The 62,100-nt window shown below is 36.3% G+C and overlaps 3 protein-coding genes across 3 annotated transcripts; 1 reads left to right on the top strand and 2 right to left on the bottom strand.

Annotated features, from left to right (window-relative positions):
* Positions 1-1,541: 1,541 nt before the first annotated feature.
* LOC118282058 (caprin homolog) lies at positions 1,542-6,869 on the bottom strand. Its single transcript, XM_050705388.1, has 5 exons — positions 6,614-6,869; positions 4,570-4,752; positions 4,184-4,350; positions 3,113-3,903; positions 1,542-3,081 (listed from the first exon to the last, which is right to left on the bottom strand). Exons 1-5 carry the CDS (start codon positions 6,734-6,736, stop codon positions 2,492-2,494), a joined length of 1,854 nt encoding a protein of 617 aa, XP_050561345.1. The 5' UTR covers positions 6,737-6,869; the 3' UTR covers positions 1,542-2,491.
* A 559-nt stretch (positions 6,870-7,428) lies between these two features.
* On the top strand, positions 7,429-9,045 carry LOC118282057 (single-stranded DNA-binding protein, mitochondrial). Its single transcript, XM_035602949.2, has 3 exons — positions 7,429-7,597; positions 8,441-8,516; positions 8,599-9,045. Exons 1-3 carry the CDS (start codon positions 7,580-7,582, stop codon positions 8,931-8,933), a joined length of 429 nt encoding a protein of 142 aa, XP_035458842.1. The 5' UTR covers positions 7,429-7,579; the 3' UTR covers positions 8,934-9,045.
* A 1,266-nt stretch (positions 9,046-10,311) lies between these two features.
* On the bottom strand, positions 10,312-14,876 carry LOC118282056 (ets DNA-binding protein pokkuri). Its single transcript, XM_035602946.2, has 5 exons — positions 14,617-14,876; positions 13,010-13,288; positions 12,361-12,918; positions 11,938-12,187; positions 10,312-11,851 (listed from the first exon to the last, which is right to left on the bottom strand). Exons 2-5 carry the CDS (start codon positions 13,275-13,277, stop codon positions 11,506-11,508), a joined length of 1,422 nt encoding a protein of 473 aa, XP_035458839.1. The 5' UTR covers positions 13,278-13,288; positions 14,617-14,876; the 3' UTR covers positions 10,312-11,505.
* Positions 14,877-62,100: the final 47,224 nt, after the last annotated feature.

The following is a 62,100-nucleotide window of genomic DNA, read 5'->3' as shown; positions in this document are numbered from 1 at the left end:
AGGAATATTCAGATACGAATATTTGTCAGTAAAAAGGAATTGTCAAAGTAATAGTAAGCTACTTTCAATAAAATATTTCATAAATTTGGAATATAAGTTACCTTACCTACCCATCACTAGCTGACGTGTCTTGACGTCTGTGGCGTGGGGAAATACACAATTTTACGGATTTCGATTAGCAATATTTGACGATTGTTTTTTCTTGTGAATTCAAATAATGAATATATCTTTGTGTCAATTTACAATATTTCACTAAAGTAGTTTGAAATAATAGGAAAAAGAAACACAGAAAACTTAATTTAGTATATTTATTTTGTATTTAAAAAAAGTCGTTTTCTTGACGTCTATAGACGTCGGTGGCGTGTTTGGCACGATTTCGTTAGACGTCTATAAACGTCCGTGGCGTTCAAAAGGTTAAGTTTCCTCGAGTTTGTTGAAAGTAAATTGCGCATAGAGAGCGAGCGACCCGTGAAATCATCGCGGGGGGGCTCGAGAAGGCGCGCGGATTCCCGCGACTGCTCGAGAAGCCGCTGCGCTTAGCTTAGTTGCCCTTCGCCGCTCTTTTGGTGTGAGTTGACCCTTACACCTGACTAAAACTGGTAGAGTACTTGGTCCTATGAAAATTGTTAGAGTTGGGATATGCTAGTAGGCTACTGTTTGCTCAACCCACCACATGGTGTATAACCACAATCGGGGACTATACATAAATCAGGTATTTGAGAGTAAATCATCTAGTTTTTAAGATTCGAAATCTCTTCTGGATCTCCTTTTAACCGACTTTAAAAAAGGAGATTCTAAGTTCCGATGTTTGTTTTTTATGTACCTGAACCATGTTCACCAATTACTCTTAGATTTTCATTCTCTAGTACTGATATAAAGCCTATATCATATATGTATAAGTATAATAACTAAATGTTTACAGGAACAACCTGTTATCAAATTTTAAACAGCTTATTGTAAGGATTACTACATATTAAGGTTTTAATTAATGAATTTTGTTTAGAACTTTTCGTTTAATTTACTTATTTTTAATTTTATTTATTTGAGAAAACAAACTGACACATTTACATATAATTACATGATTTAAAATTAATACAAGACCAAAACCGTTTTCCACAGAATATAAAATAAAATGCGTCGTTTGGCTACTCTTCATCCTGGTGGTAAATGGTGTAGGTAGGTAGTCAATGGTAGAGCACACTTGTCCGTAAACACCCCTAGCGGTTTTTTAACCCCGTTTAAATTGTGTTCTTGGTGTGGGTGTAAGGGTCAGCTCACACCGAGCGACTGAGCGAAAAATTTTAATACCACACGAAAATATACACATTTCATTGCAAAAGAAAAAAAGGAGCTTTGATAGCACTTCCTGAGCCTTCAAATTCGATTGTTGTAATCTGTACCATTTAGTTAATTCTAATCCCGACCAGCTATAACTATTTTCACTACCAAAACCATAATAATGTATCGTTTGTCTGCACTTCGATATCATGACTGAGGTACAGGATTTAAATAAAGAGGTACAGGATTTAAATAAAATGTAATTTAATTTTACAGAATACTTTTAATTTGCTTGCACACAGCCTCTATTGAGAACAATGTTAAGGAATATATAAAAAAGTCTGAACAAGACAAACAAAAATAATTCAGGGAACCAAATACCACAATATGTTTACTTCTGATCAATGTGACGACAATAGCTCTATTTGAAGGATAAATAATTACAAGTAAAATCAAGTAGAGCTATTCACGAAGAGATCGATACATAATCCAGTTACATACATAACGTGATATGGCCAGTTCGGTAGCTTAAATCATAAAATGTCAACAGGTATAAGATAGTTATTATTAGGTATTGTGTACCTGTTCAATTCCAATATAATTAAAACAAAACTCAAAAACATGCGCAGGAATAGTAGCAAAATTATAATTACATTTTGAGATGTAAGCTTTTACAATATACTTTGATGTTTTATGAGAAACAAGTATATAATATCTTAACACATTATAATTATTATTTTAAACCAACTGTATTAAAGTACAAAGATCAATGTGATTTGGAAAAAGGTCCCAGTTGACAGTGTTCAAGTCAGTTGTGTGCACATCTCCTGTACTTATATTATCACGAGGACGAGGCACGCACGAGGTACTGAGCGACTGACGGCGGCCACGAGCGGCCCTCTCGAACCGCGTCACTATAGTCACGTGTGTGACATAACTTATACAAGAATCTAGAATTACGTAAGTATTAATAACTGCATATATCATACATCTAAACTCAAGTAACTTATTTTTTATTCAGTTTCAAGTTTTAATATTTTACTTTTTTTTTATTCTTTTTTATTATTTTTATACCATAATCTCTCGTTTGTTAACCACAGCGCGTTGTTGCCGGTGAAATCTGCCTTTCACGAATGAATTTGTCCGTCATAATAATACATTTATATATCGTGGTGATATAGCTAACGCAAGTCACCGTCGAGATCCACATCAACTATTCCACTTTTTCTGGTTTACGTGTGTACTGTGCGCGAGGGGGACGCGTCGCACCGCGAGCTCCGCCACGCGGTCCTCCTCTGCCGCGGCCCTTGAAACCGCCTTGGTAGCTCTGGTTGTCGTTGTATCGGTCACGACCACCATTTTCATTCTGTTGGTGGCTGTCACCAGTGTCGCCATTGCCGTAATATCCGTCACGGTCGTCTCCACGATTCTGGTAGCTGTCTTTACCGTGTCTGTTCTGATAGCCGTCATATTGTCTGTTTTGGTAGCCATCTTTACCAGACCTGCCCTGGTAGTCACCCGGGTGCCTGCCACGGTAGCCCTCTCCTCCTTGTCTGTTTTGGAACGCTCCACGACCACGGTGTCCGTTAGGAGCGCCCCTACCGCTGCCACCGCCGCCGCCGCGTCCGAATCGTCGGTACCTAGCTTGGCCATCACCTTGCCCATGAATTTTACGTTCACCAGCCTCGTCGCGTTCGGGGCTTCCACCATCTTTAGCGTCATCGTCGTTTTTATCGTCTGCAGGCGACGCCACGGGTCGCTCATCCAAACGAGGCGGCGCGGCTACGGGAGCGGCAGCGGGCGCTTGCGGCGGCGCGGCGGCTAACACCTGCACCGGCTGGGGGGGGCCGGCGGGCTGGGGGCCCGGCGGGCGGCGGGGGGCCGGCGGGCTGCGGCGGCAGCGCGTGGTGCGGGTGGTGGGGGTGCAGCGGCACGGCGCCGGGCGGGAAGGCGTGCTCGGGGTGCGGCGGGAAGTGCGGCTGCGGCGGCATGGCCAGCGTGCCCGGCTCCGCCACGCGCCCGCCCGGCAGCTGCACGAAGTGTTGGTTCGTGAACGTCTGAGTGGGGATGGGCGCCGGTGGCGACGGCTGATTGGGCATCACCGGCGGTTGAGGAGTGCCGATGGGGCTGTCGATCTCAGACTCTTGCAAAAAGAAAAAGTTCTGTGATCCTATAACCTCGGCGATAGGTCTCTGTTGAGGATATTGTTGGGCGAAGTAAGCATGTTCGACCTCCTGTAACGTGATAGGCGGCAGTGGTCTGAGCGGGTAGGCGGGCGCCGGAACGACGGCGGGCGCTGGTGGCACTGGCAGAGCCCCCGGAGGGTAAGCAGCGGCCACCTCAGCCTCCACCTCATTCTCCACAGCTTCTACAGCCTCAGCTTCCACTGGCAGGCCATGGACTTCTTCAATTTCAGATGCTACTATTTCTGCTGAACGATCAAAGTAGCCACATTCGTGGACTGCACTAATAATCCTCTTGATATGAGTGTAAGTGGTACCCAAAACTTCTTTAGGTTTCCCATCAACTATGGCATACAGATGTTCAGCAGCTTTAGTAGTTTGAGTATGGAATCCAGGTTGACCCTCTTCATTAAGCTCATGTTTGGGTGTCACTTCAGGATACCTGCAAGAATACAAGTTATAGGAATCATGTATTCAATTAAAAAAATATATATTCTATATATAAAACTTTTTCATTACTAGCTAACTGACTAAAAGGCATGTGGCATATTTGTGTGACCTGTCTTGGCACAGAACTTATTGGTTTCATACATTAACAATGGTTAAGGCCACATTTTACATTGCGGTGTGTTGTGTGAGTCACTAAATGCTTGCAGCAGATAGGTAGCCACTGCGCCACAACATACAAGTGTGTTTGACTTTAATAAAGTTAAATAACTTACAGATCATCTAAAATTTTCAGATCATCCTCAGTAAGCTTGACTGCACCATTGGTTCCATTCAGAAAATCATTTCTGGCTTCTGTGTTCCCCATTTGGTTAAGGCAGTCCAAGACCAGCAATACTTCTCGGATTTTGCTGGTCTCTGCTGCATACCGAACCCAGGCATCCTGTGTAGAAAAGGACAATCTTGTTAGTTTTACACCTTGACTTATCATAAAACATAAAAGGGTTTGCCATAATCTTCATTCTATCAGGCAGCTTGTGGTCAAAGAAGATCATAGTTGTTACTAAGAACTAACCTAAATCTAAAATCATAGGATTATAAATGTTAAATAAGAAATTAAAGTTTCCTAGTAATCCTTAACATAATTTAATATTTCACAAACCTTTTTTGCTTGTTTCTTAGCTTCACGTTCTGCAGAAGTAGCTATTGATGCAACTTGCTTCGAAAGCTCCCTTGCAAACTCCAGAGTTTGGGCAACTTCATCATACTTAGCAACTGCTACTTTCTGATCGCTGTTCAGTTCTTTCCCAGCTTTTTGCAAGTCTCGATATGATGTCAACTTGCTCTGTAATATATTGAAAATTATATTATGATTTCATTATTTTTGATTATATTTTAATGATAAAAAAAGACATATTAACAAGGACAAGTGCTTAATAACATCTGGAATTGTGTTTCATGGCAAAATAGGCTTAAATAGTAATGATATGCTTAAATGATATATGAATGATAATAAAATTATAGTTGTACAAATATAATTTTATAAATTATTCATTAATTTAATTTGTAATTGTACAAATTAAATTAAATATTTTACTATACTATTTAAACTTTATTTAATTTCAAGCTAATGATGCTTAGCCAAATTTCATTTTGGTGAAACAACTCAATTAACAGGTTTCTTGTAATTAGGCAGTTGCAAACAGTTATTACAAATCATGTGGCAATTAGGCTTGGTACTATTGAAAATCTCTGTTATACTTTCATATACATATTTGTATTTTGTGAATCACTCATAAATCAATATCAAGTAAATACCTATTAATTATACACCTATACAAGCTCTTAATTTTATTATACTCTAGTTTGCCAGAAGGTAGATGATGATGTATTTTCAAATGGGTCTAGAGCAAGGGTTCCCAAACGGTAGTCTGTGGACCAATAGTGGTTTGGGTAGAACAAAAAATGGTCCGCCAAATAAAAAAAAACAAGGTTACGCTTCTATCCAATAAATACCACGGTTAAAGTTCGAATGAAACTTATATCAAAGGAGACAACTGAGTAGAGCAATTGATTTCAATAATCCAAGTAATTTTTTACGAGTAAATGAGAAAATCAGCATGGAATCACATGAAAAAAGTAATAGTAATAATGCTCCCTAACTTAGAAGAATTATAAAATTTGACCGAAAAAGTGTCCGACTCTTACTGAAAAACCACCCCGTTCCTACTCTTGCCGTTCGAGCTGGAGCCCCGGTAAACCCGCTAAGTAGTCCGCAGCTCCGGATCAATAAGAGGCACTCTAGACCTTAACAGTATATTACATGCGGTCACATTCCAAATTAATCAAATTGCTAACTTTTATAAATAATGTTAAACAGTCTATACTTTTTAGTAAATAACATAATTATTGAAATAATTTAAATCATTAGAAAAGTACCAAATTCTCATTAGAGTGTTCCAAACTGTTTTGTTAGTCACAATTTCATAAATATATGCGCTTAGTAAAAGCTCAATTAATAATAAAGACCAGTTATAAGTATTAATTTAGACAATGCTATACTTCAGGGAGCATTTAATTTTGTTCTCAAAGTACATAATTACTAGTCAAGCACTGGATTAGGGAATACCTAAAACCATACAATACACGCCAGATTCATTCGACATGCTAATGTGATTTGTTTATTGATACGTCTTTATCTGATGTTATGTACATTGGTTTATAAACATGTTATTTATATATCACCTATGCGAGTTACGACTTATATGTTCTAGTATTATAGAAAAAAAGTAACAAAACCACGTAATTCACAATAATAACGATTGTCGGTATGCTGATTAAATCGACTCTCGTGGTATTTTGTTGTATTATGAATAAAACATTGTTTAATCCCACGTTTTGAGGTCCATAGCATTTAATAGCACATGTAGTTAGAAGATTATCTTTCCACCAGCACTATTGATTACAAGAATAAGATTGTAAACGTTAGGGCGTCATGGTTTATTGTATCGTCAACATACCATGAGCACATGTGTGAAAATGGCGTCAAGTCTGCGGCAATATTTTACGCGGTTTGCACGCAAAATGTACATGGCTTAGACAAACTCAAAAACTATAAAATTTCATAACATCAATGCCTTCGCCAAATGTCGCTAATCTTAATTATAATCAGTATATAAATGTTGACTAATACATAAAGTACGTACCTTTCTTTTCTCCAAATTACGGATTTTGTGTTCAATAATCGTCATAATTTGTCTTATCGGTGAGTTATCCATAGCCTCCGAAGAGGCTGGTTTTTCGGACTTTGCATTCGCGGCTGAAGGCATCCTTCACTGGCAACAACTCTTCCCGGTTTGCGAATGGTGGTGGTTGAAGAGATAGAGATAGAATTTTCTATCTATCTTTATAACCACAAAACAACTGTCATTCCGGGGAGAACCATGAACGACGCAACTCGTAAACGAATTTATGTCTTGAGGTTGGTAGAATTGGATTCCATTTTTTACTTGGTAACACTCAATGCAGAAGATACAGTGACCGTTGCTGTCTCTAAAATTAAGATTATTACTATCTATCCAGTTTTTGTTTCAACTTTCCACAACTGGCTCGCGTCGCAGGCTCACATGTTCACTAATAATTGCGAATAAAGGCTGTCACAAGTGTTGGTCCATCTGGATTTAGTTTTCACCGGCCAACCCCATTATGATATTTAAGATAATAAACTTATCATTAAGTCATTAGCAAACTTTATGACAACTTTCTATTTATTTAATTATTAAAATACCTTCTGGGTAATTTTCCCGTTTACATGACATTGATGCGGACGCTGTTTTTTTTGCTATAGTAAAGAGTTATTTATTATTTTCGTTTATTTTAGTTTCATCTATTTTAATTAATTGTCATTGGTTTTAGATGTAAATATTAAACAATAAAAGACTAATTAATTACTAATTTTGACATGGGTTTCTACGTTGTGTTCAAAGGCCCAGTATTCAAACTTAAGGACTGACATTTATTTGACATAATCGTTTCTTTCTTCTTGTGTTTGAGGTTATCTTTGTAAAAGTTCTAAATTCCGTCTCAATATCAATTTTGTTAACCAGAATAAAAAATATTCTGATACTTGATTAGCATTTTACATTACTAACTTTCAATTGTAGACGTTCATCATGTTTTTGGGGCGCAGGGTAAGTAATGTTTATTTGTCGTTATTTGTTCCATACCGGTGCCTCAGGAAACTACGGTTAACTTTGTTTGTTCTGTTTGTTTGTATTAAAAAAGCACTTCCACAAAATGTTCAATAATAAAATAATCTTGATTTAAAATATAATATGTTGACGATCATTCATTCACGCACGACGTTACATTTAATATTTAATAATTTAAATATAATCCAATTCACTTACATCTATTTAATTCGTATTCTATACGTTGCATAATATTACACAAATTATTCGAACTCGTTCTCATTTTTAAGGATACTAACTGACCATTATTGTCTGTTGTGACCATTCTAGTTAGATTAAAAAATAGGCATATATTTTGGGTAAGTTGTAATTTTGCACATTCAAACTGTTTAGTTTCAGTATATCAGTAAGTATAGTTTTTAAACATTTCGAAAATAGTTATTTCTTCCTTGAAGTTGGTCTTGTAGCTACCAACATGTAGGTTATGTAGTTCTAAATTCAATTTCCACATAATTATTGTTAGTCAAATGGAATTATCATGTTATTGGCATACTCACATAGCTGTTTGACATTGAACTCAACTAGTTTCAAGCCATTCTAGAGGCTCATATTCATGAGCAGCATTCCTTGACACATGATGCGGCGATTGTCTTACTGCTACTCCTACTGTTCTTTGTCAAACAGTTATGTGATTAAGCAAATATCCATATATAATTAATTTTGTATGTCTCACGAAAATTATAATAACATTATAGGTACTCATATTTTGTACACCTATCAGTCAAATATGAAGACTGTTCCAAAGAAGTCCTAAAATGTAATACATACAAGTTTTATTTGCAGGTACCCCAAATATTGCAACAAGCAACTGGAATACAGCAAACCTTATTAAGATATAATTCACAAAAATCAGAGAAAAGTAAGTACTTGGCCACAAAAAGTGTGTTAAATAAATAAATTAAATATGTTTGATTGCAATATTAATTTTTATTTTGTTTTAGCAATCAACCAAGTTACACTACTGGGCCGAGTCGGAGCTGATCCACAGAAACGTGGTTCAGAGGAACATCCAGTCATAAACTTTCCATTAGCCACTCATTACAGTTACAAATATGAATCCGGTGACATGCTGCAAAGAACTGACTGGCATAGAATAAGTATTTTCAAACCTGGCTTAAGAGACACAGTGTATAAATACTTAAAGAAAGGCCAAAGAGTTTACATTACTGGTAAATTATCATATGGAGAAGTCAAAATGGATGATGGTCAAGTCAGATCTGCCTCAACAATCATAGCGGATGATGTAATATTCTTCCAAAATGTGCCAGAACAATAATAATGTGCAACTATTGTCTTAAAATGGTTAACTCATAAATGTTTAAGTTTTCGTAGTTTATAAGGATAATATTTTTAACTATAGTTTCTTAATAAAAGTAGGTTTGAAAATATTCATGTTTTCTTTTTCTATATATTTAATTTCATTGTAAGTCTACAACACACATATCTGGAGCTGTGGACTACCTAGCGTCTGTGCTAGCGTGCTTACCGGGGCTCGAAAAGCAGGAGTAGGAATGGGGTGGTTTTTAGTCAGTAAGAGTTTGACACTCCTTCTCGTCTCACCTCAGCCGGAAGAAGTAAAAAAAGCCTACACCAGCATGTGCATGTGGCACATGATTACGGTATTAATTTTCAAACAAGGTCAAGATATAACACACATGCATATGATTACGGTATTAATTTTCAAACAAGGTTGTGCAAGATCTTTGTAAGTCTGCTAAAAGAGCATTTTTATAAAAATATTTGCTTAATTGAATTTTGTTGTAAACTTGTTTCATCTTTCCTTAGTTTTGTCCAGTTTTTTGTACACATATTTATCAAGAAACTGAGTCCTGCACTGATACAAATTAGACTGAAAAAGGACACAAAACTAAAAAAATTGCCGATAATATTCATCTGGATATCAGTTACGTTCTAAAATAAACTCAACAAAATTAAATCAATATCTTGTTGTAATATGTGTAAGCAGTTGTGAAAAACCATGCTCTAAAATTTTAAATGTACGGAGTCGACATAATTTTGTTTTCGTAAAAAATAAATCCTAACTTTTGGACGGTAGATCCTATGCCATACGCCGCAGACTATTCTCGACTAGTCGATTTCGTGCAAATGATTATTCCCAAAAATCCAATAAATCATTGCCCGATCCGGGCATCGAACTCGAAGGCTCATGCCATGACCGTTTTTTGTTAGATGATATGCACTAGCTGGACACAACTGAATAATAATGATGTGATTACACAGTCAACCGAACAGTTAATTTATTGCGAATTTCATGTAATAATTGAGTGCCCCATACAAAATTCGAATATCAATATCCCATATTTAGCATATTATATCAAATCATACAGAAAAAAATAGGTAGTAAGATTGGCTTTCTTTACCTCTAACTTCTACACCAATGAAAAACTAATATACGCTTTGTTCTGGATTCCTATTGGTTATAGAATTTGGGTCAAGGTTACCTTCTGATGTGGTTCGGGTGAAACAAATCCAATCTTATCTATAGATCATTTCCAAAAATGTCCTCTGCAGTCGCGATTGCGCGCCCAAAATGACCAATGAAAGCCTTAGAAAAAGAATAGGTAAGATACTTCGTTGGCGTTTAATGTTTAGGCATGTTTAAGATTTAGGCAGGTATTTAAAATAAAATGACCTTGTACACATAATTATTTTCTCATTTATTTTAAGTTATAATAAATCTGACACAATATTTTAATGTGAAACTTTATGTTTATGTATTGTGTACATCAAGTTGGAAATTTTGGCGTCAAGCCAAATACAAATAAATGTAAAAATACAAACTCAATTGTTATAGAACTTACAGATATACTAGGTACTTTGATAAAGCTCCACTTTTTGTTTTACAAATCATACATACACTCTCTTTACAGTCAGTTCCTTAAATCTTAACTAAATTAATATTTACAAAGACATTTTTACTCTATAACATCTAACTACCTACCTACATTGATAAAAGAGATCACAGAAAATTGTAGCTGGAAATCTTTGAGTAAAATCCCTATCGTAGTATGTCTACCACTTTATTTTTTATCACAGTGGGTGTGTTTTATTGATTTCAAGGCATTTTAATTTTAAAATATTTGACATTTTATTGTCTCTATATTAATAATTTTTATATATTTCTTTACAAACCAAACATTACTTCAATTTGAAAGCTGCCAAATACATTATTTTGCATTTATGTGGTAGATGTTATAGTAATTACATTTCACATGCTACAATTGAAGGTTTGCCAAAAAGAACGAATGGAAGACGTTAAATTATGATAATATTCTTAAAATTTCAATCCTTTGAGTTCTTTTGGATTATATCTTCTCTTTTTAGCAAATCTAAACAAAAATATAAAACACTCATAAAACTAATTAAATTACGCAAATGCATTAATCGAGTGCGCATCACGCACGTAACATATGGATAGATACAGAGTTGTGGCAATTTTCAGTAACTGCTAAATCTCAGTCAACAGTTAAGTAATAGTCCATTGCACAAATCTTATACGTAATATTTTTATGACTTTAACACAAATAAACTCTCGTCTCTTTTGCTAACTATTTAGATAGATAATTGACACTATTAGGTATAAAAATCACTTGGCACAAAGGCATCATTAAGGTCCATACCCTGTTAAACTCCAATGACCATCCTAAATCTGTCAAAGTACTCTCAGTAATTGTTCATCAAGTACGTTAATATTTTTAGAGGAAGACTTAAATATCCTTTCTGAGAGGAATTTGACTAGAATTTTAGTGGGTGGAGCTGTTGCATACTGAATATGCAAAAATTGCGTTTTGCACTGATAAGTGTCCCACGATTCAAGTCTTTTGTAATCATTGTTCACATTTTTCACTTTTAAGATTAAGCGCGTAATGTTCAGTGGCGTATTCTGATTCCCGTTTCATCATCATGTTTTCACCAATAAGAGCACTAATGTGGTGTTTATCATGGGGCGGCTGAACCGGGCTGGGATCCGGTCGCGCACGCTTCCGCCACGGCTCTGACGCTGCCATACTCAGGTCAGTAGGCATGTCTTCATCTACAGGTTCTTCGTCGCACCGTTCTTCCTTCATTTCCGTCTTTACGACAGCTTGAGGTACTACTCTCGTAGGACTCATTTGTTGCCGCAGCAAGGAAATATTTTTGATGTTCTTCAGTTCAGTTGGATTTCTTAAAAACCTGTAATTAGGAAAGAATTTTATTAGTTTTCGTACTTTAGATAAAACATTTTAGAAAAATGTGTACTTGATGTTATTTGTACTTACTGGTAGCAGTGCCTTTCGCCTTGCACTTTTCGCAGAATATTCACGCGGTAGTAGTATCTCAAAGCACGTGACATTTTGTCGTAATTCATGGAAAGATGATTCTTCTGGATTCCCCACAGTTTTGCTAATCCAGCAGGATCTACTATTTTGAACACTCCTGTTTCTCTATTCTTCCATGCAATGTAGTTGGTGTACCGCTGCGAAGGATCATTTAATAGCTGCTGTAGGAAGTCCCAAAGTAATCTTCCATCTGGAAAACAATAAAAAATAATTTAATAAGTACTATGAAAGAACTATTTTTTATTTATGATGATTATTCAATTTTAAATAAATATTATAGATTTTTTAAACTAAATCTCTAATTTTCATATTTGACTTTTGCATAATAAAATTAATCTAATAAAAGTGAAATTAGATCCTTACTTGTATTGGACTCCGGCATGTCGTTCGGGAAGAATTCCCTATGTTGAGCGCGGTAATGTGAGTGTTGTGGCGCTGGGTGAGGCTGTGGTGCCGGGCTGGATAAAGGCGCATCCTTAGGGGATCGTGGTGGTGGCGCAAATTGGGCTTCTTCATCTGAATCGGAATGATTGCTTCCTGAACTGGCCGCCTGAGTAGTAGCAGGCATAGATGGTGCATAGTTCGGGGCATAATTGACAGCTTCTCCTCTTTGTGGGCTTCCTGAACTGTCTACTGATGGGGCTGGACTTAAAGTCACAGAATTCGGCTGAGCAGCCGCTGCTGCTGCAGCGCTGTGGAAATGGTGAAAGCTGTCGACGGCCCATGTTGGAGTAGGGGGGTGAGAGTGTGGGGATGGTGGATAAGGCGCTGCACGAGCTGTAGGTGTCACTGGAGACGATGGCACTCTTCCAAGCAATGCCGCATCTCTTACTAGCATTTGCAGAACATTATGTAGTACATCACCAGCACCAGGACAGCGCTCACCCAAGTCAGTTTTTGTCAAAAGGCACAATGCCTTTCCTGAAAAAATAGATAATATGGATTATTAGTTAAATTTACCTAATAAATATGTCTACTGAATGAACTATTAATTTCATGAAAAAATATATACCATTCATTTGGAAGAGATCCATATCGAAATTCGGCAAATCGAATTCCCTTTCGCACCATTTCAGGAAAACTGCAACGTCTTCCCTAGTCCATAATCTTGGTTCTGGAGGAAGGCCAGCTGGCAGTTGGGCCTTGGCATCACCGAGTGGTGAAGGTGGTGGAGGCGCCCATGGTAGAGGGTATCGCCATAATAACTCCGTTGGACTGAACGGTAGCGGTAGCCGCTCCATGCTCGGCCCCGACGGCAGTTGGAGACTTACAACTTTCATCACGACTGTGTCTGTAACAACATTGAAATGCTTGCTATAACAAACCAAGTAAATTATAACCCCAATTTGTTTAAATCCTAATCAGTACTGCATTTGGATTACCGTTAAAACAGTTCAGCTATTTGATAACAGGTGGCGCCAGAGTGGCAATGTGTTACTTTAGTTTTATGTTCTTATCTCTACTGATGGCATCTTCTTATCTGTCATTATTAGATACCGCGTAAAATGATACTACTGTCATTTTGATACCGAAGAAAGCGATTTTTTTAACAACGGTTAAGTATTTTAGATCAATGTTTTCAGCGAGGTATTGACTCGTGAAAGATTTGAATTATATATGGTGTTATATAACAAAAACTATAGTTATTGATATCAAGATTTATAGAGATTTTATTACATTTTATTGAAAACTTTTTAGGAAAATTGCGATACCGATATTACATAATGTAACAGTTTAAGCAAGTGATTATTTTGCTTGCATGCATAATGCAACTTATTTTAGTTGTAGAAATGGTCATCAGTCTCATTTGTTATGTTTTGAGATACAATTAAAGCAGTTTTAATTCCTATACCTATACGTAAAGTTGAAACAATTATTTTTTGGTCTTATATTTGTATTTAAAATTGAAACTGTAGACTTGAAGACTTAAAACTTTTTTATTATCGCGTCAAAAATTTGGGAGTTTCTCTTTTTGACTGCAAGTTATCACATTTTGATAACTTTTTAAGTTTTTATAATAAAGCAACTAGTTATTGGTAAAGTGTTACGATTGTCTGGATTTTCTGGATGAAAAGAAACCTATATTCTGTTTCTTTCTTTCCCAGTAGGGGTAATTAATTCATATACAACTATTGAAGAAATTGCGTTAATCACTATTGTTTTACGTTCAGGATTTATTTGTTTTGTGGTGGCCTTATGTATAATAAGCGAAGGAATATTATAACATACTGAAAACGCATTATCTAGGTATACACAAGGAAGTAATCGGTTTTTTGTTGTTTTCTTAATTTGGTTCTGACAACAGTAAGGGACATGTGTGGTAGTTTCGAAGCTCTGTCTTAATTATTTATGAATTTAACAATTTGAAATGGTGATAGTTATTTGTTTTTGATTCGCTAAGAATGACTTTAACTAATTTAGCTTGATTTTAGTTACAGCTATGTAAATGGCTACATAAAACTAACAGCAAAACAAACATTTAAATTACTACGAAGTTTAATTTGCTGCCGGATTCGGAGTTCGTATCTCTAGGCACTGTACAGTCAGTTGCCTTATCGGGCGCGGTCGGAAATGCGTGAGTCCGCGATAGCGTGGTCTGCGATAAGCACCGCTACTTACCGGCTGAGCTGATCCGGAACTGGTTGCGTCGTCAAAATCCTTTATGTAGACGGTAACTTGGTAAATCAGCACATGTACATTGTCACTAACACTTGTAGCACAGAATCCAGTGTTCACAGAGCACCAGGCACACGCGAAGCAGCGGCGGTCCCTCCAAACGTGTCGTGTTACGGCTCGCCGTAAACCAGCAGCGTATCTGAGGGATCGAGCTCGCAGACAAGCGTCGCGGGCAACTCTCCGACGCGGACTGATGATGCGGTGGAGGCGCGGGCGGACGGACGCGCGCCAACCACTCCCCTCCCGCACGCCCGGTCGCCCCTCGCCACCTCACACATTGAGATAAAACTTCGGGAGCCAGACCAAGTCCCATTTTTAACTAAACGTACGAGCACTGTTTCCGCAAACCGTTATCGGGGTAGGTTGGCGTTGACAGACGATGCTCCTTCGATTAGCACTTGTCGAAGCAAATCTTAAGTACTTGCCTACTTAATTATTATATGAAGGAACGTACGAATGGGATTATTATACGAGTGTGCCTACTTGCTTAGGGCACGCGGAAGTGCTTGTTAGTGTGGTAGAATTACGTCAGCGCGCCAGTTTTTAATAACTCACAATATTTCCTTGTTTGTACAGTTATCGCAGAGCCACAAGTCTTGTTTTTTGATACGGATTTAATGCGCTTAATTTCCGGGCGAATTTAGATATTTTAATTACTAGAATAGAATGCTTGTGTGAAGTAATTGCTTATCTATAATGTGTTATTGCAAATTGTGATATTTGTAATATATTTTATTATATTGAGAATAAGAAATTACTACGGTCTTTGAAGATACAATATACTAAAAAAGTAGAAGGAAGGTTTTGAAACTTCTAAAAGAATGAAGCACATGCGTTTGAATGATGTTATTGTACATTTCAGGTTGGTGTAGTCTGTTCATCGTCCATTGGTACTTATAACATAACACAAGGAACTCACGAATGTGATCTATCAACGTGCAGTTCAAGATATCGTGACATTACTGAGACAAAGCACAGGAAACGTCTCGGCAACCGGCCGGCAGTTTCCTGGTGCAGAGTGAGACAATATGAGCGCTAACCGGTTTGAGCTGAGCTCATTCGACTCTGCTATGTGTGTATTATGTTAGTAAGCTCTGCGATACGCATACACTTGATACATACTATTGAGGACCTACATACTTTTATCATAAAGTCAATGTGATGCAAGTTTTCTTCAATTCCAATGGTTCAATAAGGCGTTTAAGAGGGAAATAGTTATCGTTGAATCATTAGATTGGTTTGGTACTTGCATCCATGCGTATGCGTGTAGGTTGAGATTATCTCGTGTGTGCCCTGGCCGCCGTCCCACTACCGGTTCGAGACAGAAATATTCGGCAGCCAAGACGGAAGTGGCCTCGGAATCTTTACCTGTTGCTCCCTTCGCCCGCCCCGCGCTCCCTGCTAGTGTCGTCTCGCTCGTACTCACGAGCCGGTATACGTTGGTGTTCTGGCGGCATGCAGACGTTTGTCGTGGAGTTATGTGCAGTAATTTAGAGAATAAAAGACCATGATGTTCGGTCATACGTGACCGTGACCGCAGAACTTGCTGCTACTTTCTTTGTTAACATTCTAATGTTACAAGTTTGGTATTACGTGATAACGTTTTTCTTATCTGTCGACATTGTAGCAACTAATATTATGTTTGTTACGATAACTCGTTTGTTTTTTGCACCTCAATAGATTATATGACAGGGGACAACTATGATTTCCTAAACTTGCAGGGATAGAAAAACAACGGCAGAAAACGAGACAATAGATTTATTATTTTAGGTTAGGTTGTTATCTTTAGTTAGGTTATTTTTTGTAACAAGATCTTGAATTTACTTTTTCTTTTCTAAATGGTCATCTCAAGCAGAATTATCATCATATCAGTCATAAGAAGTCGACTGCTGATAAACCAATGACTTCCAGAACTCCAAAACTAATCAAAATAACTGAGATTTAGTTGATTGATATTTATCCTCTCACTCATTTTGATTTAACAATTTCATTTAAGGAAACAGGTGTAGAAGTAAATACCGTAGATACGTTTCAAGACCTGAGGTTACAAATGCATTTTTTTAAAAGAGAAACTTCGTACTTCTATTAGATACTGATTTCATAGGTTCTGAGACCAACGATGTAGTATTTTTACGCACTGAGTGTACACCTCTCTACGACCTTGAATACTATACGTTGAAGTTGGGGTAGGTAATTGCTATTCAAAAAATCAGAACAGTTTTTACTTTATCATACGCTTACTTGGGTAGTTAAACTTGTAAACAGATATGTTGACTGTCCCAGTCGGAATGCGATGAACGTCTGCTGGACTCTAATTCGAACACATGCGGAAGTACCTACCCGAAATAAGTTCATTGCGTGAGCGCATACATTCAACGGTCGTCAGTCAGAGGTGCCGGGAACTTTTTAATTATTTTCTTTTTAATGTTTCTCTGTAGGGAAGATACTATTACGTATAATATACGTTCCTTTTCTCCACTATTAGAAAAATAAATGTAATTAGACGAAAATGTCTTGTAATATAATATGACTTTATAGTATAAGTTTTCGAACCGTAAGTTTATCATTATCATAACTTTATACATATTGTCTAGGTATACTTGCACTCACTATCACACAATTTCATTTTCATTACAAATAAAGAAACATTTTAAGGTAGAATTACAAAAATCATTACGAATGTTAATAGGAAATGAACGACATGAAATAGTTTAAGCCGGAAATTAATACACGCGGGAAGAGGAAATTGGACAGCGGCGGCCTACGGGCACCGGACGTGTAGGGGCGTACGAGGGTAGAGAGGTGAGGGGGACGCGCGAATCTCTGTCCCAACTTCCGATGATGGTCGCACCACGGAAAAGGAACGGGTGTGCGGAAATGTCGTCGTATAAATTGATACAGTTACATAGCCAATACCAACCTCCAGCTAGCTTTTTACCTCTAGTTTGCAATGAGTACCTAGTAACACCAAATTTGCCTACCTGGTCACACAGATAAGTACTTACCTTATCTGTAAAATAATATTTTTCTAGTTTCGATTTAGTTCTATTAATCCCCACATTCTTTAGCGAAAATCCGCTTAGTCGATAAAGTATCTACTTTACCTACCTATATGCCTAGTAGCTATTGGTAACATAGATAATGCTCGATGTATATAGGTAATAGGTAAATAAAAACATTTTATATAGTAAGTACATATTGTATGTAAGCCAAACTATTTACCTATAGGAAGTTAAGTACTGCTAGATTGGCCTCCAAATATTTTGTAACTCCTTTGTGTTGTTATAGTTCGGAATCGGAACAGAATATTCAATTAGTTCCCGTTTATTGCCGTGTACTTAATGGTTTACAATAAACTTTTAATAGCATTGCTATTTCCCCAAAGGTGTAGGCAGAGAATGCGCTAGTTCGTTATTCAGGTTACCTTTTCAAATATTACTTTGTAACTGTCGTATTATTCTCGCATAATGTCACTATTGATAACTTCAATAGTTTCCTTACGATCTCCCAAGTCCAGGAAATCATATTCAGCATATTATATCATTATGTTCGTAGCCTCAATAAGTTAGCGTTAATATTATATTATCTTTAAAGTTAGTAATTTTTGTGGAAAACAGTGGCTAATATCTCGAACTCTGAAATCTGTAATGGATATTGGACGCCATTTATATGGTGGCCGTATAAGAAATTGTGGCACTTCCTGTGATTTGACCTGGTTCATATTATAATACTTATTACCTCCATTTCTTAATAATGTTTAAGAATGTCGAATACATTTGTACTTATATAATCACCTATTGTTTGTCACACAGCTGTGTAATATGTTATTCGAGATTTATTAAATATGGGTTTAATTACAGATTTTCAGTTGGTTAGTGTAGGTCATACATTTTTTGAGGTTCAGATTAGGTTAGATTTCGTATTTAAGTTGGTGAGATCCTTTCAGGCTTCCAATATGATTGGAAGGTAATTCGACCTTGGTTGAACAGTGAAATTAAGTTAAACTGGTCACTATACACATATTTTATGTGTAACGACATCCTGAATTGATAAATAATATCCTAAACTATGTACATATTACAAAAATTTCCTTTCATATCCGCAAAGAATATTTAATCTTTAATTGTATTGATACAAATATTGATTTAAAAACATTCTAATTGATAAATGTTCTTTATCTTAGTTACGTAATTTTCAGTACCTATACCGAGTTGTTTATGGCATCTAAAGTTAGTAATCACGATAAATGATCGAGTGTTGCACCATCTGAAGCATTCATTGAGTCTCAACGCACTTCCGAGCGCTCGCTCGCAGACCGCGACCCCGATTCAACCGTCGTTGTTCTCGCATTACATAATCAGGTGCCACTCAGAACTAGGCAACGATGTCACACCGAAAAATTGCGCCACTTACTTGCCTTTAGAGTAGACAAGAACTTTACCTCTTGTTCTGATTGGGTAATGCAGAGATATGCTTGCATATTAACAACATAATCATTCAACGGGAGATAATACTTACTTAGCTCCATTCTAAAATATGTTGCTGTAGACTCCAGTTTCAAAATAACTTTTGGCGAAGAAAGTAGCAAGAAAGGTTCGTTTTGACGGGTATCTAATAAAGCTTTCAAGGATAATTCAATTAATAAAAACATAGTTTATTACAAAATGTGTAATGAAATTCCTAACAAAAAACATTTACTTAGACCAACTATGAAGTATGTACTTGCTACTGATAAATTATGATGAACCCTAGAATAGTAAACAATCGTTTATCTTCCGTCCGATCCGTAAAACTGATTACTCAACACTAAGTAAGTAGCCATAGGAGATAATTGCTTTAAATTTTAGATTAGATAACTATTAACGTCATTCGGTGATAAAATATTTATATAGATCTAAGCTTATTGAGAACCGACTCTTTCCGGTTCTGTCCGGAAGATGAATATTAGTTACATAGGATATGTATGAATTCAAAGACGAGATTAGTAACCCAGGCGGGCATACACTGAAATTTAAAACTCATGCCTTAAATATAATGTTATTGAAAATTGTTTACACAACTCCACACCACTTCGTGGTTGGATATTTTTCTTGTTACGAACCTTTAAAGATAATTACATGCCGTTAAGAAATCGTCAACTTCCGTCGACCTCAGTCGATGGCAACGCTCAACAGTTTATGGTCACGCAACGAATACTAAAGATTTAAAGCATCGTCATCAAATTACATAGGTATGTGGTTCATAAATACCGATCTTCTTACATTCCTCTTATAACAAACTTATGAAAATCTGTGAAGATTTAGGTTATTCTATATTTTTGCAACTTATGAGGTAGATATTATGTTAGTGACTTAATAAATGTGAAAGTACCTATATTCTGTACATATGGCTTTATCGATCGCATCAATGTAACAACGCGAACTTGCCCTGAATGGACAATTAATCCCTGATTTTAACGAGTAACCCCCTGGGTGAGTCTCTGTGCGCACAAGTGTCACATGACAAAGGGACCCCTCCGTACGTTTCGGATCGACGTGATCAAAAAACCGGGTTGGGAATGCATCCGTATGGATGGGGGCACATGACGCGAGCAGTATTTTATAGGTATAACGTACGTTCGAATGCAACCAAATTTTTTATTGAAATCAATCTATACTTCTCTCGACCTACTCGAATTTGTGTTTTATTTAAAGGTACCTGTAAGACATTGCCCTTATTATGTTTTAATAGCATGATATATGTTTCTTGTCATTCATTAGAGTGGACTGCGGAACAACCTAAGGTTATAGTAAGAATGTAATAACGTACAATATTTTGTAAACTTTGATAAGTGACGAGTAAAAGCAGGAAGTAAAAATACCGTATTCTGAAAAATATTCGCTGTGTTTATGCTTTGCTGTTAAAACATACGAGCATCGCAGACAGAATCTATTAAATATCGTGTGTAATAATAATATCATAATAACTACGTGTCGTAAAAAGTGTATCGTCTGGGGGCTCACTTGGTATGTCCCAATCAGGCCATGTGCGCGCGGTCCCACGCATAGTTGACGCACAAGTGTGCGCCAGCGCCACATAGCGCTCCTACCTATAGCTGATATAGTCGCTTCCTATGTGTGAGTAAGTGAGCTGCTACTTCCTGGTACAGCCGCGAGACTCTTTATTTAAATTCTTCCTTTGTGTGCGTACGCAATATTATTTATATTCAGCTACTTCTACTCGCGGGATGGTACCTACACGAATATTATTACATTAACCATGCGTGTGTGTAACGAGTCTCTTTAATCTTCATTGTACTTCCTGATTATGCGTCAGTGTGCGTGAGCCACTTGTTTGAATGCTAGGGCGACTTTATCTCAGTGAGGGACAAAGTGCAGAGTCCGATTACTTTAGGGTGGAGCATTACACTTTATCGATAAGTTCGCGTTCCTTATCACTTTTATTTAAATTTATCTTTTTTGATATTTTAGGTTAGTGTGTTATTTTGTGCTATTTCCGTCCTACTTTACCTTTGTTGTTTAAGGAAAATTAATACTTTCCGATCGCTTTGTACCGCGTTGGTCATACCTTACGTCTTTGGCTAGCTACTCACATCAAACAAAGAGCTGATGTTTATATTCACATTGGAAACAGGAAGCATAAAGTCCGTAATATGTCTCAAGCTTGTACTGTTCTCGGTATGAAACAATACCAGTTCCGCTGTGTTTGCTAAACTGTACTCCTTTCAGGAAGTGACCGCACTTTAATTGAGCTACTTAAACCGTTGGCTGGGAACTGAATTGTTGCTTAGTTACTGAGTAACGTTAACGTTAATAAAAGGAAGTACTTAGAGGTGACAGCTCTGGTATTGGAAAGATGGTATTATCCTTGCATTGGAAAATACAAGTGGTTTATAATTCAAGTAGCTGTCTATTTTATTTTATAAATTAATATCGATGTTATTATTTTATCGTTACGTTGCTATGGGCAGCACTAACGCAGCAAGTGGACAGATGCATCGCATGGAGAGCAGTTTGCACAATTCGGAAGGGTCCGATCACAGTCACAGAGGGAGATCTATGAATTTTCACCGCTAAACCCCCTGTCGTTCACATCTGTCGCTTCCATGCACTGCAGATTAGATACAACGTCATTAATTGATTTAAGTTTAGGGAAAGGGTTAGGGCCTTAGGGCCTATTTTTATTTAAATGTTATTCGCACATGTTTCATTTAAGAGTTTAAAATGTCTTCTCCATAATCCAGTTATAAAATATGTTATGTACAGGTCTGTTTATTCGATTAATCAGTTAGAAATTGCTTTTTAATTTCCTTTGAAGTTAATTTCCGGATTTTAAATCATTGATTGTCCATGACAGTGACGGCATTGCAATCGGTAATGCAATTACTCTAGTTACGCGTGTTTACGTTCTGGAAGGAGGGAAGCAGTGAGGGACGAACTTGTATGGCATCGCGCGCTGTTGGAGATTTGACGTAACCTGTATAATTATATAAATTATAGACCATAACTGTAGAGCAACTGAGTTTACAGTTTCTAAGAATGTCATTGTTAAAAAGGTCAGTTTCGATTATTGAGTAGGTCACAGCTTCATAACAAATATAGTTGAACAATTTTATAGCTTTAATTCCGGTGATGGCACTTGTGAATTAGAAATGACACCTTGCTCGAATCGAGAGCGTGAGAAGGGCAGCCTCAGCCCCTGCGCCCCTAGTTAAGATACACACACAGGTGTAAACATTGTTCTGTAACACCCCGCGACCCCTTCAACCTTTCCGATGAGGAAGGTTATACCTACCTGAAGCTGACTATAATACGTTGGAAAATAAAAGTTTAACCCCACATCAACTGAGATTTATAAAAATGTTATTGCCCTGTGGAATTGTTTGTTTTCCTGTGAACTACTGAACCCTTTTAATGAATAAACCGCAGGTACCTACATTACATTATACCTACCTACTTGTTTATTTGTTTCCATTCAACATTAAACTATATTTACTCATTATTTACGATTTAGATTTCAATCATCTTTTCAATCTTGGTTATGATTAATATTTCGCTTAAGTAGTTATGTATTCAAATATGTTTTGTTCGATAATTCGACAAAAGTAGCCTGTATTCGATCTGACCTTTGCCCGATATTAAATTACCTACAAAAAATATGCGACTCGACAAGCAAGCAGACGCTCTTAATATAAATTATGTAAACTTGTGCTCTTTAATACATTTGATTGTAATAATAATTCTATGGTTTTATTGTACCTAACCCATATAGTTTCATCTCTGTCTTACATTGATTCCTATTACGCACGTCTAGCCAAACGTCTAGCCAGTTTGGGAGGTTGTTAACGGACGTAGTATATTATCAAAGATTTTATCGTCTTAACGAATGATACTTACTTCTGTTGTACTACCTATGTACTTACTTATAAGCTAATTTTGTTTTATACAGTTTAGACAAGCGATTATTAACAAACGAACCATAAGCAAAGTTAGTTTTTAAGTAAATTATTAAGGTTGTTAAAAATAAATTACAGGTACTTACTAGTACACTACTAGTTTATTCTTTGCCTTCAGTGAAGAAATATAAGACTTTAACCTAAAGGTAGTCGTAGTTTCCATAGATATTAGATTTAGGTACTTTTCATCCATTAATATCTAATATCCGCGACATAATAGGAATATTAAAAATCGATTTTATTACGAAACATATTTATGACATTAGTATCGTTAATTGCCAGCTACATCACGTAATTATTAGATATTTATTTTACATCATTTTTGTATTTTCAAGTTCATCGTATATTTTTATTTCTTTTTAAATGCGTTAATTTATGCTTTCACGTCGTAGTTCTGTTAAATATGCTTACCGCTATGCTTGTATTGAAATAAAATATGTTCTGTATTGATTTGTACATAATAAGTACTAACATTGACTGTAATTATCTCCTTAATTCCAAATAAACAAACCGCAGAGTTTGATAGAGAGCGCAATTTTTCAATTTCATTTTACCCGGCGGGCAGAACTTCATTTCAGTTGGAATTAACAAAGAACGATGTTATGAATACGTGTCACATCACCCGTGAAACCCCAGCTTTGTCCAGAGTGTGAAAGGGTTCACTCATTAGGAAGATTGCAAGGGCGCGATGCAAAACAGTGTCTATGCGTGGTTGCGCTCCGGCATTGTCTATGCCCAGTCCTCTACTGTTTCTAACGCTACAACGTAGCTTGTGCTCAGGAAGTTTATATTTCTCAGCATAAAAGAAACGAGGCTGTATTGTAGGATAAAAGAAAGTGCATTCGGGTTACAGAGATTCAACGGGTATTAGAGAGAGAACGGGCGAGATGCGGGCTGATATACCTACCTGTGTGTCCATTACTGAAATTACTGCTGTTACAAGATAACAAACTTTATGGAAATGTACTTAGGTAAATGATAGTAATGGTAGAATATAACATCAACCAATATTAGTCCTGAGGGTGAATTGTTTCATAGTATACAAAGAAATAGGAACTATAGTCGCATGCGTGTATGTTAATTAAATATGGGGCGATTTGTAGACGTCTGCAAAGCTATATAGTAGAAGTAACTACCGACGTAATTATCTGCATTGTACCATATGCGACATGTTAAATTAAAATGTCCAGCCGAGTGATCGAGTCGGTATATGGCGCCGGCGTTCGATTCAAGCCAAACCAAGATGGCATCGAGCAGGAAGTGAAGTAGGAAAACGTTCTAGCGTCATCCAAGGCCAACAACGCGACGAGCTACATCCACCACGCTCGCTATTAAGCGGCACCTCGCTTGACAAACCGCCATTGTTTTGTAATTAGCAAAGTTTCGGTATATGTAATACACAATTCGTATACAAAGAAAGACACCTGCTTAAAATATTAAGTACCTGTATACTTTTCAAAACGTGTACGTACGAGGCTGGTTGGTATCTGCTGTGATTCCGGCTAGTGAGCAAAATTAATAATATGATAGATCTTTTCTTAACTATCGATGCTCCTTACTTTTTCTATTATCAATTACATTGCCCATCCCACTTATAAAACCTTTGCCAATACATTGCTTTACACTTCGGTGTATTATCCGATCTCTTGTGAATATTTGCACTATTTATAACCTTCTCATAATGTGGTGTGCAATCCGTACTTTTATTCTTTTCAATAGCAGGTAACGTTTGCGGTACACAATGGACACGAATTTTGTTCAGCTAAAATATTAACTTTCGTACAAAGGGATACATTATACTTCCAAGTATGGAGCACTTCTTCACTTCCGAACAATACCTTGAATGGGAAACGAAGTGGTAAACAGTGGTTCTTTTGCAGCTCCATCACATCGTGTGTTGACCATCGAACTTCATTATATATGTAGAGTTACCTACATAACTCATTAGTGCACATAAAAAACTTAATTTGTTTAGCTATTATTTATCCATATTGTATGAGTACTAAATTCAACCGAATTTAAGGGGAATACCATTTTACAAATAAATAAAATAGATCTTACGTCGAATCGTGTAACAAAAAATATGTTTGTGCTGTTATAATATATTATTTTTCTGCTCATAGATATATAACGAGAACTAGCTGAACTAGAAATACATAATATGCTCCTGTTATGGCTTTATTCTGTAAAACATCCTTTCTTAGAAAGTGGGTAAACCAAGGTTTAAATAGGATATTGAGAGGTCTATTCACATAACAAAACCATGGAAGAAGCGAGGAAATAAAAGGTTCAAGAGCAATACAACCATTTCATTATTTGTAAACTGACAAAAGATCCACACGAAATGTCAGGAATTCCTCTTAGTTAAAGCACATTGTCTATTAGACGCCGGCGTTAGATTAAATAATATTCTAAACAATTTTACAGAAGCCTATCGTTTCGGAATGAAATAAGTCTCGTTCCCTCATCCTTTGTTATGTTCCGACTTCGAGTAGTTTTATAGTTTACGAGAAACTTTGTTTACCTAATCTGTGGTTTTGGGATTTGCGATCTACAAAAACTTTTTATTGTTGCTGTCATATAAAATGTTAAGAAAAACTTATTGCTTTGTTTTGTTTTACATTTAATGAAGGGGTTGACTGAAATGTGTATGTAAGAAACAAAGTTTTCAACGATTCTTACCTTGTTGCTAACACTAATTGTATTCTTGCGAGAACTTTATACCTTATTTTTTTATATATTTTCTTCAAGCTGAGTCTCTAAATGACACCTATTTATGTCTTTCTAAAATGTTAGATACAATTTTCAAACCTTTTCAATAATAAAAATAAATGTAAACAGTTTAAAAGTAGGCCTAAATTCCATTCGCTTAAAGTATTTTTTACTTATGATCGCAGTAATTATAATGATTTGATCTGATATGAACCGAGATGGGTATAACTACACTTTATGACGCTTCTTTCGCCGACGCATTGTCTGCTCGCTCCACCACACCCCAAAAGGATTTCTGTTCGTTATAATTCCGGCTAGCATTTCCATAAAAATCGTTGTGATGGTTATCTTCGTGAACAGGTCGGATTCTTTTTTTCTAAGTGCATCATTTATTATCTTTAAATGCACAAAAAATGTAAGGGTCTCTAAGGCGCCGCGGTGTCCCTTCTAGGAAGCGGTCTCGGATTTGTTTGACACTCGTCTGTGAGATATAGAGCGGCCAGTGGACAGGCTAGTTCGATGAATCCGGACACTTGTGATGGTTTGAACATCGGCTGGGGACAAAGAGGTGTGAATTCACAACTTAACGATTTGCACGGGACACTTATGGACAAGATCGCAGATATGGACCTTAAAATTTCAGGTGGTTACGGTGATCAAGTCATAAGATATAGTTTTTGAGTAGGAATGCCGGCTTGTATGTATTTCTAATTCAGCACTGTCTTCTTATTTATATAATTTTGCATAAAGCAGCTTAAAACTTTTCAGAGCTCGATGTCTATATTTCGATTTTTAAGGATTTTTTCGACGTTTCTTTTTTCTTGACTGTGTTTACTTTACTGAACCGTTAGGGAAATATTTTTTACTCTGTTTTTTAAACTGAAACCGGGATTACACGGGTTAGTAACTCATGACAATGTTTACCTCTTTGAGGGAAAATGAAAGGGTTTATAAAAAAATATGATTTTACGCTTGCTTACTGATCGTCATTATCTGACATGATACAACCTTAAGATCAAAAATGTCTTATAACGTTCAACGGTCGTTGCGCAATTTCCCACAGCTCCTCAAAAGCAAATACCTTCTATTGAGTCAGGATACAATGGCAGGGCAAGAGTCAGGTAAAGCGCCTCACGCTGCGGGGTTCCAGCGCAGAAGTTTTATATTTCCGCTTCTTTGTCATATCTTTGGGCCAATTAATAATTTCTCTGGATGACCGAAGTTATTGTAAAGCATCGAACCGCTCCTACGCCCATTCAAATGGCGAAGATTGATGAACTCCCTGCAATTGTCACATTTTTACGTTTATAGACTGTTTTTGCTTCACGTTTATTGAATGACGTTGCTCTCTTGTGACTGTTGTGTGGGACAAAAATAAACATTTTGTATGAAGTAACGTTTGATAATGTCATTAGTACAGTGTAACTGACTTACAGTTCCTAGTTTTTTGATAAGATATAATGTAAAAATATGCTTGCTTGCTTACTTGTATACTATGTTCTACGTTTGACGTCAATTGGGACAAAGCACGACAATTGTGTTCAAATTAAGCTATGTATTTTAATAAATCTGCATTTAAGGAGCTGATAACGTAAGTATTGTAATTTTAAACGTTGTACGTGTAGTTTGCATCTTAAACTGTCCGTTTATCATGCATAAGCGACGACCGATTCAGCGAACGGAGCGCTCTTAACTATGGGCCCTATCGCGGCTTGAAGCTTATTGAGTAACCTCCTCGAATAGTTGCGGGATTAAACTCTTTTGTTTAATTATCTAGGTTATTTCATTATTTCTGAGAGAGTCAAACTGTATAGAATTGTCAGATTATCTTGCTATGAAGAGTTTAAAATTGATGTTTGTGAATAATGGTACAGATTTATAACTGCGGCCAACTAAAAGTATAAATAATGTTTTATAGAGGTATTTGCTGTATATTTTTCCAGGTAATAACCATTAGGTATGAATAAAAAATCCACACAACATTCTTCCGTTAACATGAATGCGTATTTACGAATATATTCGCCTTTTGTCTTTTTTGTTCTTTAGCTTGTCTGCTCGTCTCAATATTTCCTGTTCGTAAAATAAATTCAAATATATGCATACTTTTTGTCGACCAGTTACGACCGGACAGCCAGCGGTGACTGAGCGCGTCAAGACGATGTACCAACTAAAGAAAAAAATATAACTTCTTAAAGCATTACAAGTACTTAGTAGATATTTGTAAGTATTTCCTGGGTTGACAACATAAATGTCTACAAACTTTTTTTTATTTAATTTTGATTTCGTAACGAAGCACATTTCCTATATTTGACTAATGTATGTATAGGTACTTGTAACGTTGACACAATTTAATTATAGGCACTTCTATTATTAATGTCTATATTATATTCTAATCCTCGCACAAACTTTAATGAAAGAATTTATCCATAAAAAGTTTATTGTAGTACATGAAATAACATCAGATAAAAATTCTACATCGATGTACGATTCCATATTCACGTACAATTTTATTAGTGGACTGTTGTTTGGCTAGAATGATAATGACCGAATTGTTATTCCGGGAAATGTTAATCGAAATGTTATTCAGTCGTATATTTTTCCATATAACATGTGTAAGGAAAAATATTTTTTTTTATCTATGTATTGGAACCACAAACAAGTTTACATTAAATTTAATCAACTCTTCTAGTTATTTAGGCATACTGTCAACTATATTGTTATTAGAAACATTTTTTTTGACAATCGGGCTATATACTTAAATTATATTCCTAAGATCTAGACGTAAACGGCAGTGTGTCCGCCAAGTTCGAGCAAAAAAACCGACAACCGGCCGTGGGTTATATTACACGAACCATATTCGGGCCAAGTTTTACGTACCCACCTATAACTCAAAATCTATTTTATCTACGCATATGAAATTTCTAGTATCTGTCGAGATCTACTTACTTATCGAAACCAACCAACGGCAAGTACCAATGTGATTGTTTCCGAGTTATTGACGTCTAAGATTGTTTAGACACTACTCACAAACGGTGAAGGAAAACGCATTGAGCAAGCGTGGTGATAATGCTTGAAACCTTCTCCGTGTGAGAAGTAGGCCTTTGGTCAAGCAGTGAAACCTATAGGCCATGATGTGATGATACTGTCGGTTTATAAAATGGAAACTGTCATATAAGGAACTACATACAAAAAAGTTAACTGCTGCTTAACAATGGTCCGTCTGTAAAATTCTGTGGGTGTTATTGCTTCCATGTAACGACTAGATAAGTACAGGCTATTACCTGTATTTTATCTACGTGCGTAACAGTGGGGACGATATCTGGATTAAAACTGATAATTGAATTATCCAGTTTTGTTTACCATTCTCTCAGAAAAAAAGACTTTGGTAGGTACTGTAGCCTGTAGTCAAGTTCCATTATCCTTATAGTGTGTAGAGTAATAGTAATTATTATTATCTTTGCACGTGGCTTATGTTATTATATGGATCTGGACGATAAGAATAGTATTAGCACATTGTATTCAATTTCACCATCCTAATCAGATATCGATCGAAGTCTTTTGTATGATGAGGATTCGTAGCTGTGATTACAATAATTGCAAATCACCATTATCGTTCTTTATACATACAGCTATTGAATAATTCTTTTTTCCCGGATTATAACATACCTTTTTGATAAAATTGCGGATTTTAATATCCTTTTGTTATTAATGTTTAAAAATAATTACAATACGCTGGCGTCACAACATTCTTTTACAGTGAAAACATGTATAGTTCAAACATGGTGATGAATGTAAACCTATCCGTGTATGTAGTTTTGGTCAGCAGTGCATCCATAATTATAAGTTGAATAATGTTTATTTACAGTCACCATCTTATGTGCTTATTCAAGTAAATCTCACAGAACAATATTGACCATGCCATTAGTTATAGATATCCAATGCAGTATAATTGGCTGTCCGGGTGCACGTGCTATTTACCCAAATAGAATATAAAATTGACTCGTCCAACAGGCCGCGACGTCGTTGTCTGCGCGGGCGCCGATGCCGTTCGCTTCCAGTCCGCTTGATAAGTGTCACCTGGGGACGTAGCGGTCCACCTTGCACTCTAGTTGTGATTTTAATTACATTTTATTGGCACTCTACTTGCTATGTCGGTGTGCCGACATGCTACTGTCAGGCCACGTACGTAGTTATTAACAACCATTCCCGTTTTTTTTCTTTTTATTAAAAGATACTTTAAATGTCCATTGCTGAGCTAATTTTTGCCATTGATAATACTAGTAAAAACCAACCTATCCTTTTTTATGTATCAAAACTTATTTGCCATGTTACTTATGACTAGAAGTCGAATTATTAATTTGATTTATTCTAATAATATGTATAATTTTATTCTCGATTGTAACTTTGATAATAGTCAATGTCATTTGCGGTTTCTAACACGAAATATTAGATACCGAAGTATTAGATGTTGTCTGCTGTTGTTAATAAATAGGTATATGAGTTATTCATATTCATATTCATATTCATATTCATTTATTTGCTTTCCACAATTGTATGTACATAGATGTTTTAGTCTTACAGATAAAAGTAACAAATCGTGGACCCTGTTTGGGCACAGCAATTTTAAAGATACAAACTAAGGCTTAAAACTAAACATAACATTATATAAAACAATTATTATTTATCTTACGGTTAGTTTAGGAACACATAACTTTTTATAATTAATGAGATCTTAAAATATACTAGGTACTTAATTCTGACTACCCGTAACAATTGTCTAGGATGTTCACAAAGTGCATATTATATTATATAATACGATAGAAAAAAACCGCACTTATTGTACTAGGTTCATTGTTATCTTACCCATTTTATAATATTTATTTATTTATAGTTTGTCAGATAAATATTCATTTATGTTGTAATATACTTTATTCAATAGAAATATTTTTAGTTTATTTATGAAGCTACTGTATTTACTTATATTCTTTATTTTTTCTGGTAATTTATTGTATAATTTTATTGACATAACATAGGTACTAGAGGAATGCATTTTTAGTCTAGATGTAGGTAGGTTTAATCTATTTTTGTGTCTCAGAGAAATTTTATTTTGTATTTCTTGTCTTTTATTGTAGAATTCTGGGTGGTTACGTACAAATTTACACATTTCAAAGATATATAGGCAGGGTAGTGTAAGAATTTTTAGTTCTTTGAAATGCGGTTTGCAACTATCAGTATCTTCGATGTTTACTATAATCCTGATAAGTTTTTTCTGTATGGTGAATAATGTCGGCGCATCTGTGCTATTTCCCCATAAGATAACACCGTATTTAAGCCATGCATAGCCATATGCGTAGTAAGTGACTAGTGCTGTTTTGAGATCTGTGGTTTTTTTGATCTCACGGAGTGCGTAAGAATTTGGACAATTTAGCTTTTAATTTATTGATGTGAGATTTCCAATTTATTTCTCTGGACCCATCTATATCTAGCCCAGGAGGGTGAATTTACTAACAATTTCTAGTTTTGTGTTTTTAAAACTGTAGTCAATATTTATGGGTATTTTTTGGCGGGGATGGAAGGTTATTATTTTTGTTTTACTAAAGTTTATTTCAAGATTATGTTGTGTCATCCAACTTGTTGTAGAATTTAGTATAGAGTTTAATTTACTATTTAGATTTATATTATTTTCGCATGAGGCTAGTATGGATATGTCATCCGCAAATAAGACACAAGGCTCGTTTATATGATTAGGAAGGTCATTGATGTATACTAGAAATAGAAAACATCCTATAACGCTTCCTTGCGGTATTGAAGCATTTATTGGTATATTGTCAGACCGAAACAGCTCTATTTCATTAGATCTATGATTAAAGTATTCTATTTCCACTAATTGTTCTCTGTGCTGTAAATAAGAGGTGAACCATTCATGGCATTTACCTCGAATTCCTATGCTATATAATTTGTTTAATAGTATGTTAAACTGCACTTTGTCGTAGGCTTTTGTCATATCAAGCAATAGTCCTATAGCATATTTCTTATTGTTAATAATATTGAGAGCCTCCTGTATGTACTTGTAGACGGCCAATATAGTGGATCGGTTTTTCCTGAAACCATTTTGACAGTCGTTAAATATGTTATGTTTTTCACAGAACGCGTAAACTCGGTTGCACATTGCTTTTTCAAATAACTTTGATGCTGTTGGTAACAAAGCTATAGGGCGGTAGTTATTCGGGTCAGTTTTTGTGTTTTTCTTATATATGGGTTTAATAAGAGCTTTTTTTAGAAGATTAGGAAAAGCGCCTTCTTCAAAAGATTGGTTGATTAGATTGTGAAATGGTACAGTTAGTTCATCCGCGCATAGCCTAAATAAGGTGGGAGGTAGTCCGTCAACGCCATAGCTCGATTTGTTTTTTAAGTTTTTAAGCAACACGTTTACCTCGTAGGGATCTACTGGACTCAGAAAGATAGAATTCTCTACAGTCGTAGTTACTGGGATTCCTTTCGGTTTGCAGCCTGTGTTGTTTGTGCTGGCCGTGCCAATAGAGGCAAAGAAATTATTAAAGATATTTGCTACCTCCTTTGGGTCTGAAGTTAGGTTTTTATTCGTTTGTAGATTAATGTTACACTTTTCCCTCTTTATTTTCTTATTAGTCCGTTCATTTATTATGGTCCACATTGTTTTAACCTTATTGTTTGAGTTTATCATTTTGTTTTTAAAGTGGAGTTTTTTTGCAGTTACAATAGTCTTCTTTAATAGTTTTTCGTATTTTTTATAATAGGTATATGAGTTAGTTAAATATCTGTACATATAAATGTGTACCTAATATAATAATTAGTCTAAGAAATTAACTTTAATATAACTGTTCGTAATAAAACAACAATGCAATCATTCTTTATTCAATGTGAAATAAAATAAATTAATATTCTAAACTGCATGAATACATTGACTTCTTCACTTTATCAAACACTTCCATGAATTTGCGTACATCTTGTTAATAGCAAAATTTTAATTTAAACCACAATAAACGATAGGTAAGAAGTCGGTGCTACAAGTCTAAAACTTGAATTCTGAAACTTTTTAAAGTCGGTTAAAATGACCAGTAACAAAAATTAAAACACAAAAAATATCTGTTCTGTATTGCCACAAAAGCAATAATTTTGTCATTACATAGATTTCTAGAAAAAGAAGCAGATAAAAACCTAAATTACACATCAGGAACGAGCTGGATGTATATCTCATAAAGAATTAAAAGATTCTTAATTAGCGGGCGGCAAAATCACAAAGCGACCGTATTGAAGGCATGCATCGCTTGCAATACTTACTGTTATGTACATAATGTGACAGATTAGTGCATTTTTCCATGTGGTGCGCGTTTACAGCGAGCGGCGCGGATCCGGGTCAGGCGCGTCACGTAACGGGCTCGATGATAACGGCGAGGCCCAGCCTAGCCTAGCCTAGGTCGCGAAGCGGGATGAACTACGCGGAAGTAGGATTGCGGACGACGATTAAACTCTACGTGATTCCATTCAATATACCTCTGCACTGAGATACAACAACAATAACAATCAGCTTTTTACTTTATCTTTTTAACTTTTTACACAATCTCTGTTCTAGTATATTTCTGTACTATGATGTAATTTGAAAATTGTGCTTTTTTTAGGAAATGCAGGTTTTTCATATTGCATCACGTAAACCAAGCAATCTGTGTCGGTTTTACGGTCCATTGGATAATTTTATAAGTACATGTGTTTATTTTTAGGTACTTATTATAGTTTATTTTTATAAATAAGTCCGAGTGGGATAGTTTTTATAAATAAATAATTTGTATCTGACTGCATGTCAATATTGTATAACAACTACTCACATGTTTAATATCAGAAATAATGCTTATTTTAGAACAAACACGATTGAAATATGTAATTTCATAAATAATTCAGGCGTGGTTATGATTGTAATAGATGCAGCTGCTTAGTCTGTGCGACAGGTTAGGTTTTATAAACGAGCACGATCCACGGTTGGCCGCCGGTCGCAGGCTGTGCGCAAGCCAAAGAAAGTAAGTTCACTGCCACGGTCGCGCGCGGTACGACAACCTTGCTTCATACAGGGTTGACTGCTTCGCACTTTGTATTGTAACTAACTCATTTTTGGTAAAAAATATTTATTCCGTGCCTCAGTAAAGTAATTAACCTAATTAAACGTACGTGATAAAAACTTGATAACGGATCATTTATTACATTGTCATTATTCTAGGTATAAACTGTTACATATTTGGTAAAATAATATTAATATATTGTAACAACCACCTACGCCTACGTAACGACTGCTTAATGTCTACATGTCGTCTAGGCACCGTCTACGAGACGACTACGCAGCGTCTACGAAAATATTACACAGCGTCTGCGAAAAGATTACGCAGTCTCTACGGGGCTTGCATCCGCTACGAAATGACTACGTAGTCTCTACAAAAAGCCTACGTAGGTTTTACAAAAGACTCCGAGATGACTGTGCAGACTCTACGGAATGCCTACGCAACAACTACGCAACTTCTACGAATAGTCTACGCATCGTCTACGAAACGACTACGGGGTCTCTACGAAAATACTACGAGACGACTCCGCTGCCGCTACGAAAGTTCTACGAAAAGTCTACGCAACAGCTACAGGACGCTGGTGTCTACGAAAAGACTATGAGTTGACTACGCAGTCTCTACGATAGACTACGAGGTAACTATTGCTACGAAGTTTCTACAAAAAGCCTACACAACGACGACGTGACGTCTAAGCAAGCATGCTTGTAGATGTTCTGTTCATGGTCTAAATAACTAATGTAAAATAACAATAAACATCATTCAGTCATTGTTTTTATGGAGTTGTACATAATTTTGTTTTGGCAAACATTAAACTTCCATTGTTGTTCCAATTCCTAACAATCAAATACAAACACGAAGATTGTAACTAAATTGTTTAGTTACAATATTAATTGCGTTATGTAATAAAATTCTAGGAATTTAATTTTATAAAACGGTGTACCGTATATTTCAATTATTAGAATTATGTGTTGCATTAACATTATTATGCTACGCGTAAATTGCGCGTTGAGATGTTTGGCAACCCTGCGCGTGCGACTTCGTTCCTCATCGTAACGTAACATTTGTCTACTGCCAAATTACGACTTTTACATTATTTACACATTCAGATAACTGTTATGAAATCAAGGTCTACGAGGGCAGTTACACGACTGCGGCCTACTTATCGTATGCTGAAGTATATCTTTCACGACACACGACGTACAAATGTAAATTTACTTTTTTCATGTTTTTTAAGTGTGAATCTTGTATGTTGTATAATTTCTAGAATATAATTCTGAAGCAACCATCTCTTAAAGAATAATTACGGTTTGCTCAGAAACCAGGAATCTTTTGCTGTAAAAGCTTGAACATACTCAATATTCGTATAATCTTATGAAGTGTTACCTACAATTATAAGGCTGTAAGTGAAGAGATGGCAGGTACGCACTTACAGTGGCACGGCGCACGGCGTAAGCTTGGCGCCAGCCCAGCGCACGCGCACCGTTGCTTTGCGGAATGTCCCTGGATCCGGTTCATACGCTTGACCATAATGACCACACTCGAACACTAAAACCCTTATTTTATTTTAATGATACTTTTTAGTTCATATTTATTTCATTTGTGCTGCTGAGAGTTCCATTAAAATATTAAGTTTTCATTCAATCCAAGAAACGACTTTACTCCATACTACTTGAGACAATTACGCTTCCATTATAAATATATTTTTTTAAACCTAATAATTCTGTAACATCACACGTGTAATTGTTATTACCTACGGAATATACAGTAATCCATAATGCGACATGGTGATGTGTAATGACAAGTGAATATAATTTAAACGATACGACCGACACAAAAGGACTGGAACAACAATCAAGCAATAAAAACGTTATTCGGTTTCCAATTTAAGTGATAGAGACATGAATCATTCGTGTGATGCACAAATTCGAGTTCGATTCGTACACATACAAATAAGAAATTGAAATCACGAGGTTCGACGAGATTCTCAGACGCACTGACGCGGTATTTGATAGTAGGCAGACACGTGTACTGCATGTTAATGTGACAGCCAGACCATCAACTTGATCATTTTACTTATACATGTTTATGTACTACTACTTTGAAGAAATACATTAGTGAGATCAGTGTAATCGATCACAGTCAGGAAACGTTGATTGTACTACAAGTACCTATTTAACTAATTAAGATATGAATTCAAATCTGTTCACGTTTGCCTCTTATCAGCCTCTTATGTCACGTATATTAGGTACATACTCGTATCTATTTTCTTCTTCTTCCGTATCTTTAAATAATGTTTATACAGATTCTTTTCCATTTCATACACATCGAAGTCTCTCCGCTTGTTTAGACGGACATTTGTTTATACATATAATGGTAGACATGAATTCCGAAAGATGTCAGTCTGGACACCTACTTGTTGTGTAAGGTTGAATCATAATACAGATATGCAGTGAGCAAGCCAAAGTCAGACGCCATCATATGTGAATCAGCACGACCGGAAACTTCGCCATGTTGGCTCGCCGCGCGCCGCCGCCATGTTTATCGGCGCTCCGGAAGTTGCGCGCGCGCCGAGACCGTCTTTAGATACCATTTTCACAAGTAGTGAGGAATACGAGTCGGAAATATTCAGCATCTATTTTGGGTGCCGACGTTTTTCCGCTTCACGGAGACATTCGCCGGAGTTAATCATATACTTGACGACGGAGACTGTTGTATTTATAGAGAAAATTGCTTGCTGAGACGCATTTAGATTTAGAGTCTCATACTTCTGTCTGGGTAGATGTTTGTATGCCACAATGTTTATTTAGATCAAATATTTTTGTTTTAAGTTAATAGTGTGATACGTACCAACATCGAAGACGCACTATTATTAAAGTTGAATAGAAATATACATAATAGACGTCGTTGTTTCCTGGCTTTAGGAACTCTGTACGAGTATTAAAATTGTTTAACGTCACGTACAACTTGAAATTGTATTTGCATAAGTATATAGGTATAAATCGCAGGAGCTATTTAAATATGATGATATTTTACATTCGTAGTGGGACCGGTATTTGTACGTACTTATATAAAAACATCCAACTTTTTTGTGGCTGGGGAGGATGTATTCTTCATCCATGCTAATACTTAATTATAAAACAAGTTAATATCATAATTAAGTGTTCAGATTAGTGATCGTGGAATTAAAATCATTCCAATTAAAATATAATAGTAGATGATCTGATGATTTCGCGATTGTAATTAATTATTAATTAGTTTTGTTTATTAGTTATCAGTATGATGGTTAAGAAAGGGTGCGCTCGCGCACGGAGGCTCTAAAGGAATGTGGTCGGACAAGCGGGAGGGGAGAGCCGGACTGGGGACCGGGAGGTTGTTGAGGGACAAAGCCTCGAGAACTGGTTTTGCTTCCTGTACGTGTCGGATGTCCTGCGGCTTCCTGCCCCTTTCCCCGCCCTCCGCAGAGCCAGAGAAAAAGTTCTTCGTAGGGCTGTGTCCTAAATGAAAATAACATTTAATATTTTCATGACAACGTTCCTGTTCTCCCTTCCCTGTTGTTGTTTTTTTAATTATATATATACCATCCCCCAGCTGCTCAGACCAGCATCAAAACGATACGTGATAATTTCATAATATATCACAAATAACTAGTAAATCGACATTCGCATTTTAAAATTAATAATATGATTTGACAAATAAGGAGTGCTAATTGTTGTAAATCGTGCCTACTGTAAACAAACGTCACAGAAGTTGATACAGACTATTTATCATGATTCACACATCGCACGTAGGTGATACACTGATACGCCACGTATCATAAGCCGCGTATAGACCTTTAGCCTTTTATAGCGAACATACTAAATATTATGTATAGTGTTTCTATCTCAGACTGTGGTCTAATGAAATATTTTTAACACCATGTTTGGTACATTTTTGGTATACAAATCAATTTGTGTGTATGACGTATTGGAATTGTTATTTAATCATTTGGAAACTTGTTTGATCTATTCCATATTAATGTTCTATTTAAAATTCTTGCTTGCACACGAAATTCTGAATCATACGATAGGCTCATTATACAATAGAACATCGATAAGATTTGTACAAAACACGATATTATGTAGGTACCTACCACATATTGTTATTATTTGGCAAACGCACCATTTTTGTAGGTTTCTAATAATTCAAGACACGAATAACTTTCCCAACACGTTACAAAGACTCCTTAAATATGAGTGTAGTTTGGTAGAGGTGACAGTAAGCCCTGCGCGTGAGTGGACCGCAGGACACGCACGATTGAGGACATGCTCTTGGTTTGTTTTTGTTGCGCTGCGGTCACCGTAACACTACACGAGCAGCCCCTGCCTTTGGGAATAGCTACACACACTGCTTTACTGTGCAGGCATTTTATCATTGGCCTGTTATAAAATACAAGTTTTTCTTTTTGTACTAACCAAGCCTCCCTTTTATTCGTGGTGTTATGTTACGTAATAAATATCAGAATGTGACTTCAAAACTTTAAATCAATTTCATATTGAATTCTAGATCATCGGAATGACTGAAGTAATTATTGAAAGACGTCGTCTAATTACTTTGAAGATATTCCTACCTACCTAAATATAAAATCACGGAGATTCTCGTAATTACTTGTCTTAAAGACATTTCCATAGATTGCCTGCGCAGGACATAAAATATTTAACTGCCCTTAACTCTAACTACAGTTCAGCAAGATAATAAAATAAAATTGTTTTTGTAAAGTGATACAAGAATGACTTGTTATAAATAACGAAGCATAATCTCAATTTCCGCCGATAAATGTTTATTATTGACTGCGTAATTGTAGATTGTTTATGTTTATTATCGAGTGTAGGTAAATCTGTAATGCGATGAAAGTAAAGTATTTGTGAAATTAGTGCACTCGCCTTCAAAACGCGATAATTAGTCCACTTTTTCGGTAAACTTCTCCACCTTTTATTAAAGTTGTATTTATAAAACCGGCGATATCGTAAGTCTTGTCGGATATCCAATGACAGTTCGTTTAACAGTGAGATATTTATTTACCACATACGGTAAACGAGTTTTAGAAGTGCTATTAACTCAGTAAATACGTCGTTAGTCGCATAATGTATCCGTTTCCTCGGCGATTGCCTCCCTCGCGCCCCGCTCCGCCCCGATCTACGTAATCTACGTTAAAACAATGCGCGGGCGCTTCCGTATCGTCAATCGTTTTCCACGCGCAAGGCTAATGCCAAGGTCTCGACTTTCTACCGTATTCTGACGAATACAAAAACTTTAAATACAGCTTAGCGACTCCGCTGCTGCTCGTATGTTTCCATTACACATTAACTACAATTTCTTATTACCTTACAATACATCTATGAACACGAGTACGTATACATATTAATGTAGTAATCACTCTATATTTTACGCATTCATAGAGAGAAATATAAATAATATGTTCATATAAAACCACCTATGATTATTTTATCTTTAACTTATCTTGTTATCGGTTTATTTGAATACGTATTTTGGGTGGAAACAGATAGTTTTACCTGTTATTAAATAAGAAGTGATGTACCTATGTATTTTAGTAGCTATTATGTAACAACAATGTATTTAACTGTTAACAATTTGATAATAGTTCTCTAGTAGCAGAGAGATACAATTTTTGGATAAGAATTCTTTATTTACCAAACCTCGTTTGATAAGTTTGTGTTTTAATTAGATATTATGAAAATTTACTGGTGACAGGCGATAGGTACTTGCGGCTCATTCGAAAATAATTAAAAGTAAGGATGTATATTTTCCTTTGAGACAGTGGATGTCCATTAGCAGGCGGTCGCAATTATTATGTCAGTACAATGGCCACTACTACAAGAGTTGGAACATCCGCGATTGCGTCACGCGAGATGAGAAAAACTGCGAGTCAAAGGAAAATGAATGGAATCCGAAGCCGGATATCGTTGTTCACACGATTAATTATTCGATGCAACTTAGCGTTTCATGGCTTGCAACTTGGCACTTGTTCAACAACTCCTCGAATTTCCTTTAGATTCAGGATACAAACAGGCTCTAATTAATTCCTATGAACTACCGGCTCCCGGATGTCACCTGGTAAAGAGTAGAACCTCCAGTTTTGGACTTATATGCTGAAACTCGCGACATGCAATGTTTATTACAATATTTATTAGTACCGACGGCACTTCCACGAAATTTTGATAAAATGACGGATTTGTTTTCCTGAGCTCATTAAGACGATTATATCAAATTGTTTGATTACAATATTTGTATAGTCAGGTGCAAGCGTGATATTAAATGACTTATTTGGATTTTTGACTAAGGACATGTGTATATTACGGTTTCACAAGCTCGAGAAAGATGCTTGACAACAGACAGGTAAAAGTCCTCAAAATGATTCGTTAAATCAATCGTGTACCTACTTAAAAAAGATGGACGAAAACGGTCGCCGCGTACGTAATCATGTTGACAATAGGTAATACGATCCACACAGTGAGTTAGATCTAAATTGAAGACACATGATACCAATTGGTCACGCGCGCTGCGCTTAGAAACGCGGGGGGCGTCGACTGCGGCACACGCAAGCCGCTGTCACTCTCCACCGTCCCGAGAGGAAAACAATGTGATTTCTTCGTTAAAAAAACATCATGCGAACCAATCTCGAGACTTAATGTGATGTTAATAACTTTTGCTATCGATGATATTATTTTATTCATTTCATAATAGGCACCATTTACTTGTACAGTTTCTCTTTTATTTTTCTCAATTACTATCGGCGCATTCCAATAACCTACCTATCGGTAGATTTGCCTACCAGAGGTAGAATTTTGACACATTTTGTATGGAGCTTATGTCGCCGTATGTCGCACTTGATTTAGTTCTCCTCAACTTTTTTTAGGTATTATTTCATAAGTCTTTATGATATGACTTCCTTAATTATTTCACATTTTTTATTTATTTGGTACTGTTATCAACACCTGACTATCTTTTCGTGATTATGATCATCAGTGATAGCTGTAAGGAACTTGAGTATTTCCCCTATATCAAGTAATTAAGCATTCCTGAGATTTAATTAGGTACGTCTAATCATATTATATTGTGTAGTTGATAAATAATAGTAGCAACTTTTCTTTACTTTTACTATCTATCGTCCCTAAAGTACCGTTACCTTCTTTGTCTACCCTTAAAACCCTTTTGTTTTTACATTGTAGTGGTTGTAGTGTTAATCCGCTTACCGTACTTATAGTCATTGTATTTGCAAATTAGGCGAACAGTTGCATACTTTACTACTACCTTCTTTCTTTACAAAACAGTGGTATTTTATATTTTACGCTTAAAAAATATTTTCATACTTTTGTTCTATGAAAGGATGGAGCTTAATACCACCTTGGATTGCTGCCGTATTGTGTCAGAGGAGCTCAGTTCTGAAATTAACAATGTCGAACGAAACACTGGTACTTAGATTTACAGTTAGCTACTTATATGAACAATTGATTTAAACATTATGTTTTAGTTCTGTAATAAAAAATATAGGTGTACTTTAAAACCATTTGAATTATCTTTAATAATAATCACCAGTGATTCTAACTGATTATATTATAGATAAATGACTTACATTCGATTCGCAGTACCTAAAAATACCACTCATTAAGGTCTCCGGTTTCTAGGGCAGTAGGTAATGAAACATTCAACGTTTTATTAAAATGTGTAAATAAAAAATATAAAGTAGAATAACAAGCTAGATAAATTAAATGTGTAACACATGATAAGTGCTGCACTTCCACAAACAGTACGATATATCGATCATCCACCTCGGAGTGAGCTCTGATAAGCTATCGACGTCCGCGGCCAGCTGTCCCGGAAACTGGGCGAATATCAACACTGACGTCATCGCAGTACCGTACAAAACAAACGCCAATTACCATAGCTAAATAATATCTTCTAATATTAACATAAACAATGACAAAGATCATACTTAATACAATAACACTTTTCCGCTACATATATTCTTTAATATGGTAGTTCCAACTAATATAATAAATGCGAAAGTAAGTCTGTCTGCTTGTTTGTTATTTACCTCTTTGCGTTTCCTTGTTTTTTATTTACTTCTTTATCTATTCTATCAATCTTCTAAAAATATTACATATGTTGTCGGAAATACTGAGACGGACCTAGGCTACCTTTTCAAAACAAAACCGTGCGTAGAAGCTTGTAATATATATTTATGACTTCTATAAAATAGTGTAATGTAAAGGAATTTCTTAACAGTAGGTATTATCTTATTTACTGTTCTTCGTGATATTACATTGCATCATACTCGCAGGACACTTGCAACATTTTTTTATTTCCTGCACTGTACATAAAATAAATAGATAATTGTACAAATACATCATGCCCATGTTAGTCACTTATAATAAGCATCAGCATATCACATTATATGCTAGTCTTATATAATCTAAAACATGACACGTGTAGGAAGATAAATACACGGAAACGACTGACTATGTAGAATTGTTGGGTGTAGGTAATTGACTACAAAGTAAAGCGGCCGTAAACCTTTTGTATTTACACATATTGATTCATTTACAATCAAACATTCTCATTTAAAATTTTAAATGCCACAGCTAAACGCTAACGTACGTCATAAATGAATTAACCTACACGTTTCCTCGGAGTAATTGTTTTTCCTACAACAATAATAATAAGGAAACAACTTAATGTATTTACTTAAACTACGTCAGTTCATAAAGAAATTGTAATTGTAAAATTGTAGTTAGCAAATGTTTAATAGCAAAGATTCCATTATCGTGTTTATTGAGTGTTTATTTACAAGCATATAAGTTGCAAGTTATGTCACACAGATTTATGAGTTGTAGTGAGATTGATGTCAGCCTGGTCAGGTTATGGTAATTTAAGGTTGTTTAGAAGCAGAAGGGAGACTGTCATTGGCCAATTGAAACAATTGTTCCATTTGCGAAAAGAAATCAAAAAAACCTGCCAGTGTGTGCGTAGTAAGCAATAAACACTCATGAACAGCAGACGAGCGCTAAATTGCTCGAGTGTTACATACATACAATGACCTTAATTCACTAATTAAAGTCGTGTTATAAAAACTAATTTACCGCCTAAATTACTAGCGAAGCTACTTAAATCTGTAGACTCTCTTTAGCGGAAATCTACGCCTAATGATCAAGAGGCGTGAATAGTGGACGTTTGATGAGTTACGTACTTGTTTGTAAGGAATGCCTTATAGAATAATACCAATAAAGGAACAGGTATTTATTTATGTAATAGATGTTGCACAACGTAGACTAGTTAGCTGGGCGGCGAGACGATGTTACCGCGGCGAACGTAACTGAAGGACCTGTCGGTGTAGATAACATTAGTCCTTTCATTTAGAAGTGCTGGTATTGGCAACATCATTTATTCAGAGGCAGACAGCAGATGTTTGGATGACGCCGAGCTAGTGGAATAGAAAGCGGAAGGGTGGCCGTGTCGTCAATTGGCACAATTGGCAGTAATTGTGGGCGGCATGTCCGGGCGCGCCTCGACCCCGGCCGCCCGCCGCCACGTCACGCACTGGAAAAAGATCATGTGTAATCTTATGACAATCACCACATAGCATACACATACATTACGTAATTATGCCTAGTTTACGTAAATAAGGAACAGAAACATGTTTCTAAAGCTCTAGATTTGTGACTAATTACAACGCAAATTGTCAAATTAAGACAGAAACAAATATCAGAAATCTTACCTAACATCATTTGTTTACTAACTGTAATGTGAGAGTGTATCTATTTAAATGAATAACTACGTATTTGATAAGGGTTACGACAAGACGTGAAATATTCGAGCTTACTTTGGTAACAGTATGTACAAAGTTGTAAGTTCACTTGAACATACATATCTACAATTTGATACAAACATTTACTTTTAACGCAATACAATTGTTTTGAATTCCCCTTTTCTAATAAAAATATATTCTATGTTATGTTGCTACGTTAGCCTGTTGTAACGATTTCCGGTCATTTAGGTTTTTGATATAGAAGGTTTATACATTTGTGGTCAATTATCGACCCTACCCTTGCCTTGTAACTTTATGATATAGTAAATTAGTTTAACATTTTTGTTAAGCGATAATGCTATATTATTTTTATTAGTTACCTATTCGGTTCGGTTTACTTAGATTTAGATGAGTTTACTGAAATGGTTAAACCGGGACTATTTATACAATGTCTAGAGATCATAACTTTGATCCATAGTGAGGTTCCTGCCTCATGGTGCTTAATAGAGATAAATATCCTTAGATTCTATGATATATACCTATGTATATGTTTTATCCAGTAACACAGTTATTTACAATCACCGATTTATACTTTAAAAAAACTACCATTCAAAATAGAAAGGATAAGTATCACTAACATTCAAATGTTATTGGAATTTCTGAGTAAAATCAAACATTTAAATGTTTTTTTTTTCATTTTACCATTTCCCATGTTTCCAAAAACTATAATTATCGTAAGTGCCTGTTGTCACGTCACTCGTGTTGTGACGTAGCCATACCTTCGTTACCAACCAAAACAAGTTTGCACACTTCCTACTCCTAATTATCTTGTTGATCAACTTATTTATACGATTGTTATACTAATTTGATAAAGTAATCGATGGATTTAAATAGATAAATTGTAAAACAGCAAAATTAACTATAACTTTGTATGTTTTAATGAAAAATTTAATGTTAACTTGTCGATTTAATGTATTGATTGATTCTGGCAATTTTTATTTGTATCGGACATATGATAGTACTTATATCGTGATATGAGGAAATATTTAATATATAAAATGTTTACTAAATCAGTTCATCGTTGATGCAGAGATCATAAGTTCAATTATTAGGCTTGACATTTTCCCGGACGAATTACTGAGTTTTTGTTTTTGACTTACAAACGGCACAAACGACATTATTTGTGATATTATATCCAAGTTTTAAAAATTGACTCTTATTTTAGTGGACTATAAAGATTCTCGCTTTATGGGCCCCAGGTGTGGCTTGAAACTAGTCGAGAAATCTCGTGAATATCTATGGTAAATCTACGGTCAACGCCCAACTAACATTAAGCGCTAATATAAGAGTTATAACAGCTATATAAAGGAGCTAAACAGATCCTAAGGTCATCAATAAGTGCTATCACATAGGAGTTATAGCGAGCTATAACTCTATTATACCCCTGGATTGGGCACAAGTTCTTATAGCCTTAGGTTCCACAGTGGCGATATAGTGGAGTTACAGAATGAATTTAAGAGCTATAGTAGAGCAATTGTGGAGGTTCAGTAGCGCTAACTGAGACTTAAAGCGCTGTAAGAGTAGTATTTAAGTGACTAGTGACTCCTCAAGCGGTATGGTAGAGCTACATGCTGCTTTGAGCGCTATAAAGGGAGCAAATGTATGAATATAAACTCCGTAAGTGGCATAGTAGATCTATGATGTACCTTACTTACTGTTTGAGCGGTTAGAGGGTGGCAATAAGGTAAATTGTAACACCTTGAGTTGCAGTATAGATCTACAATAAGAAATTTTAGCGTCTAATTTACTTTTTTTCATAGCCGGCTAATGCGGTATGTTTTATTTTATAACGTTGCAATATGTTAAATGAATGAAGATTTATCAAACAACCATAACACATTTTATGTTTACGAAAATAAATGGCGGAGTTGGGTGTATTATTTTAAATCGTTGTTAGTGGAAGCTGAAGCGGAATTTTCATTGCGAAGGTAAGTTTACTGTGAATATGTGTATATATTATTGGCAAATAATTGAAGCGCCCACTCTTTGTTGTGTATTTATCTAATAAAATGTTTTGCTTCACATGGAGAAAAACATTTTTTTACTAAATATGTAACAAAACTTTGCCTATTGACTTGTGTCGGGACCCTGGTATTAGAACGCTAGAAAAATAAATATCTTCATTGTATTAAGTTTTCGTTTCGTACGTTTTACGGTTTTTACTTAACTTCATTAGGTATCTAAAAATGGTGGCCGCATGAATTTGGGGATCCGTAGTTATTTTCCAAAAACCCTACCTAGCCTACGGATGACTAGTACACGTATCTCATAGCTGAACGAGTGCTAAATTGTTTTTTATCGTTTGATTTGCCAAATTAAAAAGATTTGTGATTTGAATACATATATACCATAAAATATTTTATTAAAATATTTTTTGGTGTTTGTAAAAGAGTTCGAGGATCTTTTGGTAGAATCATGCCAAATCTGTCATTTAAGATTAACAGCAAATGTTTCATAGCAGTTTGTGTAATATTTTTCTCAATGGACCATGCCCTCAATTTTTCACTAAAATGAAGATTCTTAATATATTCACTCGGATTATCCTCATCATCACTACTCAATGAGTAATAACATCGGTCCTCTTCAGAAACATCAAAACTTGCAGTTGCGATATCACTTCCATTACATGCGGAACCTTCATCTTCAAGTAAGTTCCCCACTTGACCGCGTGTAGTGACACTTCCATTCTCATTCAGGTTATCTGGCGATAAGTTTGCATTTGCAACGTTGTAGTTTAAAATATTACGATAATCTTTCAAAATTTTCCGTCTATTTCCACCGGTTCTACTTTGAATTTTCCAAGTTTTAAAACGCTTTTGAGAGGAACTATGTTGCGACGCCATTTTACGTTCGTCACGTGACCAATTAGAGGTACTAAAGTGGTAACGAACTCAATAATTCAACCTTAAGTAATATAGAAGCTATATTTGACACTACAAGTTCTATAATAGGGAGAAATATCGCTACTATTCAGCCCTAAATCATACAAGGGAGTTTTGTATCACTTTAGGAGTTTGGTGTTGTAAAAGATTTAATGAACACCATTGTAGAGCTAGTAGCGTTAAATGCTCCTTTTGTGCAACTATCAGCGCTCCGAAAGAGTTTGTGGTAGCTTGCTTAGAACTTTAGAAGTTAATAGTAAATGTTAATTTCTTATATAGATCTTATAGTCGTAAAATTCGCTCAAAGCTATAACACAGAAGCTTTGGTCTGTATTGTAGGGATAATAATCGCTGCTCTACGCGTTTAACCTCCATATATTGCTCTTATAAACCTGCTTTGTTACTATAAGCGTTATATTTTATTACTAACACTCTTTTGGCGCCTGAATCTATAATTGCAGCTACTATTCTACCTTCATAACACTTTAGGTTCTAAAGTAAGCTCTATTTGCAGCCATAATGTTTGTTGGGCGGTTATACAGAAATTAAACTATATCTAACAACGTAACTGTTGAAGTGAACGCACATTGTGTAACGCTGCCTACTTTTTTTTTAGGAAATAACCAGCGTCATGTTTTGTGTATCAGTAGACTAAATACTTGCATTATGGGAACCACGTGATACCTAGAAATGGTAGTTTGTGATGAATCGTAACACGACAGTAACACCTTTAAGAAAATGCCGTCACATGTTTACACATACAGATATCGTGTTACAACATTTGATAATAATTGTCTTCCATTTGGATGTCTCATAATTACGTTACGAGCCGGTGGTTAATAATGTATGTAGCAGTCACGAGTGGAGCGCACGCGCAGCGCAGGGCAACGCGGAAGTCGCACACACTTCCGCGTGCCGCCATCTTGGCTAACACCTCGTGAGATTCGCCTGTTTCTTAACGGATTAGGTGCAGATTTAACGCTGTTATTCCAACTATTGTGATATTTTTAAATGTCATCGTTTTGTGTTATGAGCAACCTAAAAAAACCCATAAATAATGGCATTTGTGGGTCAATCAATTTCATGACCGTGGGTACACTTCAATACAAATGACATCATTTCTTATTGCGTATCGTATAATACGGAACTAAGTAATTTCGACCCTTATTTTTTTTCCTTCACCACTTTGCGTAAGAGTTGCACTCCACTTAGCTATTGCAAATTCCACGAGCCCATCAATACTAATTTCACGTGTTCTTGCAATCAAACAGCTAAGCTAATTTAAATACATACGTGCTACTCCTGCATAGTAATGTGAAATGAGCATACCTTCACCCTCTCTTTCTAATTACGGAATAAGTTGGTGGAACAAAAAGAGATGACCCACTTTCGGGACCGGTCGTGCGAGATCGGGTGCGCACCGTTGCACACATTACGTGTTAGAAGATGGGGTTATGCACTGAGCGAATTGCGCTGGTGTAACGGAACACAACCGATGTGAATTTTCTCGCCCTAATACCGTTTTTGCGTACTTTTTCCGATTTTGTAACGTTAGCGACGGCACTTGTGCAACGGTTGACATGACTGCAATTCATATCTTAGCATGCTTATCCGTAAGGAGGTTAGGTTAGTTGTTAAAAAATGTTCTGATTACATATGTACCAGATTTTTTATGCTTCCAAAGTAAAATAGTGGTTTGGGTGCACTAGATAAGTATTATACATGGCTCGTTGACTACGTATGGTGTACTTATAATAATATGTGATACAAATAAAGGTATACATTGTTTTATATAACAATAACAAAGCGTATGTAACAATAAAAGGTAGCCTTGAGAAATAATTCCTGTTTGACCTACAATTTGTAACATTTTCCTAGAAAAGCGCGTAGTGCTACGCGCGTTACGTGCTTTTCTTTTGGTAGATAACACGCGGCGACTCGACTGTGCAACGAATTGAACAGGTAATTTCGCGTGATACATTTCAGCTGCAGACATCCATATAAATATTTAGCAGTCCTGTTTTTGAAAGCTTACGTAATGCTATTAGTAAAACTAATAATAACATTGCCGGTAAAAATTGGGTGTTCAGTTAAAAATAATCAGCTCTTACACTGTTTCTGGAATGTTAAATTTATTTTTGTAGTCACAAGTCCTCTCTAAGTCATAAGTCCAATCAAGAATTTGCTCTACCAGTATAATTAACAGTACATATTTAAGGTATCTTAAAATCATTTATGATCTCATCTCTTGAAAAGCTCAGTATACGTATTTGTCGTTCTTCCAGGTACCTACAACATCTATTTCCGTAGCCCATAAATATCACCCACTTATAAATAACACAGTAGCAATAAAAGTTCTAAATGTGATTATGATTAAAATAAAACATTGAGTAATTTAATGTTGCAAGCAACAAGCCATTTCGTAACAGCTGTAATATAGCACGTTAAGCAAGCCTTAGGCTTAGGTAACTCGCCATAGTTCCGAGAGAGATTATACATCCTGCTTTGCGGACGAAGGCAATAAGATTTGTTTCTTAATAGCCGTAGGCGTTCCCTCATGTTTTACGCTCTACTAGATATTTATCGTAATCTAACGCCTTCTGACGGTACCCATCTATCAAATATTTAAAATTAACTACCTCGCCCTCGGGAACTGGTTCCTCTAAACATATAGATCGGTAAATTAATATTCGTACATCTAATTATGATTAATGAGCATAATATTATTTTATATTTTTGCGTAGTATCCACTTTAATGAATAGCGGTAGATAGTATCTACCAAACCAGAAGTTGGCAATTCGCGTAACTGAGCAATCGACAGTCGGCTAGTATTAGAGAAAGGATGGCAACCGGCAAACATGACGCGTTGCACAGCATGGTGTGTGGTAAGACGCAGGTCGCGACCACAGACTCCCGTACATGTTACTCAAGCAGGATAGTGTCCGGGCGCGGCAAGCAGTGGCGGCGGCGCGGGCGCAGGCAACACGCCGCAGCTACGTAATCCCGCAGCAACGGCACTTCCTGAAGGTGGCGCAAGCGGTACGCGAATGTCGGCCGAGCATTTCGCGCCACTTTCGTAATTCGTTGCGTGGTGCGACCGGCCGCCTTGCCTGGCCCGCAGGAAGTAAAAGTTCGAAGGTAAGAAAGTAGGTCTCCGCTGTAATTGGCAACGCGCCTGCATACTGATGTTTACTATATTTATATAGGTTGCGATACAAGCACCTGTTAATATAACGCCATCAATCGTCGAAATGTCTCTCTCAATATTGCTCTTTTTAGGTTCAAATGTAGGTTAATCCACTCCACACCGATCGCATTCATTGAAAAACGTAAAAAAATGGGATGTAGTTCCGCAATACTTTTCACGATACTTACCTACTTACGATGGCAACACCTGAATAGGTATCTAAATGCTTTTGTTCTAAATATCTGTGATTTTAAATGTGGTAATAGGTTAAGCGTGTATCAATTTGATTTACAGCAAATGTTATTTTGTAACACTATTAAAGGGTCTGCAGACAGCACGTATGTTACGCACGCTGTCCGTATGACATAACTCGCATGGACAAGGCGCAGGCGCCGCCGCTGACCCAATCCGCTTGCTCTATGACGTAAGGCAACAGCGAACATTGAGCGAGCATGCCACGAACTAGGCCGAGATTCAAGATGCGCCGAAACTTATAGTTTGCGCAACTTGCGACCCCGCAAGTGTGCATCTGGGTTTACATTAATTTAATTACTTAATGATTAGGTAAACATTAGGCAATGCAGGAATTGGAAGAGACTACTGAAGCACTTAAGAGGATATTAATTGGTTTTGATATTGAATCGTAATGATCGTTGGTTTAAGGAAACCTTTTAATGACAATATAATTTATGAATATTTGGTTGCTTCAACATAATTACATGACTAGAAATCAGTTGCATCAGTATGCGGGAAGTTGAAGGCGGCACAGTCAGCGTCCATGGCGGCGGTGATGCGCGTGCGCCGCTGAAGAAATTGGGCGGTTCGTAGCGCGGTCGGCGCTGTGCAATGGAGGAAGTGCTGTTATCTGATGAGCTTGCGACAGACTACGACGTTCGCTTTGCGAAATCTTAGGTGTTACGAATTGTACGATAATTCTAAAATGAGGTAAATTGTTTTGTTCGAGATACAACGTGTGTGTTCCACGAAACTTGATCGTGTTGACGAAACTCAGTAAAAAAGAGTCTCTAAAATTAATTTCAATTGTCACATCTAATTGTGGATGTTTTGCACGTCAGTTTAACGTTGTTTGTTGGTTCTAGTGAAGCTTTTAAGGTTATACAAATCAAACAGCCCGGTAGAACTGAGACTAAACAATTTTATGCCAACTGTTGAAAGGAGATAGGCACGTAGAGATTTTTTGTGAGTGAAACTGTAATACACAAAGCTGGCGGGACTAATTGCAGAATCTATAAAGACAGTAAAATTAATTTCAAAAGTGTTTGCTTTAACGTCTGGTCGTAGTATTTGTTTATTTTAAGATTATGATTTTAATTAGTATGCGCGTTTAAATATTAAACTAATATTTTTGTCTTGCTTTGCGGTGGCATTCAGCTTATTAGCAGGATTGACTGTTTACGTAGGCAGCTTCTTTTTAATAAAGATATTGGGTAAGGTAACATTATACATAGTTGGAAATTTTACCATGTATGAGGGAGTAAAATTTTTCACGCACCCTTTATAGCATTGTGAAAATTCTGATGAAGGAAAACTTTGAGTGAGTACTTTCGTGTTTTATCTAGATCCTAGATTAGTATATTTATTTATACGGATTGTATAGTATAGTATATACACGGTGTAACAAAAAGGGGATATACATATCAAGTGCACGGTTTCTAGATAACATAAACAATACGGGAAGGGTTTTTGTAAACTCATGTTTTCATGGAACGAAGTTATGGATTTTTCCAATACATAAAATTCCAGAAACCGAACATCAAAATTAGGTAAATACTGGTACTAGGCGATCAGATTTACAATCTTTGCGTAGAGATTCTATTCAACCTGTATTTTTCAGTGCTTCTTGATGTATATGGGTATTTTGTTACACGCTGTATTGTATGTATTTTTTCTTATTTTATATAGTGCATATTTCTCTAATGCCTATTATTTCGTATCAGTTGTATTATGTATCTACCTCATATTTGAAATGAATTACTCGTTCTAGAATTGTAATGATTACATAGACAATCAATATAGGTATAGGTACTGATTGTACTAGGTAGTAGCAATAGCGTTCTTCAATGCGCATTAATTGCAAAATAAATGATGGAAGTAAAAATAATGATCAACCAACATTGAATTAATTATCCTCGAGATTAAAATAAATCGCAGGTACCAGCGCAGACAGCAATATTAATGCTAATAGCATAGGTCGTCGTCTGGACTTGGCAATGACATTGTTGCCAAAATGTTATTCAAAGTATGTGTGTAAGGTAAAAATAATAAAAATTCGTCAACCTGTTCGAATATCTTTTCTCACAGTAATATTATTGACATAATTATTGTCTTCACTGAACCAAAAAGCCTCTTCCACGACGGGGTAGCGAAGAGGAAACTTCGACCGACTTCAAAGGCAGCCGGAAACCGGAACCGCGGTAAGGGTTAGAGCGGAGACGACGCCAGTTTCCGGCGGAAGTGCGGCGCCAGGAAGGTGGGTAGATAGAGAGAAGATAAATAAACCGACGCCATATTGCCGGACTCCAATCGATAAATCCGTTCAGTTTTGCATGTTCCTTACATACGACTTCCGTCTCCTGTTTACGTTAACGTTACAGACGGGAACAACACACCAACTACGGAACACTCTGAAAACTATTGGAAATTCTTTCCTATACCGTTCCCAGACCACGACTCAGCACGATTTGTATTTTTATTTCACAATACTAAAAATCCATTTGAAATAGATTTCAGTTGGAAAATTTGCGAATTGGTCCGATATAATTTATCTGCTGAAATATGTTATCAAACTACCTAATAGTAGATTGTAAGTACCTACTAGGAAATGATAAAACTAATCAACGGGGTATCTACTAATAAAACTTCCGTGTTTAATTCTTCCGTATGCGATTTGCGCCACTCTGCATCGGTTCACGGAATCTTATGATAGTGTGGTTAAGATTCCTCCTGTAACCTTGGCGCTTTAGACGTAAGTAACTAAGACTAGGTAATTTATAGACAGGAACATTATTTTTAAGCCATTTTAAATTCCTAATCTCCATTCCTTTCATTGCTCATTCGGTATTATTAACTATTCACAGAGGTTGACTGTTCTTGTACCTTGGAAAATCACGAAGTCTCAGATTTAATGTATACGTTGTGGAAAGCGTTTAGAGTTTTCTTTAAAAAAATATCTATATCCTATATCTACTTGCTGACTAGACAACAAGCTAATATTGCATACCTCATATTTGATCCAAACAAATGATAAAACCCAGAAGAAAGCAAAGTACCGAATGACAGCAACGTTTAGTGTGTGATTCTTGACATGAAATACTGCCCTTAACCTTGGTGTAAATATGTATTATAAGCAGAAGAACAGAGTAAATTCATCACTGTCTACGTAGTTGTAGCGTAGTTGAGTTACTGACGTATATTATTGTTAAAAATGTAATGTTTACGAACGTGTGCGAGATATAAGAGAGGTGTTAAGTCACGCCAGTTCTAGGAAGCGGACATAATTTATCCGAAAGATATCCAAACTTATTTATAACACCGCGGTCTACCTGTTGTTCTCATGCTTTCAGCATGTTGCATCTTCTATAATTATAATTACTAAATTAGCTACAAGAATAATGAGATCGTCTTTAAAATGTTTGAAAGTATTTCAGTTCGGGATTTGTACCCACCAGCTTGGAATTATTGATTATATTACATACATATGTACGTCATACATAGGTACGTATTATGTATCTTTTCAAATTCAAAGATTCTAATGTAAAGAACATGTTTAAAAATTGAAATTGAAACGTACAATGTTTAGGATTTAACTGACTTTTATAGCCAATCGGAATGTATTCAACGATTCTAGTCACACTCGGGAAATACCCAATCCCATAGCCAAGGTGAGAAATAATTATTTGATAAAACAATCAATCATTCAGTACTGAGCGTAGAAAAAAGTACAAATGAAATGTGTTCAGAAACAAATACGACTTAATTGGCAGATTCAGTCAAGTAACAAAGAGGATTATTTTGTTTAACAAAAAGCGCTACAAGTTTTTGCAAGATGTGGCGAATTATGGTACATACCTACTTATGAAATAAATGTTAGGCAGGCAGAAGTCGGCAGAACCTACCGGGTGTCCGCACGAGGAAGGAAACAAGTTGATATTTGGCGTCGCGCTCTTAACCGGTTTCGCAAGTGTTATTCTGTAAACGAGATGGCTCTGGACTTTCCGATCACACATTATTTTTTTACCTACCGATTTTTTTGTGTCGCTCATATGTGGAGGACTACAACAGCTTTTTACTGACGGACGAATCGAAGGTCACACGGAACTTGAGAGCTCAACGAGAATTATATTTGCTTGAAACTACGAAGGAAGTAATAAAAACTGAATAAGAATTGATAGAGCAGGTAGCATTTAGACTTTTTTTATTCAATAATCATATTTACATGTACAATTATACAGTTTATTTATGCCAATTTATACAAGTGGAACGTGTATTCCTTTATTTAAAGGCTCGATGTATCTACTTTACCTAGTTCGAGACTCAGTCATCGTTAAAAATATTCGTGGGCTTGACTTTAGGTGTTTAAAATACTTAATACATATAATTTCACATCCCAACGAGGGATCAGAATAATGACGTTAAGCCAGTCTTCATATCAAATAAGTTCGTCCAGCTAGTGTAGGTATAGTTTCAGGCATATTAATGGACAGGATATTTAACCGAGTAGATAAACATGTCGCCGTCTCATTCTCCAGCTTCATTAATATGTAGATGAAGTTGTAATGAATATGTATAGCCACCGAGAAGAGGCCTCGACGACCGCTCTAGAGGTCAATGTCAGTTGAAAGATACGACCACTCAAGTGTGAACCTTCGCGAGCAGTTTACTTCCCTTTCTCTTTTACATTTACGAAGCACAATAGAAAATATGAAGGCTCCAAATAATTTGGCGTTAATGTTGTGTCGACTACCGGTTCCGCTTGATGTAAGTAAACCTAAAGTTATCACGTATAAGTGCGGGTCTGCCAACGGTGAGCAAGGGTAGCTCGTCGCCCGACTAGAACCAGACCCGTGCGTGCGGCGCCGAGCGTTCCACGCGCGCCTCAAAGAGCCATGACGAGGGCTTCTGCTGATGTTCTTCTAAAATATGTAGAATTTATTTAAGGTAAGTACTTAATTTCCAGTTCAGTTACATGACGATAGTTTTATTTCATAAAGATCATAATTATGACGATCATGGACTAAATGGTATTACCCAAATTAATGTTTTAATTACTTATTTAAATGTATAATTATAGAGTATTTATATAAAAACTTGTTCTATATAAAAACACCTTACCAATAGAATATTAATTTGCAGATTTTCCTATTCCTAGAATAATTCCAGTTGGTACCTAAGTAGTGTTTTTTTATAATTCAAGTTCGTTTCATATTATAGAAGAAGCTGTTGTACTAGATAACTTCTAGGTATATTCTTTTTTATTCTCTAAGTACGTTAAACTCATTGCGAAGATGATTTTTAATTTTCGTCTTCTACGGATGTTACCGCCTTCTATAGAAATACTCGACCGTTACTAAGTTAACACATATTTACACACAGAGCTAGCGTTACCAGTCTTGCCAATTGACATGGAGTGTCTACGTAAATCTATGTGTTCAACAAAAACCTAGTAGGTACAAAAACTGTTGAGTATTTAAGAACAAAAAAACGGTCAAGTGCGTTTCGGACTCGTGCACCACTAACTTTGATACGGCATATGCAATATAAAGTGTATAAGTAGGAAAAATTTGTACACTTTTTTGCCAGTCAAGAATTCTCCGTCTTTGTTTAAACTCAGAAATAATCTTGGGTACTGATAATTGTACATTTCATTTAATTAAATAGCACATAGTTTTTTTTCATTACTTAAGTTTTTAGGGAACTGAGAGTAAATCTTCCTAAGAAAAGAAGGATTCACCGACCAACCGTGGAGATCGTGTTAACGGGCTTTCAGCCTGATTGTGTGTTGGGATTTTCTAACCGTATGCATTCGCATGTACACTTCGTATACTATCCGATGTAGGATTTATGACATCATCGTTGATTTACTCGACAATCGTCTATGTGCGACTTCGGTAACTTGTCACTTGTTACGTATCGTCACAAGCTCAATGAAGTCTGACATTCAATCAGCCAAAATGACTGAAAGAATGCTGAAAGAACCTTGGAAAGTTCATTAGATCACTGAGAGAGGATTTCCTTAAAGTCTTTGAGCACGACAATGAAGTTACGGGAAAAGCTAGCTAGTATTAGTTAGATATAAAAGTACATAAGTACATTAGTTTCATTTTCATATCAATTTTCATTTCCCTTCTTCTCTTCTCATTCGTATCACTCTTGACAGAGTGGTCGTGGTCAACACGTAGTGTCTGTGGGAGATGTTGCTCGCCTCACGATGTCCCGCCATCGCTCCCTGTTGGTGGTCAATCTGGTGCACTCGTGCACGGGGTTACCAACCATTGCCTTGACTTGATCGGTCCATCGCATTGGAGATCGTCCACGCGGTCTAGAGCCCTCCACTTTGCCTTGGACAACAAGGCGATCCAAGGAGTCGTTGTCTCGCCTTGAAATTTTTCATTTCACAATCAACTAAAATAGAAATGAAATAAAACGTTTTTTGCTGTTTTAGTTTTAATGTGATAAAGACAGCAATACAAAATAATCTCAAATACTTTTGTTTGTGTAACATTCAAGTAATGATACGTAGTCAATTTTGTGATGAGGTAATGTTGTTTGCTCCGACCGTGGTTTCATGTTTATGTTTGATCATAATAACTGATTTAAGAAGTTACATAGCAAGCATTTAATTCACAGTTTCTTCAATGGCATATTGCTACGTCATTTTAGTAAGATTTAGTAGGTGTTTGATGGTCTTTCAAATTTGTAAAAAATGAACCCTCTATTTGTAGAACAGAAAAACAGTTATACAGCTATACTTTATTTACATTTTCTTGATTTTTTGTTTCAGTTCAAATTCTTTTCTACTACCTAATTAATATTCTTAAAATATACAACAATAATTTAACATAATTTGTAGAATATGAAATCTGATGTGGTTGTCAAAATCCCACCCAAAACATAAATGTGAAAGGCTGCCAAGTTCGATAATATTGGAATGCTTCGCCTATAAAAGAAGTGAGATCTAAATAAGTACCAAGTTCCATACACAGACCTCAGTTAAAAATGATATAACAAATTGGCAAGTTTTCACACACTTTGTTATAAACCTACTAAACGCAATGAGTTAGGTATATAATTTTCTATTAAAACTTGCCAAGTTATATCATTTTTAACGTGAGTGAGTCAGTCAGTCAGTCAGTGAGTGTATAGTAAAAATAGCGATTTTCTGACGTCGATATCTCAATACCTACAATAGGTACATTTATGAAATTTTGTATTTTAGATAAGCAAGTAGATCTCGACAGATACTAGAAATTTCATATGCGTAGATAAAATAGATTTTGAGTTATAGGTGGGTCGAACTTGGCCCGAAATGGTTCGTGTAATATAACCCACGGCCGGTGTGTCGGTTTTTTGCTCGAACTTGGCGGACACACTGCCGTGTGTCTAGATATTAAAGAACCACGCCTTTAACGCGACGCGACCGCGCATTAAAATAATAAATGCAAGAAATTATTAATTCATCTGCATTAATCCTCATAAATCTTTTCAAGCAAGAGAAGATGCTTAATATTGGTTCGTTAATCACCCGAGTGAATGCCTGGCATTCAACATTCGGTATATTACAGCAGCGCCTCATAACGCCAATTAAGATGATGAACAGAAATAGAACACTATGGTCCGCCCCTTGCTACCTCTTTCGTCTGTCTGGCCATCTCAGTTCTAATTACAACCAAAGGTCGCACACTGCTGATAAACGAATGAAAGCTCATTCCAAACAAGTTTACCTTAACTTTGTATTGAAGTTGTGGAGACTTTCTAACAAATATTATGCTTCTACATCACATACAATGTTTATTTTGGTATTACAAGCGTATGCGCACGAGTTCAAAATGGACGTAGAGAGCAAGGGGCATGGTCACGCGGCGTGACAACTCACTCGTCCAATTGGTCGAGATTGCGCGCTTCCGTCGTGGCTTCCGGCCGATAACAGCAAGACCGGTGCAAGTGGTACTTACAAACTTACGAAGTTACAACAACGGTCAACGGTCTTGCTCAATGCTCGATACTACCTACTTAGACGCTCGTTATGCTATTTAGACCGGACAAACGCCACATCGGATGTACAAATCGAATATTCCGGACGAACTGCTATTACTGTGCAAGTAATTACTGCATAGTTTTAGACTTGGCTACCTCTTTCTATTTCAGGCCTATTTATTTTTTTGTTAGTGAATGAAATATTCGTTTTTCAGGGTGTATACCTTAGAGACCTTTAGATCACCCATTTCTCTAGGATCCCGGGTATGTCTTAAATCTGTAACCAATCACTGAGGGGGTAGCCCTCGGTGATTAGTTACATAGCAACATCGTCTAAACTTTTCCTGACCCCCTAATCCAGACCCCAAAAAGACCCCTTTTCTTCAGAAGTGGACTTATTGGAGCTGATGATGATGATCTCTCTCCACATTGTTAGGTAGGCAACAGTAGTCTGCTCATTATGTCGTAATATAGTGTTATGGATGCACATTGCACATGCAATAATGAAGTAATCAATTGTACGTAGTTGCATACTTACCTATTTATTACCTGGGAGACACGATAGTACTCCTAAGTCTAACCTACTTTATACATTTTAGTTATGTTTTTACCATTCAATATTATTGACACGATAACTATAACGAAGAATGACATAACTTAGGAAACATGACTAAATATGATAAAAAATATTTGTTATCTTAGTGAATATATTTACTAGAATAAAATGAAGTCAAGAATGATTGTTTATAGTGAATAACATTTCTCACAAACAACGGTATCTTGTTAGTCGCAGTATGTCGATAGCTGTTGATAAATATTGCAAAATTTCCAGAGAAACGATACAGGGACATTGCGACACGACCCTGTTGTGCAACTAAGACGGGCCGTTAATAAATGTAGTGGAACCAAACGTTTTGCTCCAATGAAACCTACACGGTGACCAAACTTTCCAATAGATACGTAACCGACGGATAAATCTCGTACCTATATTCCATAGGAACCTTGTTAAGAGTGGCCGCGAGACAATGACTCGAGAAGCAATGAGAAACAGTCATTAATTCATTCAACATTCATGTAAGAAAAAGACTATGTAAATAATAGGTATCTAGTGCATACCTAAACATAATAAATAACTATCATCATCATCATATCAGCTCTAAGACATCCACTTCTTTCCAATGACTTCCAGATCGGCCGGTTGGGAGCGACCTGCCTTACACAATATTTACGGTAACGATACTTGTTTGTAAACAAGTACATATGGCTAAGTATATCAGTATTCAATCACATTCAGCGTCACCCTACATAAAGGAAATAGCTGAGAGTGCCGAGGCGCGAGCGAGCAGAGCGGAGCGGAAGTGGCGACCGTTCCCACGGACATTCATCCGTTACTTCACCTCGTCGTACATCCCCCCCTCCCCTTTAACTCCAAGTTGCCTCACCTCCTTAAACAATCCATTACTTTCTTGGAAACTCTGGCTTTACTCAACCAAACAACCATCTACAAACAGTGACAATCGCCGAACTACTAATCACAATAGTAGGTACATTCCTCGTTAAAGCAACACTGAAACAATCAAGTAACACGACAAACAATGAAACTTATTTAAAATTCAAATTGGAGCAAAGGAAATAATAATAAAATGTGTAACTTTACGTGTGTAAGGATAGCTGGAATGGTGGAATGTCGGTCAAGGGCTCCACCATCAATCAAGGCGAACAACACTATAGAGTATAGCGGAACAAGGGCAATAACTATAAAAACATTGTTAGATAATTTATCTACTCATCCGAATAACAACACCTCTTAAAATATTCACTCATATAGGTACGTCCGCTGGGGAATCATTTCGATATCATTTACGCATGAGATTATCTAATTAACCTCTTGACCTGTATCTATAATATCATTCAACTGTGAAGAGATATTTACGTGTATATCATACTTCCTCCAAACCTTCATTATAATCCCTTTGTTACTGCTGTTTATGACCCTCCGGATGACAGACAGTGTGCTGACCTATATAATAATATCGCCGTGATCAAAGCCCCGCGTCAATTGCACTACAAATTCATCCGATGAAAATTCTCAAGCTTTTAAATTCAAAAGTTTTTTTATAACTCGTTCTATCGGAACGACGTAACTACGCACTTCATAACAATAGTCAAGGAAAATTTGACTCTTGTTTACAGACCTGAACACGATCCCGGCGGCCCGAATAGAATCGATGTCTTTGTCGACTAAATAGCCGACGTTAACGCCATAGCCGCAATAGGTCCAGCTGATCTCATTGTTTAGTCTACACGGGAACGCTTTTAATTCCTAACAAAACTGATTACAAAGCTATGTGATTACTCACGACGATATTTATTGGTTATGTGTGTGTAACTAGTGCGAGTGGTGCATAGCATGCGAAACTAGCAGTGTGTGTGTCGGGTTACAAAGTTTGGTGAAATTGTGGCAATTATAAATAGGGTTACAGTCCCGTTTAGTACTTTCAGCGAAACGAAGTAGTTTATGGGCGGCAATCCAGTCGGTGCCATGTAACACTGTTAGTAATGTGAGTAATTAGTGAGTTTTGAGGATCGACGGCAGCAATAAATCAGTTTTTAATTTAAAAAAATGTTCGTTTAACCGTCGGTCGGTGGAACGTCGTGATCGTACAAGTGGACCGGATCTCCGGCGTGTGCGCCGGCCGGAAGTGCGCAAGACTTCCGCTCCCTCGGGAGTCGCCGTCACGCGTCGCGGCGACTGCGCAACCGTGTCTTACCAACTGCGGCTTTCACGACAATATATTACACACTACGCCGCTAATATTAAGTGAGTTCTGTTCATATGGAAGATATAACATGCACCGCCTCGACTAATTGTTTTGGCTTGTTATTAATAACTCCTAGATCGCAGCTTTTAAGCAATTCCTCGTAGACAATGCGTAATACTATTTCCAGTCGTTGTTTACGTTCAATAATAGATCTTTAGTTTTCCTCACAAAAATCGGCTAGTCCGGAGTCCCTATGGAAGTTGTAGGTACCTTGTGCTAGTAGACTAAACAACATTCACGTTAGATGGGTATTCGTTAGTGATAATGCTTTTTGTGATAAATAAAGAACAATTAGATTTTGCTATTGAAAACAAAATCTCATATCGTGGAGCATCGCGTAGTAGGAAATGGGCACTAAGTGGTAAAATTACGGGATAAATCATTACGCCTATACCGTAAACAAAAAAAATTAATGCCTTTACTCTGAGTAGTTTCATGACATATTCAGACTAATTTTTATTTCATTTGTATGTGTATTTTTATGGCAGACAATGGGTATAACAAACGTATTCTTTGAGTGAAAGGGAGTCTGGAATAAATGTCAAAGATTTTACAAACTGAAAAAAAGCTCAGTTAAGGTGCTTTTAAAAGAAGGTGAAAAGGAGGATTATAGTTTATTAAGTAATATCAACATTTACTAACAAAAACATTGTAAGTAGTATTTGTTTGAACAATTTCTTTTAATTTTTTTTTTTAACTTTGATAAGTCTGCGATTGACCACCAACCCGCTGACTGCCAAGACGGCGAAGCAGAATTTGTTTTCAATCATTAAATTACTCCAAAAGAATTCCATTCATTCCTTCACCATTTGTATTGTTTTCATGTCTTTCATTCAACAAGTGGTGAATTTAGTGGCGATTCTTGATGCAATCATGGATTGTATATTAGCTACAATACGTATTCATTTTTATGAATACACAAAATATCGGCTTAGACATTATATTGGTCTTAAATACTGAAGAAAACGAGACAGAGAACAACGTATGCACTATTAAACACATTTTACTGATACTTTCAGTTCACACAATTTATTTCAACCAACGCAACAGACGAATCCACGTGTAAAGACTAGTGTACTAAACTAGAGAATTTATCTTCTGCGTTATTTGGCCTTCATTCACATGTTATTTATTACAGCGGATTTTTTTTCTAAATATATTTTTTTACAATCTTAGCTATTTTTGTGATCGCATCCGATATAGCA

This window comes from Spodoptera frugiperda, chromosome 27 (assembly GCF_023101765.2).
Source record: "Spodoptera frugiperda isolate SF20-4 chromosome 27, AGI-APGP_CSIRO_Sfru_2.0, whole genome shotgun sequence".
NCBI lineage: Eukaryota > Metazoa > Arthropoda > Insecta > Lepidoptera > Noctuidae > Spodoptera > Spodoptera frugiperda.
Note: the sequence above shows the minus strand (reverse complement) of the source record. Positions and strands in the feature narration are given on the sequence as shown.

Coding starts and splice junctions, on each gene's coding strand:
- LOC118282058 (XM_050705388.1), bottom strand. CDS start 6,736: ATGCCTTCAGCCGCGAATGCAAAGTCCGAAAAACCAGCCTCTTCGGAG. Junction 4,351..4,569: donor CTAAGAAACAAGCAAAAAAG/GTTTGTGAAATA, acceptor TTTTCTACACAG/GATGCCTGGGTTCGGTATGC. Junction 3,904..4,183: donor CTGAAAATTTTAGATGATCT/GTAAGTTATTTA, acceptor GTATTCTTGCAG/GTATCCTGAAGTGACACCCA.
- LOC118282057 (XM_035602949.2), top strand. Junction 8,517..8,598: donor TTCACAAAAATCAGAGAAAA/GTAAGTACTTGG, acceptor ATTTTGTTTTAG/CAATCAACCAAGTTACACTA.
- LOC118282056 (XM_035602946.2), bottom strand. CDS start 13,277: ATGAAAGTTGTAAGTCTCCAACTGCCGTCGGGGCCGAGCATGGAGCGG. Junction 12,919..13,009: donor GGATCTCTTCCAAATGAATG/GTATATATTTTT, acceptor CTATTTTTTCAG/GAAAGGCATTGTGCCTTTTG. Junction 11,852..11,937: donor GGCGAAAGGCACTGCTACCA/GTAAGTACAAAT, acceptor TCCTAATTACAG/GTTTTTAAGAAATCCAACTG.